The sequence below is a fragment of the Apium graveolens genome, chromosome 8 (assembly GCF_009905375.1).
Source record: "Apium graveolens cultivar Ventura chromosome 8, ASM990537v1, whole genome shotgun sequence".
Classification (NCBI taxonomy): domain Eukaryota; kingdom Viridiplantae; phylum Streptophyta; class Magnoliopsida; order Apiales; family Apiaceae; genus Apium; species Apium graveolens.
The window spans coordinates 61387392-61459480 of NC_133654.1; the positions used below are offsets into that span (position 1 = coordinate 61387392).

Genomic DNA, 72089 nt, shown 5'->3' on the forward strand with positions numbered 1-72089 from the left:
TTTAATGTTCTAGTTGTATGTATGTAAATGAAGAAGGTGGTGAAAATGTTGCTTTATAGGTTGATCTGATGGAGCTAACAATTATCTGCCAACTAGTTCCTATTTGTTTTCTTACTACATTAATGATTAAAAGACAGTGGAATGTCAATTTATATGTTCATATATCCCACTCTTCTGTTCCAGTCTGGAGTAGTTGTGCAATAACAACTGATGATAGGTGGATGAATTTTTCAAGGCAAGTTTTGACGTTTAGTTATCAATCTCATTATCATTGCATGTGATTGTTGCAAGCTTGATTAAATTATTTGTTCAAATAAGTAGCTTAAAGCCAGTAAACAACGCTGCTCCATTTTTAGTTGGAGTGTCATTTCAAAAGAATTCCTGACTGTAGACATTTTTTTCTGTTTGCTATTGTTTTATTTATTGCTTCGTGCTCTCGTTTTTCAGCTCCTCCTTTAGAGTGCAGTAATATACCATTATGTTTGTTGCAAGATCCTGCATAGAAGTGCAGTAGATTACAAGCATTTTATGAAATTTTGCTGAAGCAAGGCAAGGACTTATTCCGGAACAGTTTATTCTATGTGTGCTTTTCTTGTACATCGCCCCTAGATAGAGACTTGTGCACGTTAATTTGAATTCGTATCCTAGACAGTCAATTCCAACCTTACTGTATTTAAAAAGAATAATCATGGCACAATTCTATGTCAATTTAACGTCCTATAGGCTATAGCTACCTCATTTTACAGCTTCACTTTGGGAAAGGGAGAGAGAGTACATATTTACATATTTATCCACCGTGGGGGTTACGATGTATGAATGTGCCGAAAAATAGATATCAATTTTTGTCACTAGGGCTGAGCAGAAAATCGAAAAAATCCGAATCCGAAACCCAAACCGCTAAAAACCGTTAAAATCTGAACCGCAAAAATCCGATCCGAAACTGAAACCGCAAAATTAAAAACCAAAACCGATTTTCCGGGTTCGGTTATAGGTGAAAACCGAGCCTAAAAAATCCGATCTGAACCGATAATTATAAATAAATAAATAAATAGAATATATTTAATATATATATATATTAAAAATTAATAAATACATCTAATTTTTTAACAGAAGTTAAAAGTAGTTATTACTTTTTAACAGAGCATGTTTGTATGATTCAGGGTTATTTTATTATGATAAAAACTTGGTTTTGGTTTTGAGCATAACACTCAACCCGACCCACCATTTGTTCGAAATCCAATCAAATTTGCTTCTTATTATCAGATAACAGGAGAAAACAAGTAAGGCATGACATGAGCACCAGTAGGTCAACATGACATCGAAATAACCTTGGCAAGCATATAGAATACCATTGTAGTCGTATATAAATAGTCACGCCTCTTGTGTAATGCAGTAGCAGTAATCAGATAACCTATATACAAATATGTTACTGTTCCCATTTTCTCCCCCTTCAGTCTATTGACTGCCCCAGTTGTTTTCAATTTTCAGTCACTTTCTTACACTTAGAACACACATTACGCGGGTCATGCTTTCCACTGTTGGATTGCTCCTATAAAATATCATTTCAAAGTTTATGAAATTTTCATTATTTTCATTAACTTAGATTGTTAATTTATTATGACTTTGTATTCTTGTTTCGGAACAAATGTACTTTGTGTTTGTACTTTGAATGTTTAAAAATTTTATTACTCTGTATTTATTTTGCTAATTTTATTGGACGCGGTTTTATTACCGAACCCGATCCGATAAAAACCGACCGAGGTTTTTAAAACCGAACCGGTGGTTTAGGTTGCGGTTTTAAATTTTAAAAACCGAGGATATGCTGTTTCGGTTTTATCCAAAACCCGCCCCGATCCGCCCCGCTCTTCCCTACTGTTTACTGTACTTCCTTTTTCTGGCACTCTTTGTTTTTTTTACATTTTGTGGTTTCTGCTTATATATTTTTAATTCTGTCTATTTTTCTCCTTGCATTTCTTCTTTTATCGGAGTTATATATAGGATTCACACACACGCGTATGATTGGAGTTGGGTTATTAATTATCATGTTCCGAGTGTCACATCTTTGATAATGTCTTTAGTTGCATGAGTAATTGACTGTACTGCACTCGGTGCCTGCAAACACAAAATTACCAGGAATAACTCTTTAAAGCTTTAAATTTCAGGTTAGAGTTCCATCTCCTCATTCATTAAAGACCATCGAAGTTTACTGAGTAAAGATAATGAATAATAAGAAATGAAATAAAATAAAACTTTAAAATGTTTTAGTACAAATAATGGTTAAACAAAGGAAGCAAACAAGGAACACACTGCAGCAAGTGCAGCAGGAACAAACAATGCTACAGCAGCACTCTCTATTGTTGGTGATGGTGCAGGAGCTCCAACATCTTCAAGGGCTGCCATAACTCCAAAACTGGAGCAAGCCACAAGAACCATGAAGGCGATGGTAAGAACTGAGGCAACCTTTAAATTCTCCATAGTAGATTTATTAATTATTTTAAGAATGTACGGAAGTATTGTTGGCTAAGAAGATTTGTTTGTGCTTCAATTGTCTGTGAATGAAGAAAAGAGTTGGCATGCTTTATATAGTTGTCTTAGTGGAGCTAACAAGAATCTGCCAACTACTTTTGATTTGTTTAACAAGAAGATTAATGATTAAAGGTTAGTGGTCTGTTAATTTGGATTTATTTATTTAATCAATTATGATTGTTTTAGATATCTTGCTCCACTGCCTCTGTTCCAGGCTGTTGTAAATTGAGCAACAAGAAGTGACAGACAACTGGAGGGTTCTTCAAGGAAGGTTTAAACTTATTGTAATGCATCTCATTACCAATGCATGTGATTATTGGAACCTTTTATTTGAACTTTTGGTACAGATCACTAGCTAATAGCCAAAACAATATTGCTCCATTGTTTTATATTGCTAAGTTAATTTTTGTTTATAGACATACAAATGATTCTACAATCTTCCTTGTTGGCGCTACTAGGCATTTGTTTCAACATTCTTAATCACTAACGTGTTCTATTTGCCTTCATGCTTTATGAGGTCTTCATAGTTCACTTTTTTGCGGTGAGAACAACCATAAATTGAAATTATTTTCTTTTAATCGGATTAGAAATATAGTTATAGGTATTGTTATGTCCAAAAATTGGAATAAACAATATTCAGGTTAAGATTAATAAAATGAGCAGAATTAAAGGAGAAGCGCCTGAAATTTAGGAAAAAGATAAGATTGACTTCCCGGCGCGCCCAAAGATTGCGCCCCATTGACTGAGTAGCTGATTAACAGTTGTGATTATCATGTATTAAAGGCGCGCCCTCAAACATGGTAGAGGAGGCGCGCCCAATTTTCGGAAAGGAGGAAAGAAATTTCTTAGTTGAAACCTGCTATGTGGTAAGCCTTAGGGCGCGCCTTGGGCAAGGAAGGCTCCTTGGACGGATTACTTGGACATGATTGCTTTGACAGACCTACACTTTGGCCTGGACAGAAATGGAGCGAGCCCTAACGATGAATAATTTAGGGCGCGCCCTATGATGTAGAATGATAGGAAGAGACCAAAGGCTGATGACACAGGGCGGCGCCAACATACAGGAATGTAAGGGCGCGCCCTTAATTTATACTTGACATATAAATGCAACTTTGATATGCTACTTAAATGGACTCTCCGGAAGATTCAAGGAAGATGGAGAATGTTATTACTAACCTATTTGATGCAGGTACTCTATTGAAGAACTCCTTCCTGTAGCATATCTACAGGAAAGGCGGTGTCCGTGGTCAGAGACCTCCAGGGGTATACCTGGACTGAAAGCCTCCTCCTGTAGCCAATGGGTGTCCTCATTAGGGATGTGGGGTGAAATCTGGTGTGTGCTTTGGGAGCTCTGTCTCTGTAGTCAACGGGTGTCCTCGTTGGGAGACTTTGGAGTATCCTTCACTTTGCACCCAAAAGCTTGGGATCACTTGTCCTGCAATCTGGTAGGGGCTCCTTATCGGGAGACAAGGATGCGTCCAACATTTGGGGTGAACCACGGCTATACCTGCATCCGCGGACTAGAGAAACAGCTGGTAGCGGAGGGTTATCCTTGGCCAGGGAGATGCCTTATCCGTGAAGTCTCGAAGCCGCGGACGAGCCTTGGGCCTTTGTGGTTGGGCCTCATCGGCGGACATTCCTAAAGCTAGTAGAAGACGGTTTCCAGTGGGTTTCCTATTGGGCCTCAGGATAAGAAATCTAAGCCCATGAGGTTTCTTGTTCCCCAAGAACTACGTGGGCTTGATCCCCTATAAATAGGGGTACGTAGGCATATTGTGAGGGGTCAAAAGCGAGAGCGCAAATGAGCCACCACTAACCCTAAGCAATCTTAGCCCCCAATAATCACCACCACCAAACACTGTTCATCTTTTCCGACGAATACTGTTCATCGGATCCACCGACTACTGTTCACGTTTCCGACGAAGAACCGCCATCACAGATCTTGTTTCCGGCTACGAACCTCAAATTTTGTTGGTACCAAATTCCTCCGTCAACAAATTGGCACTAGAAGGAGGGGTCTTCGCCACAACCGAGCGACTCATGTACCTGGAAAAGCACCCATGACTGATAGGGGTGTCTCAGCCGGCCATGGCCGCACTGAAGGAGGGTGCATGCCGATAACCCCGCAACGCCTGGACTATTCTAATGACACGTCCCCAATCATCGAGCTAGTGGAAGAAGATGCTTATGGACGGGAAATTCTGCGGACAGACACCCGGGGAGCCACCCATCCGCACCGGTCTGGACGTAGTCTCGAGTAACGCCGACAGGCGGAGTCGATGCCGGAGAATCAGTAATGGGGCTTCGCAGCTTTGAAAGATCGCTAGGGGATTCGCTTGGGCGATGATGATTTGAGAATGGTGTTACTTGAATGGCAGAAAGAAGCTGATCGTGGAGATGTGACGCCCCATGATACAACGCGTGTGCCCCTGAATTCCCAGGAAAATTGGGAGCGGCACCGCGATCCAACGCGTGTGCCCCTGAATTCCCAGGAAAATCAGGAGCGGCACCGCGATCCAACGCTTGTGCCCCTGAATTCCCAGGAAAATCGGGAGCGGCACCGCGATCATGAGAGAGCTCATCCCCGCAGATCGCTGGATCGATATGGGCGTGGGTATGGAAATGATCGTTGGAGAAGACCTCAATGGAGAGGAAGAGGTGAAGGCCGAGGTAGATATTTAGAGGGATACCGTCACGACAATTACCGCGGTCACCTTGATTCCCGCTGGAATAACCAAGCAGATGGCTATGATTATGTGGAACATGATGATCATAGAAATGTAGGAGACTATGATCGTGGTACGGCTCGGGGACGCGGCCAAGGTGGAGAAGAGAATCGAGGGAGAAATCAAGGACGAAATCTTGAAGTAATTGTGAAACCCGAAGACGCCCAGAATACGAACCAGCAGCAAGCCCTTCCCGGAGGGAATCAAGCGGAGGTACCTCCATTACATCCCCAAGGTCCGCAGCCTCAAATACAGACCATCCCAGGCGTGGAAACTTTCAATGTGGGAGACTTAAAAAGGCTACTTAACCACCTGGAAGGCAGGGTGACGACCATAGTCGAAATCCCTTCCCCATTTTCGGTGGCAGTAAGAGAAGCACAGTTGCCGGTCGGATATCGCAACACTACTAGCGATCTCCGTTTCCACGGAAACTCAGATCCGGTGGAATTCCTGGGTCGTTTTAATATAGAGATGGATGTGTATCAAGTCCCGGACTTGGCTCGATGCCGTCTCTTAGCGGCAACCTTTAGAGAAAGTGCCCATCAGTGGTTTCAAAAGCTCGGGCCAGGAGCGATCACCTCATGGGATCAGATGAAGACTCTGTTCTTAACCAAGTTCCAAGCCGCGGTGAGATACGCGCCCTCTGTCACAACTCTGGCCAATGTTAGGCAAAGGGAAAATGAAAGCTTGACATCGTACTTCAAAAGTTCAATGCTGAATCTACTAGCGTGAGGGGAGCATCGGACGAAGCCCTGAAAAGCTTCTTGATCGCAGGATTAAGGGTTGGTTCAGATTTTTGGAAGCACTTGCAAGGAAAAGATCCGGCCACTCTAGCAGATGTCTTCGCTTTGGCAGAATCTTTTAAAGCCATAGAACAATCTTTGGCAGAAGTACAACCGACTTCACAATCGAGTCAAAGAAACAAAGGAAGAAAGAGGGATAGGTCTTCAAGCCCGAGGTACCGAAGAGATAGTCGAAGCCCGGACCGGGTGAATACAGTAAGCACAAGGAGGGGATGGAGTCCTCCCTCAAACTATGACTACAGGACAAGCTGGTACACACCTTTGGTCGCATCTATCGATCATATCTACGAAGTAAACAAAAATAAAGGGCTATTTAGAAAACCTGAAGCTTTATCATCATGGCAAAGCAAAGATAAGAAAAAATATTGCGAATACCATGAATCATCTGGACATAACACGCATGAGTGCCGATATTTAAAAGATGAAATCGAAGCGCTTATCAAGGAAGGGTACCTCAGAGAATGGGTAGTCAAGGAAGTAAGGAAACACAAGAATGACAGAACGAGGGAAGAAGAAAGACGAGCCCCGCGCGGATCGAACAATGACACCCTGGAGGAAAGTAAATTTGACAGGGATGGCAGTATCCGAACAATCTACGGGGGAGATCCCGGGATGGAATGTAGTAACCGAGCCTTGGCAAGATACGCCAGGGAAGCTCGATTCAGGCCTCTCACAGACATTCATAGGGTGGAAACTCGGCCACCCAAGGTGTTTAAGGGTGAGTCCATGGATATCACCTTCAAAGAAGCGGATGCCCGATGGGTACATCATCCCCACAATGATGCGCTGGTTATTTCCATCCAAATCGGAACCAAGAATGTCCATAGAGCCTTCGTGGATAATGGAAGCTCGGCAAACATCCTCTATTACAGCACCTTCAAAAAGATGGGACTACCTGATTAGGATATGTCGTGGGAAGACTCGTGGGTCTATGGTTTTTCAGGCGCAGGAGTTAGAGTCATGGGGTCGATTCGGCTGCCATGTACTCTGGGGGAAAGCTCATTGTCGGTAACAAAGATGCTTGAATTTAAGGTCCTAAATCAGGAATCGTCCCACAACGTGTTATTGGGATGACCTTTTCTGCGGGAGATGAGAGTCATCACTTCAATCCACCACCTGACTATCAAATTTCCAACGCCAAACGGGGTGGGAAGTATAAAGGGTTCCCAGTATGACTCTCGGGAGTGCTACAGGCAAGCTATGAAAGGCTTTAGAAAAGACTCCCACGCCGAAGATACTCCGGACATAGATCGAGAGAAAAGCATTGAGCAACCAACCGAGGAAATCCGAGTCCACTATTATGTTGAGCAAGAAGATGAACCTCCCTCCGAGTTGCCCCCGACAATGTTGTACTTGGAAAATGCAATCAGAATTGAGATGTTGGAAGAAGAGGAGGCGATGGATACCATAGTCCAAACAGATTTCCATGGGGAACATTTAGAAGGGAGATTCGATGTCTTGCAAAGCCTCGAACAGGGTGATGCCCTTCCCCCTGAAGGAGCACCCTTACCCGCAAAACATATAAAAGAAGTTGATGCCTCTACTACGCAAGGTGCACCTCCTAAAGGGGATGCACCCTCTCTACAAGACAATGAGATCTATGATTCGCCCGATCTGGATCCCCGGATACCAATGCCGACGGAAAAGATGGGGCCAGCAGAAGATACGATTGAAATCCCTGTTGATGAAAAAGACCCGAGTAAGGTTTTGAGAATAGGGTCCCAGTTGACACCGAAGTTAAAGGAAGGTCTTTCAATATTTCTGTTAGCGAACCTTGATGTATTTGCATGGAGCCATTCTGATATGGTGGGAATTGATCTAGAAATAATGTGCCACCGATTGAATATCGACCCCAGGCATAAGGGGGTTCGACAAAAACGAAGGGCCGTAAGCGGAGAGAGAGCTATAGCCCTGGCAGAGGAAGTAGAAAGGCTCTTGGACGTCGGACTAATTCGGAAATCCTTCTACCCAGAATGGCTAGCAAACCCGGTGTTGGTAAAAAAGCCCAACGGCAAATGGAGAACATGCGTGGATTTCAACGATCTGAATAAGGTGTGCCCGAAAGATAGTTCTCCCCTACCAAGAATTGATCAGTTGGTCGACGTCACGGCAGGACATGCTTTGCTCAGCTTCATGGACGCATACTCCGGGTATAACCAAATCCTTATGTATGAGCCTGACCAGGAGCACACATCTTTCATCACTGATAGAGGGCTTTACTGCTATATCGGAATACCATTTGGACTGATCAACGGCGGTGCCACTTATCAAAGATTGGTAAATAAAATGTTCAAGAAGCAGATTGGGAAGACGATGGAAGTGTACGTGGACGACATGCTCGTAAAATCGAAAAGGGCGGAAGATCACATCACCGACTTAGCCGAAATGTTCCATATTCTGAGAAAATATAGGATGAAACTAAACCCGCAGAAGTGCGTGTTCGGCGTGGAGTCGGGGAAATTCTTGGGATTCATGGTCAACCACGGGGGATTGAGGCTAACCCGGCAAAAATAAAAGCTCTGCTAGACATGAAATCTCCCACCAGCGTCAAACAAGTACAGAGTCTGACAGGAAGGATTGCGGCCCTAAATCAATTTGTCTCGAAATCGTCAGATAAGTGCAAAGAATTCTTCAAAGCAATCAAAGGAAGGGGGAAGGATTTTCTGTGGACTCCTGAGTGCGAAGAAGCTTTTCTGAGAATCAAAGAGCAGTTGGGAATTCCTCCGATGCTGGCCAAGCCAGAAGACGGGGAAATATTGATTCTCTACTTAGCAGTGTCTGAATACTCTGTTACCGCGGTATTAGTAAAGGAAGAAGTAAGCCACCAGTGGCCCGTATACTATGTAAGCAAAAGGTTGATAGATGTGGAGACCAGGTATACCAACATGGAAAAGCTAGTGTATGCTCTTATTCTTGCAGCACGAAAACTAAGACCGTACTTTCAGGCTCACCGAATAGAAGTTCGCACCTCTTATCCACTTCGGCATATTCTACATAAACCTGAATCATCAGGAAGAATGTTAAAATGGGCTGTGGAGCTAGGGCAGTTCGATTTGGAATATTGCCCTCGCACGACAATCAAAGGACAAGCGCTGGCCGATTTCATACTTGAGTTCGATGAAGAAGTTGATGGTAAGGCCATAGTATTGGCAGAACCGACCTCGCAAGAAAGTCATCAGGATGAAAAGAAACATGAACTCCCCCATCCTTGGTGGATATTACATGTGGACGGGGTCGTGAACAACAATGGGTCAGGTGCCGGGATTGTCTTGATCACTCCGGAGGGGCACCGTTTGATGAGTGCTATCCATTTCAAGTTTTATGCTACCAACAATGATGCTGAATATGAAGCCTTGATCAACGGTCTGAAATTAGCTCTGGAGGTAGGAGCCGTGAATTTGATAGTTCAGAGTGATTCCGAATTAGTTGTGAACCAGGTCAACGGAGGATTCCAAGCCCGGGGACCGCGAACAGAGCTATATATGAGATGTGCAAAACGCCTACTGGGAAAATTTTCAAGTGCCAGACTAGAAAGTGTTCCGCGAGAAGAAAATAGTAATGCGGATGCTTTGGCCAAGATGGGTTCACAGATGGACAGCGTTCAACTTGGACAAATCCCTTTGGGAATCCAGGAAATTCCAAGTATCCCGGAGGTGGAGGTGTTTCAAATGCAAGAAATCCCACAAGAAAGCTGGATGACCCCCATCCATAACTATATTCAGACAGGGGCTGTATCAGAGCACAAACTACAGGCTCGACGCCTTCGGTACCAGGCCGCAAAGTATGTCGAATATGACGGAGTACTATACAAGAGAGGATTTAACCAGCCACTGTTACGTTGTGTGGATATGGAAGAGGGAAATTATATTCTCAGAGAGGTGTACGAAAGAATTTACGGCAATCACTCGGGGGGTGGTTCCTTGGCATTAAAAGTGCTCAGACAAGGATACTACTGGCCAACTATGAGGGAAGACGCCTTCAATTTTGTCCGGGCTTGTGATCGTTGCCAACAATTCGCCAACTATTCCAACGCCCTGGTATCCACCATTACCTCGTTGGCGAGCCCCTGGCCTTTTGCCATGTGGGGAATTGATCTCATTGGAGAGTTGCCCAAAGCAAAGGGGGGTGTGAAATACGCCGTGGTGGCTGTGGACTATTTTACCAAATGGGCAGAGGCTATGCCATTACCCACGATCACGGAAAAGAAGATAAGGGATTTTGTGTTCAATTCCATAGTATGCAGGTTCGGTATCCCCTACAAACTCATCTCAGACAATGGAAAGCAGTTTGATAGTAAAGAGTTAAGGAAACTTTGTGAGGACTTAAAGATTAAAAAAGACTTCGCCGCGGTTTATTATCCGCAGAGTAATGGTCAGACAGAAGCCATAAACAAAATCATAAAACACACCTTGAAGGCAAAGTTAGAAGAGAAAAAGGGAGATTGGCCAGAAGAGATGCCCATGGTCCTTTGGTCTTACAACACGACACCTAGGTCGACCACAGGAGAAACCCCCTTTCTGCTGACTTATGGGTATGAGGCCATGGTTCCAGTGGAGGTAGGAGCAGGATCTCTACGGAGAGATGCGTTTATCGAGGAAGATGCGGAAGTTAACCAGAGGCTTCACTTGGATCTGTTAGATGAAGTCCGGACAAACTCTCAATTAAAGCTTGCTGCATATCAGCAGAGGGTCGTAAGGTATTTCAATAAAAGGGTAAAACCCGTATCATTCAAGGTTGGGGATCTTGTGTTGCGAAAGGTTATGCCTAACACTAAGATAGCTCAGCACGGGGTGCTTGGAGCTAATTGGGAAGGACCATACAAGGTTAAAGCTATACTCTGGAAGGGAACCTATCGCTTAGAAGATCTGGATGGCAAACTTATTCCTCGAGTGTGGAATGCAGAACATCTACGGAAGTATTATCAGTAGGGTGTGGCTGTGTCCTCCTTGTTTTCTTATTTAATCCTTATGTAACAGGCTAGTAGCAAATAAATTCCTCCTAGCCTAGGGGGGTAGTACATGTGACTGCAAACCTTGGAACTAACAGAAGGAAGGAAAATTTTCAAATAATTTCCCCATAGAGCATAGTAGCCATGGGACTGGTGTAATTTATACACTAGAGCGCATTATCAATAAAAGGGAAAAAGTTACTTCAAATTGCATTATTTGCTTGACATAACATTTCTCATTTGACAAACATCAGAGGCGCGCCCTATGTTGAGGCGCGCCCTATCTAGTAATTTCTGCTTCATAATCAAGATAAACATAGTATTCAAGAGTGAAAGGAATAAATGTACATGAACAACAAAATTAGCTAAAGCAAAAGCTAATCAAGTTAAGGCGCGCCCCTGGGCTGATAAGTAAGTAAAATTTCGCAAAGGCATTACTGATAAGAAAAAGTACGTGTTGTTTACAATATGGCGCGCCCTCATATCTAAATGCTACGAAGAAAGAGACATTAGATCTTAATGATACGATGACAACTTTGAGATCACATAAAAAGAAATTACACCCGAAAATATGTTAAAGGGCACGCCTTGTAGTAACATAATCCATGGAAACATGAAATGGCCAAGGGAAAATCAAAGTGCCTTAACAAATTTTTATGCATACAAGAAAAGATAAAATTAACATCGAGCCACACAAAAGGTCATGATGCAAAAGGAAAGAGTAGCAGAAAAATAATTCATACAACTTTGCATAACATCAAAAGAGGGCTGGCTCCTCATAAGTATCTGAAACTTAAAAACAACTAAATAAGTCAAGGCGCGCCTTGAGACTGGCCTGTTGGGGGAATAGATTGAAGAGGAACAGTGGGGTCAACCTCAGGCGCGTCCTTGGGAACTTCCTCTCGTGGCGCGCGCTCACCTTCTTCCTCCTCCAACCCAAGTTCTATCCTCCTTGCCTTGATTTCAGCAGCATGCTCTTTCTTAAATTCCACCATCTCAGCAACACTCTCTTCCCCAAACTTCTCAAATGAATAATCAGGATCATTGGCCACAAAACCAACCCTGTAGAAGTGGAAGCCATTGGCAAATGCCTCATCAGTCATTTCCCTCTTCTCATCAGGCCATCCCAGTTTCTGCTGCTCCTCTAGGTACTCAATCCTCAAGTTGGATGCACCAAGCTCAGTATGGAGAGAGGTAGCCTTTTTGTTGGCAATCTCTAGCTGAGAAGTGAGATTGGACACCTCATCCTTGAGGAAGGAAATCTCAGAATCCTTGGCCTTGATATCCTTAGCGTGCAAAAAGTCCTTGTCCTTGAGGGTGTTTCTCAGAATGTTGTTGTCACCCTGCAGCCTCTCTAGGCGCGCCCCCTCTTCAAGTAGCTTGTCTACAACTCGAGTGGAGTGGATGAACAATTGGCAAGATGCCTTTACAGAAGCACGAGCAGCCTCTCCCAAATCCATGGCTTGCCACTGTTCCACTTCTTCATCCGAAACATGAAGGGAACCCATAGGGCCAAGAGCGTTCAAGTCAGCAGAAGAAATAGAAGGTGCGCCTTCTTTTCTAGGCTTCTTAGGCGCGCCCTGTTTTTCTGAAAGATCAATTATGGGCCTTTTTGGAACAGGTGCTGTTTGAGGAATGGGGGCAGAAGTTGAAACGGACGCATGTGCTGCAGGAGCATCCTTCTTTGCCTTGGGCCTAGGCTTGTCACCAGGGCGCGCCCCAAAAGACTTGGGGATTCTTGGAGGAGCCATTTCTGCACAAAACATAAGATATGTTAGTTAAGCATGACAGTTAAGTATGTTAAACAGAGCAATAAATAAAAGAAATTGATAAAGACAACATTGATAAACATGTGTAAAATGCTACGCCTAGAGTAAAAGGGTGTGCTCTGAAGACGTGGAAAGATTAAATAAACAGAAGTTTTTATCCAGTATGACAATAAAAAGTTAACGGAAGAGAAGTAGGACGCGCCAATAGTAAAAGGGCGCGCCTTTAGATTCTGTAGTTAATGAACCTGAAGGATCTTGGCCTTGTAAGGAGTCGTCCTCTGTTTCTTCTTCTTCTTCTTCAGCTTCTTCTTCACTGTCTAAGTCAATAACATGAGAAACAAGAGCACCCTTCCTAAATTTTACATATTTGCACTTCATTCCTACTTGGTCAGAAAGAATTCCTATTCGCATCAAGTTGGTCCGGGTGACTAAGGTTTTTAAGTTCCACCTGTCAGCAGCCACTCTAAGGAGGGCTTCAGCTCGTTTTTTGGGCTCGCCTTTAAGGGGTTTGGACGCTGGTCTATCTGAAAAAGTATAAGGATGAGAAAAGAAAGAAAGAACATAGAAATAACGCAAGGAAAGAAATGAAAGGGCGCGCCCTTACTTGGTGACTTGTTAAATCTTATCCTTATTCTGGGAACGTCGTACAGGTAAAAGAAGTTTTTCTTCCAACCTTTTTCATGGCTAAGCTTGCCAGAGGAAAAACTCTTCTTGTTGTGCTGCTTGTCCACCACCAAATAGTAGTACCCGTGGTCAGATTTTCTTAGATTGAAAAAATAAGCAACTTCTGCCATTGACGGTTGAGGGTAACCCAAGTCCATATAGAGGATGAACAGAGCCAGGATAAACTTGTAGCTGTTGGGAGAAAGTTGGAGTGGAGCCACGTCGTACAGTTCTATCACTTCCCTAAGGTAGGGATGTAAGGGCGCGCCTATATCCAAAGATACGAGCTTGGGGCTAGTCACCATTCTGGGAATTTTAAAGTTTCTCCCATAATTAAAGATATGGGGTCGCATCATGCTTTAAGGGCGCGCCCATATTCCCTCCATGTCATAAAATTCCATGAGCCATCCCAGTTGCTCATCTGAACAAGCTGAGGACAGGCCCACGCAGAAAAGCTTCCCGTGCTCCTTCCTGAAACGTTTCTTCACAGCTTCATTGCATGGCTCGAATTCTTCCCAATCAAAGTCTAATTCAGTATCAGAAACTTCCCAGTGTGGAAGGTAATTGGAGAAGGCTCAGGAGAGGTAGAAAATTGGAAGGAGTCCTCGTCAAAGAAATTTTCCTCATCACGTAGAGGTGACACACTTACTTCAGGCGCGCCCTTAGGGACGGGAGAAGTAGGCGCGCCTTTTGTGTGTTGGGGAGATGGGCTTGGGGATACTACCCTGTAGAATAATTTAGAGGGTCCTGCACCTACATTGACGCCCCTCTCAACACCCCTATACCTATCGGCATTCAAACTCTCGAACCAATCATCGTCGTCCAGTTTTGTCCCATCTGGGATTGGGGATCTGTCCTTTTGGACCAGCTTCTGTTCCCTTGTCTACGAGACAAAGGAATATTGACCGTAGAGGAACTATCTGAGGAATCTGCCATCAAAGTACCCTCTTTGGAATCCTGAAGAAGGCGCGCCACCCGGTTCAAAAATTCAGGAGTATGGTGGGCGTTTGGAGGCTGAGGATCGAAGTAAGTATTTGGGGGCGAATAAATCCCCAAATTGGTGAGGAAATTCTTGAAAGGGTGAAAAGGAGAGGACGCGCCCTCGTCTTCCAGCTGTCAAAAAACCAAAAGAAATGTTGAGGGCGCGCCCAATACGAAAGAACGAGATACGAAAGTATGAAGGAAACAGAAAAGGTAGGGATAGACTTAAAAGAAAGGCAGGGCGAGTCATACACAAAGAAGGCGCGTCTTATCCTATTATAAAATCTATAAAGACTGGAAGATTAGATGACAATGGCATGGTTAAAAATAAAGGGGACACGCCTCGTATCAATAAAGAGGCGCGCCTTATCATAGGGCGTATACTTTTAATTTTGAGGATAAACGGTTGGGATTCCCAGAAACATAAAATTAAAAATTGGACCCAATGATTTTGGATCTAGAACAACAAAAATTTGAAATCACGCATATACATACATATATACATACATCATTTTATGTATATCATCAAGAACGGTTAAGGAAGTTGAAGAGACAATATGGCATGCCGTATGATTTATATGACGAAATCCAGAAAAGAAAAAAGTTTTACATACCTTTTCAAATGGAGAAGAAGTTGACTGGAAGAGATTGAGAGTGTGGTAACAGAGAAGGCTGGTTCTGAGCAAAGGTTCATCGCCGGAGTTGAAGCTTTTGGTGAAGAAAGAGAAAATAAAAAGGAAGGGGGAGTAAAAGTAAAAATGAAAATGACTGACGGTGACTTGTATTTATAGGTAAAAATTACAGCTGTCAAAATCAGTCACATCAATCGCGAATCCCTAGTAATCAGGGGAACTGTTTTTAAACCGTTTGAACTTCTAGGACGCGCCCTCCTGAAGGCACGCCCTATTTGGTTATTATGGCATCATTGAAGCTGTAAAGAAAAATTGGAAGGCACGCCCTGTTTAAGGCATGCCCTGTAAAAAGTATTGGAACATTTGTTTATATGGATTTTGATAAGAATGAGAAAAATTCCAATACCATTTTCAATGACATATGGAATTTGGGGGTAGTTGTTATGCCCAAAAATTGGTATAAACAATATTCAGGTTAAGATTAATAAAATGAGCAGAATCAAAGGAGAAGCGCCTGAAATTTAGGAAAAAGATAAGATTGACTTCCCATAAATAGAAGGCGCGCCCAAAGATTGCGCCCCATTGACTGAGTAGCTGATTAATAGTTGTGATTATCATGTATTAAAGGCGCGCCCTCAAACATGGTAGAGGAAGCGCGCCCAATTTTCGGAAAGGAGGAAAGAAATTTCTTAGTTGAAACCTGTTCTGTGGTAAGCCTTAGGGCGCGCCTTGGGCAAGGAAGGCTCCTTGGACGGATTACTTGGACATGATTGCTTTGACAGACCTACACATTGGCCTAGACAAAAATGGAGCGAACCCTAACGATGAATAATTTAGGGCGCGCCCTATGATGTAGAATGATATAGGAAGAGACCAAAGGCTGATGACATAGGGCGGCGCCAACATACAGGAATGTAAGGGCGCGCCCTTAATTTCTACTTGACATATAAATGCAATTTTGATATGCTACTTGGATGGACTCTCCGGAAGATTTAAGGAAGATGAAGAATGTTATTACTAACCTATTTGATGCAGGTACTCTATTGAAGAACTCCTTCCTATAGCATATCTACAGGAAAGGCGGTGTCCGTGGTCAGAGACCTCCATGGGTATGCCTGGACTGAAGGCCTCCTCCTATAGTCAATGGGTGTCCTCATTGGGGATGTAGGGTAAAATCTGGTGTGTGCTTTGGGAGCTCTGTCTCTGTAATCAACGGGTGTCCTCGTTGGGAGACTTTGGAGTATCCTGCACTTTGCACCCAAAAGCTTGGGATCACTTGTCCTGCAATCTGGTAGGGGCTCCTTATCGGGGGACAAGGATGCGTCCAACATTTGGGGTGAACCACAGCTATACCTGCGTCCGCGGACTAGAGAAACAGCTGGTAGCGGAGGGTTATCCTTGGACAGGGAGATGCCTTATCCGTGAAGTCTCGAAGCCGCGGACGAGCCTTGGGCCTTTGTGGTTGGGCCTCATCGGCGGGCATTCCTAAAGCTAGTAGAAGACGGTTTCCAGTGGGTTTCCTACTGGGCCTCGGGATAAGAAATCTAAGCCCATTAGATTTCTTGTTCTCCAAGAACTACGTGGGCTTGATCCCCTATAAATAGGGGTACGTAGGCACATTGTGAGGGGTTAGAAGCGAGAGCGCAAAGGAGCCACCACTAACCCTAAGCAATCTCTGCCCCCAATAATCACCACTAAACACTGTTCATCTTTTCCGACGAATACTGTTCATTGTATCCACCGACTACTGTTCACGTTTCCGACGAAAAACCGTCATCACAGAACTTGTTTCCGGCTACGAACCTCAAATTTTGTTGTTACCAAATTCCTCCATCAACAGGTATGGAAATTATCATCTGATTTGGTTCAGTTTAACTGAATATTTAGTTTTAGAAATGCAGTATGATAGAATAACAAGTCAGATTATAAGGTATCTGATTAAGAAGGTGATATTTTTTTTTATTTGGCGAACAAGTTTATTTGATTTTACATAATTTTAAACAGCTTAATTGATACCCGGATAAAGGCTAAAACATATATTCTTGCCGAGTTTATAAGAAACATACAACTGATGTCTACATCTGAATCTGATATCCTGAAATTTAAAGACGTGCTATTCGAGTTTTGTAACATGCACAAAATTAAAGATGATGGATTCATACGTATGATAGCGGTTTTGCTTTTATAAAATATAATAAGTAAAGTAATTGTAATTTAACTAAAGACCTCTTGTTTAGATGGTTTCTTGTTAGATATGAATACAATATAGGGGGTGAATGTGTTTTGACTTAAATGTTTACTTTTTGATCGACTTTGGGTTTAGCAGTTGGTTGTTATCAATGATTCTGTAGAAACATAAATAATAATACAAATATGTAAAATAAAGATCTTCAAAACTTACTTAATTTTATATTAAAAATCAAGCAATGTTTTGCTATAAAATCTCTAAATTCTTGATTTAGAACTTAGCTTCTTTCTTAAGAGAGAATACAAATTTTTTTTTTCAATTGTTACTACTAACTAGAGAACCATTGTTAACTTTATAACTCAGTTAACTGCTGGTTTACACAGTGTATAATAAACATTCTATTAGCTTTTCTAAACCGTCACTTGTCATTTCTATTTATAGAAAAAAAATCTTCCATTTCTGGCTTAGCATATCTTTAGCATCCCGTGTTTACTTTAATCTTCCTCTGTCAATTAATCTTTACCATTAATCTTGCACATCTCTCAAGCTGCTTTTTGTAGACTTGTCAATTCAGCTGTGTGAATTGTTTGTTGATTTGCAACCTTGGATATTTAACTATTTTGCAATTCTGTACTTAGAGAAATTTCTTCACTTCGAGATTTCCAATTAAGCTGTAGAGAACTCGACATCTCGATAGGCATATTGACTTGTCGATATCTCTGAAACTTCATTGTTGACTTGACTTATCGACAGCTCTGAGTTCTCTAGTGAATTTTGGTTTATCGATAACTCAGAGTTCTCTAATGGACTTTGGCTTATCGATAACTCAGAGTTCTCCAATGAATGTATACTTGTCGATATCTCTGAGTTCTCGAATGGGTATCTGACTTATCGATATCTCCAATATCATTTCCTGAGTTCTCGAGAGATAATTCATGAGTTCTCGATAGGTCTTTCTGAGTTCTCGATAGGTCTTTCTGAGTTCTCGAATGACTTCTCTATAACACTAATTATGTGACTTGTAGAGATCTTGACTTAGAATGTTTTTCACCAAACAGATTTATTCAACTCCAAGCTTCTTCATAATTCTTCTGAGGCATGACCTTCTTGATCTTCTTCCAGATAGAATTCCTAGGCTTGACACTGTTTAGGGAAAAATGCTCCAGTCTTTTCCATTTACATTTTACAGACATTAAGTGTTACAAGTATAAATTACAGATTAAGGTTACAATACAACTAGTCTTATGGTTGTCAATATGACTTAGTCTTGTTATGATACAGGCATGTCTTGCACAACAATCTCCCCCAATTTGTGAGAAGATTGCTTATCACAAATTCATGCCTGTTAACAAGACTAACCCCAAGTTAAGGAATGAAAATAAAACAATACAAAAGCTGATGCAACACTTGCACATTAAACATTTGACAGTTTATAATAATTAAGTAAAGACTGAGCTTTCTGATCCTTTCTCAATTATGTTCTTAATCTGTACAAGTATTTCCAATTCTTCTAGGATAAGGGTATTAGTTAGAGCCTCTATTAGTTTTAGCAAATCTGGCTTAGAATAACTAGTCAACATCCCTATCCTGTATCTTGACAAAGAGCCAGCTTTTACATTCAGAAATTTTCCATCCTTTGATATTCTGCTCTTGCCTGCTGCCTTCACCTCTTCTGATCTTCTAATATACTCATCAATGTCATGCTCATACTTTCTCCTCTTTTCAGCTAGCAAAGCTCTATGCTCATCTCTCATCTCCTATCTGTTAACCACAAACACTGCCAATAATGTTCTCCATGCCTTAGTGGCTGAAATATTTACCATTCATCAAGCTTATCACCCTTTTCAGTTCAACAATTGAGAGAGAATCCATTAGTCTATTTCCAAGCTGTTCAAAGGACCCATCACTGTAGTAGATTCTAACTTCTTTGATGTTAACAACCCAAACTCTGACAATTCTTTCAGCTAGCTGTTGGAAGTAGTCTTCATCTGAATCTACAACATTTAGAGGTTGAAAATCATCTTGATCATATATGTTCCAGATGGCCTTTTCACCAAATCCATGATCATTGAGAAATTCAGCTATTAGTTGTCTTCTTCTTTATCTTCTTTGTCTTCTGAGTCTTCTCTTGACCTTGGCTTCTTTTGGACCTATTCCAACTGTTTTGAAGTGTGTTTTATGAGGTGGCTTGAATGGAGGTATAGTTTTGAGTCTTTTCAGAGAAGTATGACTGTGAGTGATTTGAGTTTTGATGAGAGAGTTTGCAGTGAACTTGTAGAAATATTTTGACTTAGAGGTTTGAGGTTGAGTAGTTTTTGATGAGGTTGAATGTGAAGGTTTAGCAATTGATATTTGGATATTTAGGGTTTGGAAGGGTTGTGAGGTATCATTCTTTTGTCTTTGTCTCCTTTCACCCCTCATTTGAGTCTCAGATCAACTTTTCTTCTCCTTCCCTTTCTCACTATCACTTTTTCCACCAATTGCCTTGCTAGATTGACTTGAGTTTGAGTCGGAAGGGTTTTGACCATCTTTCTTCTGCTCATCATCACCCAAGTCATCTGTGTTGATTTGAGTTTTAGGCAAATTTGCTTCAGGGTTATCAATGTATCTCCTCAGAATCTTGATCATATCTTCATCTTTACTAGTCTTCAATTTCTTACTTTTCAGCTCAGACTCAAGCACCATTATCAGTCTTCTGTTGGCCATGACATAATTTTTAGGTACTTGGAAATATTTCAGTTGCTTGGTTGTAGAGCAGATATAGTGCACCCCTTTGCTCGGATGTAGATAGGCTTCTGGGAATGCAGCTTCTTGAGCCTTCTTCAACTCTGCTAGTAGCATTTTCTCTTCATTGGTGATTATCCTGACCTTGTTAATCAAAATATCCACCTCAGATGCTCTTCTGGAAATTAGATAATTGAAATTGACTTGCATACATCTGTCTACACCAGAATCATTAAGATTGATCACTATCCTTTTCTCCAAAAACTGGTCCTTGACTGGGATCTGCAGCACCCTGATGTAATTGATAGTATTTTCCAAGGTCTTTTTGTAAGTGAAGAAGTTGTTGTTGAGAGAGTTCCTTAGTCCAGTGAGCAAATTGTCAAACTCTTGTGTCATTCCTGGACCTTGGGCAGCCATAAGGAGCCTCTCTTGTTCTAGACCTTGTACTTGACTTTTGAGCCTTGCATCTATCTTCCCCTTAGTCTTGGTGACAGGCATGAGTAGGGGAGTAGGAATCTCAGGTCTTACATCTTCAGGCAATGCTGGCAGTGGTATGTTGAGTTTTCCCATAATGGCTCCCAAAGCAACTGTATTCTGCATTTGTAAATGCTTATGGGACTCCACTAGGGCCTGAATATCATGCTGTTGACTCTCAACCAATGTGGTTAGAGCTCTGACTTGTGAAGATAAATCTGAGTTGGAAGCTTGAAGTGAAGAAATTTGATCTCGAAGTTCTTTTATTTGAGGAGTAGAGGTTTTGGTTGAGAAGGACCCAAAGTGTTCATCAACAGCTTTTCTGACACCCTCCATGAGAAGAAATGAAGGTTCATACCTAGCAGTATGCATTTGATTTAGCTTGACCTTGGTATCATTTGAATTTGTGATATGAGCTTGAACTTGATCAAACAGGGCCTTGAAAGAACTCTTCATATTTGACACTTCCTTCTCTATGGAGGCCAGATTCATCCTTGACATTTGCTCAGTGAAAGACTGGAATTGATTCTTGATGTCCTTTTGAGAAGGCACAATGTAATCCATCTTTTCCTTGATCAGCTTCCTGATTTTATCTTCATGTCCAGTCAATTTTACTTCAAGGGCCTTTCCAAAGAGATGGAAAGCCTTGAGTTGAGCTTTGTGCACATCCATGATGGCATCATAGACTTCAGGAGGAGTGAGAGATTTAGTATTTCTTCCCATGATAGTTATGTACTCCCTCCTGAATCTAGCTAAAACTTCATCCATTTTTACCACATGGTCATCAGACAACCAGGCATCTACATTGCCATCCTCTTCAGCCTCATCTACTATCTTCTCCTTCTGTTGTTCAACCTCTTCATTGAAGTATAGCAGTATAGCTTGATAGTCCTGGTTCCCCATGTCTGAAGTGAGCAATTGCTGAGAGAGATTGGCCAAGCCTGAGATTTGATCTACCAACATGTCATCAACTGTAGAAGGCTGAGCTTCTATATCTTGTAGCCATTGAACCATGACATGTGGTTGGATGGATTGAGATGTGGACGGCTGTTGAGAAATGTCCAGATTACCACCAGTGACTGAAGTCACAGTTTGACTCACAGATAAATCTGTGGTTTTGACAGTTTTTTGTTCACCACAGGTAGTGGGAACCTCCATTGGAATTGGAGAGGATTTGACTGGGTTACTGTCATGTACACCAGCCTCAAACCTTTGTGCACCTTGCAGAGCACTGTCACATAAATGTGATGAACTTGCCTCTCCCATAACAGGGTCATTGGCAATTGTACTCCTAGCTTCAACTCCCAAGGCAATTTCAGCTAAGGTTTTGAGGGGAGTTGTTCCTTCTAGAGGAACCTCCAATTGAATTGGAGAGGATTTAGATAGCTCTCCCTCAAGAGTACTACCCTCAAACCTATTCATCTGTGAAGATGATTGTGCACATGAAGGTGCAAGAGTGACCATGGGGTCTTCAGTAAAAACTGATGAAACCCCCATGTTTTTATGGTGTCATCAAGGTCTACCCCAGCTAGTAGCCTCTCACCATCTAGATGTTGGTTCTGGGTGGTGAGCACAGTTTCATGAACCATGTCACTTGAGTGTTGGTGCACTTGAGAATCAGATTCAAGTGCTCTATATGATGAAGAAATTTGAGAGATTAGAGAGGTTTGCTCAGTTATGAGTGTTGGAAGCTCCCCCTAAATGGATGAAGGAGCTTCAAATGATATGCCCTCAATGTGTGTGCCATACTTATTTCTTCTACCATACACTTTAGGTGCAGGTTGTGCTGACTCAGTACATGATGCATTGGGGTGAATGCTCTTTTCAATAGATACACCCTGTTGAGAGGATGCATCTAGTAACTGTTTACTCCCCATTTGTTCAACTGTGCCATTTTGGGAGGACACAGAGGTGTTTTGAGTGGTCAACTCAGGTATCTTACTCTTCTTTGGTCTCTTGACCAAGGGTGACTCTAGTTCAGTTTGTATTGTTTCACTCTCATTTACAACAGCAAGGGTTGGTTCCTTTCTCTTCTTTTTACTCACTTCAGTCTTTTGAGAGACTAAAGTGGTTGGTTTGCTAACATCTAGTGGTTTAGAAGAAGGGGCTGCAGCTTTGGAAGGTCCCTGTTGGTGTGCCTGTGTTTGTACTTCCACAGGAGCAGGAACCATAGCTGAACTAGCAAATTGAGGAGCCCTCATGTCTGACATAGGGTAAGGATAAGTCCTGAATCTCTCCAACATAAATGGAGTGATTCTAAGACTTACACTCACCTTATTCTTTGTAGTAAGTGAGCCAAATATTATTTTGGACACTTGCTTACAATTGCCAATTCTACTACTATCAATACCAGCTAACAAATGTATGTCATTTACTTTATGAGCTAAAGTAGACATAATAAACCTTGGCAAAAAGATTTCTTTACCTCTATTCTTCAAAGGCATAGTAAGCCTGGTAGCCAGCTCCTCCAGAATTAGAGCTCCAACATTCAGATGCATGTTGTGAGCTATTAAGAACACCAGCTTCTACACCACACTTGAGATGTTGTCAAAGCCAGTTTTTCTGCAGGTGAAAGCCCTCACTACAGAATCAAAAACAAAGGACCATTCCTTCCTAAGGTTTGTCCTGTTCAGGATTGCCAAGTTGATTGAGCCACTGTAGTTGATGAAGTCCATGAATTCACTCAGCTCATCTGCAGTTGGCATCTCTCCATAGTTCTCAGTTGGCAATCCCAGGGCTGTATTTATATCAGCAGCTGAAAAGTCAATTTCTTGGCCTCCAATTGTACAGGTGACCACCATAGAAGTGACATTCTCTAGAACAATTGTCCTAGTTATAGCTGATGTCCAAAATTCATGAAGAACGTCCAAATATAGCACAAAACTTGCAGTTAGAGCACCTACAATATAGGATTCAGAAAGAAACTTCACAAACCCCTTGAAACTATCAGGGGCTTGGTTAGCATCAAGAAAAGAAATAAAGTTGGTTCCCTTCTCTGGAATGATAGCTCTAACAATGTTTTGTGCCATTTTAGTGTTTAGAAGAATGGGTAAGAAAAAGTTTTGAGAAAGGAGCAAAAACGAGAGAGAAATCGCCTTTTGTCTGAAAGCTAGGTCACTTGAGATCTCGAAAAAGTGTAAGTACAGTGTATGTATCGAGAAGTCTGGGTATTTATAGAAAAAGTAAAATACTTATCGAGAAGTCAAATAAATATTTGATATTAAACTTATCGAGAAGTAATTTGGAATTTGAAGAAGGTACATTCGATAAGTCATTTTATTAATTCCTTTCGAGAACTACGAAATGATTTATCGAGAACTCTGATAAATGCCCAGTTTGTCCGAAAATGGACTAAAAATGATTCTAATTTATTTGAATTGAATCAAATTGAAATCAGAATAAATTTTCCAAAAGTATTTGTCTAAAATAATTCATTGAATTAAATTATTTTAGTTCTGAGTTATTGATAAGTCTCAAAATATCCTTGTCGAGAACTCTGTGAATTAACACTATTAGAGAACTCTACATGGTCTTATCGATAAGTCATAATAGAGCTTATCGAGAAGTCATTCGAGAAGTCTGTAAATAGACTTATCGAGGACTCACTCGAGAACTCTAAAATGACTTGTCGATAATGACTTATCGAGAACTCAGTTCTCTATACCTTTGAGTACTGTTATTCTGCATTGTGTTAATTTTACACATTTAAGATGTAAATTAACAACTAAGTTGTTTACTTAGAATTTGAAATATTCTAAGTTAATTTTTGAGTTTAAAAAAAATACAGAGATTCTGAAATATTTATAATTCATATTTCAGTTAATTTCCAATTAAATCAAACTAGGTTGATTTATTAGAAATTAATCTGCTGCAACACATTAGCTGAGTTCTTGCCTTAGGATGAAGAATTGAGCATTCCAATTTCACTCACAAGTCTAGTGAAGGTTGCTTCATCCAAAGGTTTAGTAAAAATGTCAGCTAATTGTTTCTCTGTTGGAACAAAAATGAGCTCAATGGTACCATTTGCAGCATGTTCCTTGATAAAATGGTACCTAACATTAATGTGTTTTGTTCTAGAATGATTAACTGGATTAGCTACTATAGATATTGCACTAGTATTGTCACACATAATAGGAATTTTGTGTAACACTAGACCATAGTCCATTAGCTGATTTCTAATCCAAAGCACCTGAGCACAACAACTTCCAGCAGCTATATATTCAGCTTCAGCTGTGGAAGTTGACACAGATTGTTATTTCTTACTATACCAGGATACAAGTCTTTGACCAAGAAATTGACAGCTTCCACTAGTACTTTTCCTATTAACCCTGCATCCAGCAAAATCTGCATTTGTGTATCCAACAGCTTCAAAACCAGTTCCCTTAGGATACCATAATCCCAAGTTTGGAGTTCCCTTTAAGTATCTGAAAATCCTTTTCACAGCCATCAAATGTGATTTCTTTGGATTGGCTTGAAATCTAGCACATAGACAGGTAGTAAACATGATGTCTGGTCTACTAGCAGTCAAATAAAGCAATGATCCAATCATCCCTCTGTAGCTTGAAATATCCACACTCTTGCCTTTCTTGTCTTCATCCAACTTGGTTGCAGTAGACATTGGTGTAGATGCAGGTGAGCTATCCACCATACCAAATTTCTTCGATAAGTCATTCACATATTTGGTTTGGCTGATGAAAATACCATCACTTCTTTGACTAACTTTAAGGCCAATGAAGTAACTCAATTCTCCCATCATGCTCATTTCATACTCACTCTGCATTAGCCTAGAGAATCTTTGACAAAGCTTTTCATTTGTAGATCCAAAGATGATATCATCCACATAGATTTGAACTAGGATCATATCTTCACTATGCTTCTTATAGAAGAGAGTCTTATCAATAGTACCTCTGGTAAAACCATGTTTGAGTAGAAATTCTGACAGTGTGTCATACCAGGCTCTAGGTGCCTGTTTCAATCCATACAGAGCCTTGAGTAATTTGTAACCAAAGTTAGGAAATTCTGGATCTTCAAAGCCAGGTGGCTGTTGCACATAAACTTCTTCTTCTAGTTCACCATTAAGAAAAGCACTTTTGACATCCATTTGATACACCTTGAAATTTGAGTGTGCAATAAATGCCAGAAAAATTCTTATTGCTTCTAGTTTTGCAACAGGAGCAAAAGTCTCATCATAGTCAATTCCCTCTTCTTGTAAGTAGCCTTTAGCAACCAACATTGCTTTGTTTCTAGTAACAATTCCATTTTCATCCATTTTGTTCCTGTACACCCACTTAGTTCCAATTATGCTTCTGTTCTTTGGTGCAGGGACTAATTTCCAAACTTTGTTCCTCTCAAACTGATTCAGCTCCTCCTGCATAGCACATATCCAATCAGGATCCAATAGGGTTTCTTCAGTTTTCTTGGGCTCTACTTGAGATAGAAAACATGCATGTAGGCATTCATTAGCAGTTGCACTTCTAGTTCTCACACCAGCTGAGGGATCACCAATAATAGCTGCTACTGTATGACTCCTATCCCACTTTCTAGTGTGTGTCTGTTGACTAGTGCCTTCATCATTTTCTTCAGTATTACCATGACTGTCATTTCCATTCTCTCCTTCTCCCCCTGAGTTTGTGCCATCAAATTCAGGTGTCTGAAGAGAGCTTTCATTCCCATGATTTTGTTCAGAGGTCTCTTCATTTGTCATTTATTGTGCCACAACTTCATCTTCCTCATCAGAATCACTATCAATGGTTAGATTCTCAAATGCAAGGGCTTCAGCATCATTTACATCAAGGCATTCCAAGCCTGAACACTTGTCATCATCAAAAGTCACATCTGTGCTTTCCATAATTTTCTTTTGATCAATCACATAAACTTTGTAGGCTGTTCTTTCCAATGAATATCCCAGAAAAAATGCTTCAAAAACTTTAGAGTCAAATTTTCCCACATATTCAGAGTTGTCTTTTAGAATATAACACTTGCTTCCAAACACATGTAGATGCTTCACTGTAGGCTTCCTGTTAGACATGCTTGAGTAAGGTGATTTGCCATGAGCTTTGTTGATGATATATCTGTTTTGAGTGTAGCATGCAGTATTAACAGTCTCTTCCCAAAAACTAGTTGGCAACTGAGCATCTTGTAGCAAGGTCCTAGCAGCTTCAACCAATGTTCTATTATTCCTCTCAACTACTCCATTCTGTTGAGGTGTTCTAGCTGCTGAAAATTCTTGAACAATGCCTTTGCTTTTGCAGAATTCACTTAATGTTGAGTTTCTGAATTCTGTTCCATTATCACTCCTCAATCTTTTCACACTAACTTTTTCTTCAGCTTGCTTCTCAATTTTCTTGATGTGCACAATTATAATGTTTGGAGTTTCATCTTTAGAGTACATGAACTCAACCCAAGTGTATCTTGAAAAATCATCAACCATGACAAGGGCATATTTGTTCCTTGAAATGGACAAGATATTTACTGGCCCAAACAAGTCCATGTGAATAAGTTGCAGATGTGCACTTATAGAATTCACAGATTTTGACTTGTGACTTGATCTTTTCATTTTTCCTTTCTGACAAGCTTCACAAACTTCCAGTTGAGCAAATTCCAGACTAGGCATGTCTCTCACAAGCTCTTTTTTAACTAAGGTGTTGATTGCTTTGAAATTCAAGTGAGATAGCTTCTTATGCCATAATTTGCTTTGCTCTTCTGATGCCTTGGTGTAGAAACAACATACTCCATCCTTATTTGTTGAGTCTAAGTCTGCAACAAACAAGCTTCCCTTTCTTACTCCTTTAAGAGCAATTTTACCAGTCTTTTTGCTAATAAAAGCACAATCTTCTTTGTTGAAAACAACTTGAAAACCTCTGTCTGCAAATTGACTAACACTTAGAAGATTTACTTCTAATCCAGCAACTAGTGCTACATCTTCAATGACAACATTTCCAGAAACAATCTTGCCATATTCCATTGTGAATCCTTTGTTGTTGTCTCTAAAGGTCACCAAAGGGCCAACCATCTCCTCAAATTGTGATAGTAGGGCCTTATCACCTGTCATATGCCTGGAACATCCACTATCAATGATCCATATGACCTTTTTTCCTTTGCCCTGCACATAATGAGGATTAAGTGTGTTTAGCTACCCAAGCTATGTTGGGCACTTTCTTCTTGTTAACTGATTTTCCAGAAGTAGAATGAGAATTTTCAGATAAAATGGAATTCATAGACTGTTGAGCATTTTCCCTTTCAGATATAGAACCAACTTTTGATTCTATGAGATCAATTCTCAATTTATGGCAACTCTTCATCACTTTCATGTTGCAGGGAATGCAGTCAAACTTGTCACAGAATGAATATGGATCATTAGCCTTAGCTTCATTGTACTTGCAGACTCCTTCAGGTGGATTGCTAACAATCTTTTTACAAAGGTGAGTTAGGTGATTCATTGATCCACAATTCTCAAACCTCTTTCTAGGAGCATCTGCAATATAAGCAAAATTATTACTTTTGTTTATCCCAATCTTTCCATTTATATTCTTATTTTTCTTTTTGACCTCTTCAGCTTTAATCTCCTTCACAGGATCCTTAGTTTCTTGATTGGCTTTTAGTGTTTCAACAGAGATGGAAGACTGAGCTGTCTCATCATTTTTCTTTTCCTTGTCCTCATCAGCTATCTCCTGTTTGATGATCAACTCTTCTTAACTGAAGTTCACCTCACATGCCTTGAACAAAGGTGATTCAACTTTCTTCAAAATAATTGGAACATTTTCAGTTTCAGTTGATTTTCCTTTGTCACTGACAGACTTCTTTTTGTTGTTCAAACCCTCATAATCAAGACCAATGGCAATGTTTGCACATGGCTTGTTCTTTTCATGATATTGGCCAATCAACACGGAAGCATTTTTGAAGGATTTCAGCTTCACTTCATTCTTCTCCAGCCTTTCTCTCAATACTGCTTCAATCTCACTTGCACACTTTAATTTGTTCTTTAAGTATGCATTATCTTGCTTAGCAGCATCAAGCTCAACCAGCAATAATTCAGTCTCTTGTTTTTCACTCTCAAGTTTTTCATTGATCTTTTTCAATCTGCTAACTTTCTCATTTGCAGCAACCATGCTTGTATGAATGTGGAACATTTCTGTGCTCATCTTTTTAACAATTTCCTTATATTGACGCACATTTAAATCAATTGTGGTAAGAGTTGGTACCTGTGATTTAGATGATGAAGAATCTCCTTGCTCCAAGGCCATAAGTGCATAGTTTCCAACTTCTTCATCTTCATCATTATCTGAATCATCCCAGTTTTTGCCCTCAGCAATATAAGTTTTCCCTTGTTTCTTCTTTAGAAGAGCATCATACTTTGCTTCCAATTCAAGATAGGCTTTGTCTTTCTTTGCCTTCTTGGGTTTCCTACATTTTGTAGCAAAATAGCCCAACTCCTCACAGTTAAAGCACCTTATGTTTGATCTATCAACAGATCCAGTTTTGTAGCCAGTTTTGCTATCAGGAGTGTACTTCCCTTTTCCTTTTCAGCTGCTGTCTTTATTGAAGGACTGTCCTTTGCTCTTGAAAAATCTTGGTTTCTTCACTCTAAAGTTAGAGAATTTTCTAGCCAAGTAAGCCATTGATTTGTCTAGCTCATCAAGCTCATCAAGAGTGTAGAACTCATCTTCTTCATCCAATTCCAGTATGACTTGCTCTTTAGTGTCATTGACTCTTTTCTCACTTGTAGAAATTTCTGGAGTTTGGGATCTTTGCTCATCATTAGAGGTCTGGCCATCATTCACAATCAGTACACTTGAGCCATCCATTACATATCCTTGACCAGCCCTTAATGATTTCTTTTGAATCATTTCAAGTTCATAAGTTTTCAGAACCCCATAGAGCACTTCCAGTGTGATTCTACTCAAATCCCTTCCTTCTCTGATTACAGAGATCTTTTGTTCCAGATGATCAGGGAGAGTAAGCAAGAACTTCAAATTCACTTCTTTAACATCATAAAATTTATCATGAAGCTGCAAGTCATTTATCAGCTTATTAAACCTTTCAAACACATCAGTAATACCTTCCTTTGGTTTAGCCATAAAACCCTCATACTGAGAAATCAATATCCTTCTTTGATTTGACCTAACCTCCTCAGTTCCTTCACAGAGTATCTCAATCTTTTCCCAGATCTGTTTAGCAGTATCACAGTTGACAATGTTAGTATACATTATATTGTCAAGTGACTCAATTAGTATCAGTTGCAAATCACTGTCTAGGGAAACTTTCTCTCTTTCTATATCAGTATACTCAGAGGCATCTTTGGGAGCAAAATGAGTTGGAATAACCATGTCTCCATCTGTGGTTTCCTCAACTCTAATCATAGGAGTGAAGGGCCCATTCTTGAGGATCTGAATGTAAAGGTGATTGACCATTCTTATAAACAGCAACATTTTCTTTTTCCATAAAGTGAAGTTGGCCTTATCAAAGGGAGGAATCTTGATACTACTGATTTTCTGTGTATTCATTTTTCCAAGATCTAATCTGTTTACTTTCAGACTTTGCTCTGATACCACTTGTTAGATATGAATACAACACAGAGGGGGTGAATGTGTTTTGGCTTAAATGTTTACTTTTTGATCGACTTTGGGTTTAGCAGTTGGTTGTTATCAATGATTCTGTAGAATAGATGTTAAACATAAATAACAATGCAAATATGTAAAACAAAGATCTTCAAAACTCACTTGATTTTATATTAAAAATCAAGCAGTGTTTTGCTACAAAATCTCTAAGTTCTTGGTTTAGAACTTAGCTTCTGCTTTGAGAAAGAGTACAAGAATTTTTTTCTCAATTGTTCTACTAACTAGAGAACCAGTGTTAACTTTATAACTCAGTTAACTGCTGGTTTACACAGTGGATAATAAATATGCTATTAGCTTTTCTAAACTGTCACTTGTCATTTCTATTTATAGAAAAGTAAATCTTCCATTTCTGGCTTAGCATATCTTTAGCATCCCGTGTTTACTTTAATCTTCCTCTGTCAGTTAATCTTTACCATTAATCTTGCACATCTCTCAAGCTGCTTTTTATAGACTTGTCAATTCAGCTGTGTGAATTGTTTGTTGATTTGCAACCTTGGATATTTAACTTTTCTGTGATTCTGTACTTAGAGAAATTTCTTGACTTCTAGATCTCCAGTTAAGCTGTAGAGAACTCGACATCTCGATAGGCATGTTGACTTGTCGATATCTCTGAAACTTCATTGTTGACTTGACTTATCGAAAACTCTGAGTTCTCTAGTGAATTTTGGTTTTTCGATAACTCAGAGTTCTCTAATGGAATTTGGCTTATCGATAAGTCAGAGTTCTCTAATGAATGTATACTTGTCGATATATCTGAGTTCTCGAATGGGTATCTGACTTATTGATATCTCCAATAGCATTTCCTGAGTTCTCGATAGACAAATCCTGAGTTCTCAATAGGTTTTTCTGAGTTCTCGATAGGTCTTTCTGATTTCTCGATAGGTCTTTCTGAGTTCTCGAATGACTTCTCTATAACACTAATTCTGTGACTTGTAGAGATCTTGACTTAGAATGTTTTTCACCAAACAGATTTATTCTACTCCAAGCTTCTTCATAATTCTTCCGAGGCATGACCTTCTTGATCTTCTTCCAGATAGAATTCTTAGGCTTGACACTGTTTAGGGAAAAATGCTCCAGTCTGCTCCATTTACATTTTACAGACATTGAGTGTTACTAGTATAAATTACAGATTAAGGTTACAATACAACTAATCTTAGGGTTGTCAATATGACTTAGTCTTGTTATGATACAGGCATGTCTTGCACAACATATCTCCCTCACTCTCGTTACGGAAGGTTAACGGTTCAAGGAAGGTTAACGATTCAAACTTTGCCAAATACAAAGTGGACATGTTAGTTGTCAAAAAAAGGGAAGATATCTGTTATGCCCAAAAATTGTTATAAACAATATTCAGATTGAGATTGATAAATATAGTCAAAATTGAGGAAGAAATGCCTAAAAATAAGGAACATATAAGATTAACTTTCCATAAAAAGATGGTAGGCACGCCCTAAGTAATGAAGACGCACCTTATTGAGAAAGGGGTAGATGGAAAATTGTAGTCGTCCATATAATGGAAGGCGCGCCCTTAAAATGAAGAGAAGGCGCGCCCTGTGGCTGTAAAAATGGTAGAGGATTCCTAGAATGGGTCCTTCCAAGAGGCAAAACTTAGGGCACACCCTAAGTTGATAAACTGATTAGGGAAGACCTTAACATGATTACTTGGACGGGCTCTGTGGAAGATTCAAGGAAGATGGAGATGATTATTACTAACGTATTTGATGCAGGTACTCTATTGAAGAACTCCTTCCTGTAGCACATCTACAGGAAAGGCGGTGTCCGTGGTCAGAGACCTCCAGGGGTATGCCTGGACTGAAGGCCTCCTCCAGTAGTCAATGGGTGTCCTCATTGGGGATGTGGGGTAAAATCTGGTGTGTGCTTTGGGAGCTCTGTCTCTGTAGTCAACGGGTGTCCTCGTTGGGAGACTTCGGAGTATCCTGCACTTTGCACCCAAAAGCTTGGGATCACTTGTCATGTAATCTGGTAGGGGCTCCTTATTGGGGGACAAGGATGCGTCCAACATTTGGGGTGAACCACGGCTATACCTGCGTCCGCGGACTAGAGAAACAGCTGGTAGTGGAGGGTTATCCTTGGCTAGGGAGATGCCTCATCCGTGAAGTCTCGGAGCCGCGGATGAGCCTTGGGCCTTTGTGGTTGGGCCTCATCGGCGGACATTCCTAAAGCTAGTAAAAGACGGTTTCCAGTGGGTTTCCTACTGGGCCTCGGGATAAGAAATCTAAGCCCATTAGGTTTCTTGTTCCCCAAGAACTGCGTGGGCTTGATTCCCTATAAATAGTGATACGTAAGCAAATTATAAGGGGTCAGAAGCGAGAGCGCAAAAGAGCCACCACTAACCCTAAGCAATCTCAGCCCCCAATAATCACCACCACCAAACACTGTTCATCTTTTCCGACAAATACTGTTCATCGGATCCACCGGTTACTGTTCACGTTTCCGACGAGGAACCGCCATCACAGATCTTGTTTCCGACTACGAACCTCAAGTTTTGTTGCTCCTAAATTCCTCCGTCAACAAATTGGCGCTAGAAGGAGGGGCTTAATCAAGATCTGCATCTGGGAGGAAGGATGTCTCAATATCATGATGGAAGTTCTGAAGAGGATTTTAATCACGGCTATGAATATGAACCCTACGTTCCGCCAATGACAGATCGTCCTACGCCGGACGTTGGGGGATAGCCGCCTGTGCTCATCAGCAACGCCGACTTGTTGGAAGAACTATATCGCATGGGCGATGCTTTGAATGGTTTCGATTCAAGGTTGAGCACCGTGCAGCGACGCAAGGCCAGGAGGGGTCTTCACCGCAGCCGTGCAACTCATGCACCTGGAAAAGCACCCATGACTAATAGGGATGCCTCAGCTTGCAACGGCCGTACCGGAGGAGGGCGTGTGCCGATAACCCCACGGCGCCTGGACTATTCCAATGACACGTCCCCAATCATCGAGCTAGTGGAAGAAGATGCTGACGGTCGTGAAATTTTGCGGGCGGATAACCAGGGAGCCACCCATCCGCACCGGTCTGGACGTAGTCTGGAGGAACGCCGACAGGCGTAGTCGATGCCGGAGAATAAACAATGGGGCTTCGCAGCCTTGAAAGATCGCTTGGGGATCCGCTTGGGCGATGATGATTTAAGAATATTGTTACTTGAATGGCAGAAAGAAGCTGATCGTGGAGATGTGACGCCCCATGATACAACGTGTGTCCCCCTGAATTCCCAGAAATATCGGGTCGGGCGCGGCAACGCGATCCAACGCGTGTGCCCCTGAATTCCCAGGAAAATCTGGAGCGGCACCGCGATCATGAGTGAGCTCCTCCCCGCAAATCGCTGGATCGATATGGTCGTGGGTATGGAAACGATCGTTGGAAAAGGCCTCAATGGAGGGGAAGAGGTGGAGGCCGAGGTAGATACTTAGAGAGATACCGTCGTGACAATTACCGCGGTCACCTTGATTCCCGCTGGAATAACTGAGCAGACAGCTATGACTATGCGGAACATGATGATCACAGAGATGTGGAAAACTATGATCGCGGTACGGCTCGAGGCCGTGGCCAGGGTCAAGAAGAAAATCAAGGAAGAAATCAAGGTCGGAATCCCGAAGTAATTGTGATACCCGAAGACTCCCAGAACACGAACCAACAGCAAGCCCCTCCAGGGGGGAATCAAGTGGAGGTACCTCCATTACAACCCCAAGGTCCGCAGCCTCAAATGCAGACCATTCCAGGTGTGGGAACTTTCAATGTGGGAGATCTAAAAAGGTTACTTAACCACCTGGAAGGCAGAGTGACGGCCACAGCTGAAATCCCTTCCTCATTCTCGGTTGTCGGCCGGGTATCGCAACACTACTAACGATCTCCGTTTCCACAAAAACTCAGATCCGGTAGAATTCCTGGGTCATTTTAATATAGAGATGGATGTGTACCAAGTCCCAGACTTGGCTCAATGCCGTCTCTTGGCGGCAACTTTTAGAGAAAGTGCCCAGCAGTGGTTTCAAAAGCTCGGGCCAGGAGTGATCACTTCCTGGGATCAGATGAAAACTCTGTTCTTAACCAAGTTCCAAGCTGCGGTAAGATACGCACCCTCTATCACAACTCTTGTCAATGTTAGGCAAGGGGAAAATGAAAGCTTGACATCATACTTCAAAAGCTTCAACGCTGAATCTACCAGCGTGAGGGGAGCATCAGACGAAGCCCTGAAAAATTTCTTGATCGCAGGATTTAGGGTTGGCTCAGATTTTTGGAAGCACATACAAGGGAAAGACCCGGCTACTCTAGCAGATGTTTTTGCTTAGGCAGAATTATTCAAAGCTATAGAACAATCTCTGGCAGAGGTGCAATCGACTTCACAGGAGAGTCAGAGAAACAAAGCGAGGAAGAGAGATAGGTCTCCAAGCCCAAGGTACAGAAGGAGTAGTCCAAGCCCAGACCGAGTGAATACCGCAAGCACGAGGAGGGGATGGAGTCCTCCCTCAAACTATGACTACAGAACAAGCCGGTACACGCCTTTGGTTGCATCTATCGAGCATATCTTCGAAGTAAACAAAAATAGAGGGCTATTTAGAAAACCTGAAGCTTTATCATCATGGAAAAGCAAAGACAAGAAAAAGTATTGCGAATACCATGAGTCATCTGGACATAACACGCATGAGTGTCGATATTTAAAAGATGAAATCGAAGCGCTGATCAAGGAATGATACCTCGGTGAATGGGTAGTCAAGGAAGTAAGGAAGCACAAGGATGACAGAGCAAAGAAAGAAGAAAGGTGAGCCCCGTGCGAGTCAAACAATGATACTCTGTAGGAAAATAAATTCGTCAGGGATGGCAGCATCCGAACAATCTACGGGGGAGATCTCGGGATGGAATGTAGTAACGGAGCCTTGGAAAGATACGCTAGGGAAGCTCGATTCAGGCCTCTCACAGACATTCATAGGGTGGAAACTCGACCGCCTAAAGTATTTAAGGGCGAGTCTATGGATATTACCTTCAGAGAAGTAGATGCCCGATGGGTACATCATCCCCACAAAGATGCACTGGTTATTTCCATCCAGATTGGAACCAAAAATGTCCATAGGGCCTTCGTGGATAATGGAAGCTCGACAAATATCCTTTACTAATGGAAGCTCGACCGCCTAAAGTGTTTAAGGGCGAGTCTATGGATATTACCTTCAAAGAAGCAGATGCCCGATGGGTACATCATCCCCACAAAGATGCACTGGTTATTTCCATCCAGATTGGAACCAAAAATGTCCATAGGGCCTTCGTGGATAATGGAAGCTCGACAAATATCCTTTATTACAGCACCTTTAATAAGATGGGGCTACCTGATCGGGATATGTCGGGGGAAGATTCGTGGGTCTATGGCTTTTTTGGCGCAGGAGTTAGTGTCATGGGATCGATTCGGCTGCCATGTACTTTGGGGGAAAGCCCGTTGTCGGTAACAAAGATGCTCGAGTTTAAGGTCCTGAATCAGGAATCGTCCCACAACGTGTTGCTGGGACGACCTTTTCTGCGAGAGATGAGGGTTATTACTTCAATCCATCACCTAACCATCAAATTTCCAACGCCAAATGGGGTGGGGAGTATAAAGGGTTCTCAATATGACTCTCGGGAGTGCTACAGGAAAGCTATGAGAGGCTTTAGAAAGGATTCCCATACCGAAGATACATCGGACGATGATCAAGAAAAGAGCATTGAGCAACCGATCGAGGAAATCCGAGTCCATTATTATGTCGAGCAAGAGGATGAACGTCCTTCCAGGCTGCCCCCAATAATGTTGTTCTTGGAAGACGCAATCAGAATTGAGATGCTGGAAGAAGAAGAGGCATCGAACACCATAGTCCAAGCAGATTTCAATGGGGAACGGTTAGAAGGAAGATTCGACGTCCTGCAAAGCCTCGAACAGGATGAGCGTGAGGTAGATGGCCTTCTTCCCGAAGATGCGCCCTTACCCGCAAAATATACCAAGGAAGTTGATGCCCCTGCTATGCAGGGCGCACCTTCTAAAGAAGCCGACGCTCCTCCTAAAGGGGATGCGCCTTCTCTACAAGACAATGAAATCCATGATTCGCCAGACCTAGATCCCCGGGTACCGATGCCAACGGAGAAGAAGGGGCCAGCAGAAGACACAATTGAAATCCCTATCGATGAAAAAGATCCAAGTAAAGTTTTGAGAATAGGATCTCAGTTGGCTCCAAGGTTGAAGAAGGGTCTTTCAATATTTCTCTTGGAGAACCTTGATGTATTTGCATGGAGCCATTTTGATATGGTAGGAATTGATCCAGAGGTAATGTGCCACCGATTGAATATCGACCCCAAGCACAAAGGGGTTCAACAAAAATGAAGGGCCGTAAGTGGAGAAAGAGCTATAGCACTAGCAGAGAAAATAGAGAGACTCCTGGATGTTGGACTAATTCGAGAATCCTTCTACCCAGAGTGGCTAGCAAACCCAGTGTTGGTGAAAAAGCCCAACGGTAAATAGAGAACATGCGTGGATTTCACCGATCTGAACAAGGTGTGCCTGAAAGACAGTTTTCCCCTACCAAAAATCGATCAGTTGGTCGACGCCACGGCAGGACATAATCAAATTCTTATGTATGAGCGCGACCAGGAGCACGCCTCTTTTATTACTGATAGAGGACTCTATTGCTATATTGGAATGCCATTTGGTCTGATCAACGCCGGTGCCACTTATCAAAGATTGGTAAACAAAATGTTCAAGAAGCAGATTGGGAAGTCGATGGAAGTATATGTGGATGATATGCTCGTAAAGTCTAAAAGGGCGGAAGACGACATCGCTGACTTAGCTGAAATGTTCCATATTCTGAGAAAAAATAAGATGAAGCTAAACCCGCAGAAGTGTGTGTTCGGTGTGGAATCAGGGAAATTCTTGGGATTCATGGTCAACCACCGGGGGATTGAGGCTAATCCTGCAAAAATCAAAGCTCTGCTAGACATGAAATCTCCCACCAGCGTCAAACAAGTACAGAGCTTGACAGGAAGGATTGCGGCCCTAAATCGATTTGTCTCAAAATAATTAGATAGGTGCAAAGAATTCTTTAAGGCAATCAAAGAAAGGGGGAAGGATTTTCTGTGGACCCCTGAGTATGAAGAGGCTTTCCTGAAAATCAAAGAGTAGTTGGGAAATCCTCCGATGTTGGCCAAGCCAGAAGACGGAGAAACATTGATTCTTTACTTGGAGGTATCTGAATACTCCGTCAGCGCGGTGTTGGTAAAGGAAGATGCAAGTCATCAGTGGCTCGTATACTATGTGAGAAAAAGGTTGTTGGATGCGGAAACCTGGTATACCAATATGGAAAAACTGGTGCACGCTCTTACTCTTGCGGCACGAAAGTTAAGACCATACTTTCAGGCTCACCGGATAGAAGTTCGCACCGATTATCCGGTTCGGCATATTCTACATAAACCCGAATCGTCAGGGAGATTGTTAAAATGGGTAGTAGAGCTAGGACAATTCGATTTGGAGTATTCTCCTCGCACAGCAATTAAGGGACAAGCGCTGGCTGATTTCATACTTGATTTCGATGCAGAAGTCGATGATAAGGCCATAGTGTTGGCGGAACCTACCTCGCAAGTAAGTTCTCATGATGAAAAGAGGCAGGAACTACCACACCCTTGGTGGATATTACATGTCGATGGGGCCGAGAACAACAATGGATCAGGTGCCGGGATTGTCTTGGTCACTCCGGAAGGGCACCGTTTGATGAGTGCCATCCATTTCAAGTTTTATGCTACTAACAATGACGCTGAGTATGAAGCTTTGATCAACGGTCTAAAATTTGCTCTAGAGGTGGGAGCCATGAATCTGATAGTCCAGAGCCATTCCGAATTAGTTGTGAACCAGGTCAACGGAGGTTTCCAGGCTCGGGGACCACGGACGGAGTTATATATGAGATGTGCATAACGCCTATTGAAAAAAATTTAAGTGCCAGGCTAGAAACTGTTCCGCGAGAAGAAAATAGTAATGCGGATGCTTTGGCCAAGATGGGGTCACAGATGGACAATGTCCATCTTGGCAAAATCCCTTTGGGAATCCGAGAAATCCCAAGTATTCCGGAGGTAGAGGTGTTTCAAACGCAAGAAGTCCCGCGAGAAAGTTGGATGATCCCCATTCATAACTATATTTAGACAGAAGCTGTACCAGAAGACAAACTACAGGCTCGACGCCTTCGGTACCAGGCTGCAAAGTATGTTGAATATGACGGGATATTATACAAGAGAGGATTTAACCAGCCACTGTTACATTGTGTGGAGATGGAAGAAGGAAGTTATATTCTCAGAGAGGTGCACGAAGGGATTTGTGGCAATCACTCGGGGGTGGTTCCTTGGCATTAAAAGTACTCAGAAAAGGATACTACTGGCCAACTATGAGAGAAGATGCCTTCAATTTTGTCCGGGATTGTGATCGTTGCCAGCGATTCGCCAACTATTCCAACACTCCGGCATCAACCATTACCTCATTGGAAAGTCCTTGGCCTTTTGCCATGTGGGGAATTGATCTCATTGGAGAGTTGCCCAAAGCAAATGGGGGGTGTGAAATATGCCGTGGTAGCTGTGGACTACTTTACCAAATGGGCAGAAGCTATGCCACTAGCCATGATAACGGCAAAGAAGATAAGGGATTTTGTTTTCAATTCCATAGTATGCAGGTTCGGTATCCCCTACAAACTCATCTCGGACAATAGGAAGCAGATTGACAGTAAAAAGTTAAGGAAGCTTTGTGAGGACTTGAAAATCAAAAAGGACTTTACCGCAGTTTATCATCTGCGGAGTAATGGTCAGACGGAGGCTATAAACAAAATCATAAAACATACCTTGAAGGCAAAGTTAGAAGAAAAAAAAAGGAGATTGGCCAGAAGAGATGCCCATGGTCCTTTGGTCTTACAATACGACCCCTAGATCGACCACAGGAGAAACCCCCTTTCTGCTGACTTATGGGTATGAGGCCATGGTTCCCATGGAGGTAGGAGCCGGATCCCTCCGGAGAGACGTGTTTGTTGAGGAAGATGCAGAAGTTAACCAGAGGCTTCACATGGATTTGTCAGACGAAGCCCGAACGAACTCTCAATTGAAGCTTGCTGTATATCAGCAGAGAATCGCAAGGTATTTTAATAAAAAGGTAAAATTCGTGTAGTTCAAGGTTGGAGATCTTGTGTTGCGAAAGGTCATGCCTAACACTAAGATAGCTCAGCACGGGGTGCTTGGAGCTAATTGGGAAGGACCATACAAGGTCAAAGCTATACTTTGGAAGGGAACCTATCGCTTAGAAGATCTGGATGGTAAACTTATTCCTCGAGCGTGGAATGCAGAACATTTACGGAAGTATTATCAGTAGGGTGTGGCTGTGTCCCCCTTATTTTTTTATTTAATTCCTATGTAATAGACTAGTAGCAAATAAATTCCTCCATAGAGCATAATAGCCAAGGGACTGGTGTAATTTATACGCTAGAGCGCATTATCAATAAAAGGGAAAAGTTACTTTAAATTGCTTTATCTGCTTGATATAAAAATTTTCATTTAAAAAACACAAAAGGCGCGCCCTATGTTGAGGCGTGCCCTATGTTGAGGCGCGCCCTATCGAATAACTGTTGCTTTATAACATAGTATGCATACGGCTAGCCAAATGAGAAAAGGAAAAAGTCCTGCATTTTAAGGCGCGCCCTTGGACTGACACTTAAGTAAAATATCGCAAAGGTATTACTGATAAGAAACATAATGTGTTATTTGCAAAAGAAATAAGGCGCGCCCTCGTTGCTAAAATGTTACGAGAAAGGGGACAATTTTGAGATCACTTAAAAAGAAAAACACCCGAAAATATGTTAAAGGGCGCGCCCTATAGTAACATAAGTCATGACGAACTGACTACAAATTCATGGGAACATAATATAAAGGCACGCCATCATGGAAGTATAAGTCATGATTTTGGAAATATAAAATGGCCAAGGAAAAATCAAAGCGCCTTAACAAATTTTTATGCATACGGGAAAAGATAAAATTAACATTGAGCCATACGAAATGTCATGATGCAAAAGTAAAAGAGTAGAAAAATAAGTCGTACAACTTTGCACAGCATCAAAAGAGGGCTGGCTCCTCAAGAGTATTTGAAACTTAAGTACGAATAATAGAAAAACATAAATCAAGGCGCGCCCTGAGACTGGTCTGTTGGAGGAATGGTTTGAAGAGGAACAGTGGGATCAGCTTCAGGCGCGTCCTTGGGGACTTCCTCTCGTGGCGTGCCCACACCTTCTTCCTCCTCCAACCCAAGTTCTATCCTCCTTGCCTTGATTTCAGCAGCATGCTCCTTCTTAAATTCCACCATCTCAGCAACTCTCTCTTCCCCAAACTTCTCAAAAGTGTAATCAGGGTCATTGGCCACAAAACCAACCCTGTAGAAGTGAAAACTTTTGGCAAATGCTTCATCAGCCATTTCCCTCTTCTCGTCAGGCCAGCCCATTTTTTGTTGCTCCTCCAGATATTCGATCCTCAAATTGGCTCCACCAAGCTCAGTGTGGAGAGAGGTAGCCTTTTTATTGGCAATCTCTAGCTGAGAAGTAAGATTGGCCACCTCATCCTTAAGAAAGGAGATTTCAGAGCCTTTGGCTTTGATATCCTTAGCATGCAGAACATCTTTGTCTTTGAGGGTGTTCCTCAAAATGTTATTGTCGCCCTGCAACCTCTCTAGGCGCGCCCCCTCTTCAAGAAGCTTGTCCACCACTCGGGTGGAGTGGATGAATAATTGGCAAGATGCCTTTATAGAAGCACGAGCGGCATCTCCCAAATCCATGGCTTGCCAGTATTCCACTTCTTCATCTGAAACGTGAAGGGAACCCATGGGGCCAAGAGCGTTCAAAGCAGCAGATGAGCCAGGTGTGCCCTCTGCTCTATGCCTCTTGGGCGCGCCCTGTTTATTTGTGAGGTCAATCACGGGCCTTTTCAAGACAGGAGTTATTTGAGGGATAGGAGTTGGAGTGGGGATGGATGCATGTGCTGCAGGAGCATCTTTCTTTGGCTTAGGCTTGGGTTTGTCATCAGGGCGCGCCCCAAAGGATTTGGGGATTCTTGGAGGAGCCATTTCTGCATAAAACATTGAACATGTTAATTGAACGTGACAGTTAAGTATGCTGAATAGAGTAATAAATAAATGCAATTGATAAAGATAACATTGATAAATATGTATAAAGTGTTACGCCTAGAGTGAAAGGGCGCGCCCTAAGGGGCGGAAAGATTAACCACAATAACAGGAATTTATATCTAGTATGCAAATACAATAGCTAATAAAAAAAGCTAGGACGCGCCAATTATAGAAGGGCGCGCCTTTAGACTCTGCAATTGTTGAACCTGAAGGATCTTGGCCTTGAAAAGAGCTGTCTTCTGCTTCTTCTTCTTCTTCAGCCTCTTCTTCACTATCTGGGTCAATGACGCGGGAAACAGGAGCACTTTCCTAAATTTTTCATATTTACACTTCGTTCCTACTTGGTCAGAAAGGATTCCTACTCGCATCAAATAGGTCCGAGTGACTAAGGTTTTTAAGTTCCACCTGTCAGCAGCCACTCTAAAAAGGGCTTCAGCTCATTTTTTGGGCTCGCCCTTAACTGGTTTTGCCACTGGTCTGTCTGAAAAAGTATAAAGATGTGAAAAGGAAGAAAGAACATAGAAATAATGCAAGGAAAAGAAAGAAAGGGCGCACCCTTACTTGGTGATTTGTTGAATCTTATCCTTAATCTGGGAACATCATACAAGTAAAAGAAGTTTTCCTTCCAGCCTTTTTTATGGCTAAGCTTTTCAGAGGAGAAACCCTTCTTATTATGTTGCTTGTCTACAACAAAGTAGTAGTACCTGTGGTCAGATTTTCTCAGGTTAGAGAAATAAGTAAGTTCAGCCATTGAAGGTTGAGGAAAACCCAGGTCTGTGTAGAGAATGAACAGGGCCAGAATGAATTTGTAACTATTGGGAGAGAGTTGGAGTGGAGCCACATCATAGAGTTCTATCACTTCCCTAAGGTAGGGATATAAGGGCGCGCCTATACCCAAAGATACCAGCTTGGGGATGGTTACCATTCTCGGGATTTTGAAGTTCCTTCCATAATTGAAGATATGGGGCCGCATCATGCTTAAAGGGCGCGCCCATATGCCCTCCATATCATAAAACTCCATGAGCCATCCTAGTTGCTCATCTGAACAAGCTGAGGACAGGCCCACGCAGAAAAGCTTCTCATGCTCCTTCCTGAAACGTTTCTTCACATCTTCATTGCACGGTTCGAATTCATCCCAATCAAAGTCTAATTCGTTGTCAGAAACTTCCCAGTGTTAGAAGGGGATTGGAGAGGGTTCAGGAGAGGTGGAAAACTGGAAAGAGTCTTCATCAAAGAAATTTGCTTCATCTCGGAGCGGCGATACATTTCCTTCAGGCGCGCCCTCAGAAATAAGAGAAGTAGGCGCGCCTTGTGTTTGTTGAGGAGATGGGCTTGGGGAAACAGCCCTATAGGAAACTTTGGAAGGTCCAGCACCTACATTAACACCCCTCTCAACACCCCTATACCTGTCGGTATTCAAACACTCGAACCAGTCATCATCGTCCAGTTCTGTACTAATTGGGGCTGGGGATCTATCCATTTGGACCAGTTTCTGCTTTCCATGTCTAAGAGATAAAGAGATGTTTTCCATGGAAGAACCGTCTGAAGAGTCTACCATCAAGATACCCTTTTTGGAGTCTTGAACAAGGCGCGCCACCCGGTTCAGAAATTCAGGGGTGTGGTGAGCGTTTGCAGGCTGAGGGTCGAAGTAAGTGTTGGGAGGAGAATAGATTCCCAAATTGGTAAGGAAATTCTCGAAAGGGTGAAAAGGAGAGGACGCGCCCTCGTCTTCCAGCTATTAAGAAAACCAAAAGAAATGTTGAGGGCGCACCCAATACGAAAGAACGAGATACGAAAGTATGAAGGAAACAGAAAAGGTAGGGGAAGATTTAAGAGAAGGGCAAAATGAGTCATATACTAAGAAGGCGCGTCCTATCAATTATAGAATCTATAAAGACTGCTATGAAGTATGAATGTTAAGCTATTGGAAGATTAGATGACAATGGCGTGGCTAAAAATAAAGGAACGCACCTTGTATGAATAAAAAGGCGCGCCTCATCTTAAGATATATGCTTTTAATTTTAAAGATAAACGGTGAAGATTCCTAGAAACATAAAATTAAAAGTTGAACCAATGATTTTGGATCTAAAATAGCAAAAATTCGAAATTATACATATACATACACAGATACATACATCATTTTATATATGTCATGAAGAACAGTTAAGGAAGTTGAAGAGACAATGTGGCATGCAGTGTGATTTATGTGACAAAATTCAGAAAAGAAAGAAGTTTTACATACCTTTCTGATTAAAGAAGAAGTTGGCCGGAAAGGTTTTGGAGAATGACAGCGGAGAAAGATGATCCTGAGCAAAATAGCGCCGCCGGAGTTAAAAGCTTTCAGAAAAGGAAGAGAAAGTAAGAGAGAGGAGGGAGTAAAGGTAAAAGAGAAAATGACTGATGGTAACCTGTATTTATAAGTAAAAAGTGACAGCTGTTAAAAGTAAATCACATCAATCATGTCAGGCACGATTTCCGAATAAGTAGGGGAACCGTTTCAAAATAATTCAAATTTTAGGACGCGCCCTCTTGAAGGCGCGCCTCATAAGATTGACGGCCATTTAGAATGCACGAAAATAAGAACTTTAAATAGATTAAACCCTCTGTTCTATGCCTTTGAGGCGCGCCTAGTAGAGTAATATTGGAAAATATGTTTATATAGATTTTAATAAGGATGAGGAGAAAATTTCAATCCCATTTTTAATGACATATGGAATTTGGGGGGTAGTTGTTATGCCCAAAAATTGGTATAAACAATATTCAGATTGAGATTAATAAAAATAGTCAAAATTGTGGAAGAAATGCCTAAAAATAAGGAACATATAAGATTAACTTTTCATAAAAAGATGGTAGGCGCGCCCTAAGTAATAAAGACGCGCCTTATTGAGAAAGGGGTAGATGGAAAATTGTAGTCGTCCATATAATGGAAGGCGCGCCCTTAAAATGAAGAGAAGGCTTGCCCTGTGGCTGTAAAAATGGTAGAGGATTCCTAGAATGGGTCCTTCCTAGAGGCAAAACTTAGGGCGCGCCCTAAGTTGATAAAATGATTTGGGAAGACCTTAATATGATTACTTGGACGGGGTCTGTGGAAGATTCAAGGAAGATGGAGATGATTATTACTAACTTATTTGATGCATGTTCTCTATTGAAGAACTCCTTCCTGTAGCACATCTACAGGAAAGGCGGTGACTGTGGTCAGAGACCTCCAGGGGTATGCCTGGACTGAAGGCCGCCTCCTGTAGTCAATGGGTGTCTTTATTGGGGATGTGGGGTGAAATCTGGTGTGTGCTTTGGGAGCTCTGTCTCTGTAGTCAACGGGTGTCCTCGTTGGGAGACTTCGGAGTATCCTGCACTTTGTACCCAAAAGCTTGGGATCACTTGTCCTGTAATCTGGTAGGGGCTCCTTATCGGGGGACGAGGATGCGTCCAACATTTGGGGTGAACCACGGCTATACCTGCGTCCGCGGACTAGAGAAATAGCTGGTAATGGAGGGTTATCCTTGGCCAGGGAGATGCCTCATCCGTGAAGTCTCGGAGCCGCGGACGAGCCTTGGGCCTTTGTGGTTGGGCCTCATCGGTGGACATTCCTAAAGCTAGTAGAAGACGGTTTCCAGTGGGTTTCCTACTGGGCCTCGGGATAAGAAATCTAAGCCCATTAGGTTTCTTGTTCCCCAAGAACTACGTGGGCTTGATTCCCAATAAGTAGAGATACGTAGGCAAATTGTAAGGGGTCAGAAGCGAGAGCGCAAAGGAGCCACCACTAACCCTAAGCAATCTCAGCCCCCAATAATCACCACCACCAAATACTGTTCATCTTTTCCGACGAATACTGTTCATCGGATCCGCCGGTTACTGTTCACGTTTCACACGAGGAACCGCCATCACAGATCTTGTTTCCGGCTACGAACCTCAAGTTTTGTTGCTCCCAGATTCCTCCGTCAACAAATTGGTGCTAGAAAGAGGGGCTTAATCAAGATCTGCATCTGGGAGGAAGGATGTCTCAATATCGTGATGGAAGTTTTTATGATGGAAGTTCTGAAGAGGATTGTGATCACGGCTATGAGTATGAACCCTACATTCCGCCAATGACCGATCGTCCTACGCCGGATGTTGGGGGACACCCGCCTGTGATCATCAACAACGCCGACTTGTTGGAATAACTATATCGTATGGGCGATGCTTTGAATGGTTTCGATTCAAGGTTGAGCACCTTGGAGCGACGCAAGGCCGGGAGGGGTCTTCACCGCAGCCGTGCAACTCATGCACCTGAAAAAGCACCCATGACTGATAGGGATTCCTCAGCCGGCCATGGCCGCACCGCAGTAGGGCGTGTGTCGATAACCCTGCGGCGCCTGGACTATTCCAATGACACGTCCCCAATCATCGAGCTAGTGGAAGAAGATGCTGACGATCGGGAAATTCTGCGGGCGGATAATCAGGGAGCCACCCATCCGCACCGGTCTGGACGTAGTCTGGAGGAACGCCGACAGGCGGAGTCGATGTCGGAGAATCAGCAACGGGGCTTCGCAGCCTTGAAAGATCGCTTGGGGATCCGCTTGGGCGATGATGATTTAAGAATGTTGTTACTTGAATGGCAGAAAGAAGCTGATCGTGGAGATGTGATGCCCCATAATACAACGCGTGTGCCCCTAAATTCCCAGGATAATCAGGAGCGGCACCGTGATCCAGCGCGTGTGCCCCTGAATTCCCAGGAAAATCGGGAGTGGCACCGCGATCATGAGAGAGCTCCTCCCCGCAGATCGCTGGATCGATATGGTCGTGGGTATGGAAACGATCATTGGAGAAGGCCTCAATTGAGGGGAAGAGGTGGAGGCCGAGGTAGATACTTATAGGGATACCGTCGCGACAATTACTGCGGTGACCTTGATTTCTGCTGGAATAACCGAGCAGACAGCTATGACTATGCGGAACATGATGATCACAGAGATGTGGAAAACTATGACCGCGGTACAGCTCGAGGCCGCGGCCAGGGTCAAGAAGAAAATCAAGGAAGAAATCAAAATCGGAATCCCGAAGTAATTGTGATACCCGAAGACGCCCAGAACACGAACCATCAGCAAGCCCCTCCAGGGGGAATCAAGTGGAGGTACCTCCATTACAACCCCAAGGTCCGCAGCCTCAAATGCAGACCATTCCAGGCGTGGGAACTTTCAATATGAGAGATCTAAAAAGGGTACTTAATCACCTGGAAGGCAGAGTGACGGCCACAACTGAAGTCCCTTCCCCATCCTCGGTGGCGGTAAGAGAGGCACAGTTGCCGGCCGGGTATCACAACACTACTAGCGATCTCTGTTTCCACAGAAACTCAGATCCGGTAGAATTCCTGGGTCATTTTAATATAGAGATGGATGTGTACCAAGTCCCGGACTTGACTCGATGTCGTCTCTTGGCGGAAACCTTTAGAGAAAGTGGCCAGCAGTGGTTTCAAAAGCTCGAGCCAGGAGTGATCACTTCATGGGATCAGATGAAAACTCTGTTCTTAACCAAGTTCCAAGCCGCGGTAAGATACGTGCCCTCTGTCACAACTCTTGCCAATGTTAGGCAAGGGGAAAATGAAAGCTTGACATCGTACTTCAAAATGTTCAACGCTGAATCTACCAGCGTGAGGGGAGCATCAGACGAAGCCCTGAAAAGCTTCTTGATCGCAGGATTAAGGGTTGGCTCGGATTTTTGGAAGCACTTACAAGGGAAAGACCCGGCTACTGTAGCTGATGTTTTTGCTTTGGCAGAATTATTCAAAGCTATAGAACAATCACTGGCAGAGGTGCAACCGACTTCACAGGCGTGTCAGAGAAACAAAGTGAGGAAGAAAGATAGGTCTCCAAGCCCAAGGTACAGAAGGAGTAGTCGAAGCCCAGACCAGATGAATACCGCAAGCACGGGGAGGGGATGGAGTCCTCCCTCAAACTATGACTACAGAACAAGCCGGTACATGCCTTTGGTCACATCTATCGAGCATATCTTCGAAGTAAACAAAAATAGAGGGCTATTTAGAAAACCTGAAGCTTTATCATCATGGCAAAGCAAAGACAAGAAAAAGTATTGCGAATACCATGAGTCATCTGGACATAACACGCATGAGTGTTGATATTTAAAAGATGAAATCGAAGCGCTGATCAAGGAAGGATACCTCGGTGAATGGGTAGTCAAGGAAGTAAGGAAGCACAAGGATGACAGAGCAAAGGAAGAAGAAAGGCGAGCCCCGCGCGGGTCAAACAATGATACTCTGGAGGAAAATAAATTCGTCAGGGATGGAAGCATCCGAACAATCTATGGGGGAGATCCCGGGATGGAATGTAGTAACTGAGCCTTGGCGAAATACGCTAGGGAAGCTCGATTCAGGCCTCTCACGGACATTCATAGGGTGGAAACTCGACCGCCCAAAGTGTTTAAGGGCGAGTCTATGGATATTACCTTCAGAGAAGCAGATGCCCGATGGATACATCATCCCCACAAAGATGCACTGGTTATTTCCATCCAGATTGGAACCAAAAATGTCCATAGGGCCTTCGTGGATAATGGAAGCTCGGCAAATATGCTCTACTACAGCACCTTTAAGAAGATGGGGCTACCTGATCGGGATATGTCGGGGGAAGATTCGTGGGTCTATGGTTTTTCTGGTGCAGGAGTTAGAGTCATGGGATCGATGCGGCTGCCATGTACTTTGGGGGAAAGCCCGTTTTCGGTAACAAAGATGCTCGAGTTTAAGGTCCTGAATCAGGAATCGTCCCACAACGTGTTGCTGGGACGACCTTTTTTGCGAGAGATGAGGGTTATTACTTCAATCCATCACCTAACCATCAAATTTCCAACGCCAAATGGGGTGGGGAGTATAAAGGGTTCTCAGTATGACTCTCGGCTACAGGCAAGCTATGAGAGGCTTTAGAAAGGACTCCCATGCCAAAGATACATTGGACGACGATCAAGAAAAGAGCATTGAGCAACCGATCGAGGAAATCCGAGTCCATTATTATGTCAAGCAAGAGGATGAACGTCCTTCCAGGCTGCCCCCAACAATGTTGTTCTTGGAAGACGCAATCAGAATTGAGATGCTGGAAGAAGAAGAGGCATCGAACACCATAATCCAAGCAGTTTTCAATAGGGAACGGTTAGAAAGAAGATTCGACGTCTTGCAAAGCCTCGAACAGGATGAGCGTGAGGTAGATGCCCTTCATCCCAAAGGAGCGCCCTTACCCGCAAAATATACCAAGAAAGTTGATGTCCCTGCTATGCAGGGTGCACCTTCTAAAGAAGTCGATGCTCCTCCTAAAGGGGATACGCCTTCTCTACAAGATAATGAAATCCATGATTCGCCTGACCTAGATCCCCGGGTACCGATGCCAACGAAGAAGATGGGGCCAGTAGAAGACATAATTGAAATCCCTGTCGATGAAAAAGATCCAAGTAAAGTTTTGAGAATAGGATCTCAGTTGGCTCCAAGGTTGAAGGAGGGTCTTTCAATATTTCTCTTGGCGAACCTTGATGTATTTGCATGGAGCCATTCTGATATGGTAGGAATTGATCCAGAGGTAATGTGCCACCGATTGAATATCGACCCCAAGCACAAAGGGGTTCGACAAAACTGCAGGGCCGTAAGCGGAGAAAGAGCTATAGCACTAGCAGAGGAAGTAGAGAGACTCCTAGACGTTGGACTAATTCGAGAATCCTTCTAGCTAGAGTGGCTAGCAAACCTAGTGTTGGTAAAAAATCCCAACGGTAAATGGAGAACATGCATGGATTTCACCGATCTGAATAAGGCGTACCCGAAAGACAGTTTTCCCCTACCAAGAATCGATCAGTTGGTCGACGCCACGGCAGGACATGCCTTGCTCAGCTTCATGGACGCATACTCCGGGTATAATCAAATTCTTATGTATGAGCCCGACCAGGAGCACACCTCTTTTATTACTGATAGAGGACTCTATTGCTATATCGGAATGCCATTTGGTCTTATCAACGCCGGTGCCACATATCAAAGATTGGTAAACAAAATGTCCAAAAAGCAGATTGGGAAGTCGATGGAAGTATATGTGGATGATATGCTTGTAAAGTCTAAAAGGGCGGAAGACCACATCGCTGACTTAGCTGAAATGTTCCATATTCTGAGAAAATATAAGATGAAACTAAACCCGCAGAAGTGTGTGTTCGGTGTGGAATCAGGGAAATTCTTGGGATTCATGGTCAACCACCGGGGGATTGAGGCTAACCCTGTAAAAATCAAAGCTCTGCTAGACATGAAATCTCCCACCAGCGTCAAATAAGTACAGAGCCTGACAGGAAGGATTGCGGCCCTAAATCGATTTATCTCAAAGTCATCAGATAGGTGCAAAGAATTCTTCAAGGCAATCAAATGAAGGGGGATGGATTTTATATGGACCCCTGAGTGTGAAGAGGCTTTTCTGAAAATCAAAGAGCAGTTGGGAAATCCTCCGATGTTGGCCAATCCAGAAGACGGAGAAACATTGATTCTTTACTTGGCGGTATCTGAATACTCCGTCAGCGCGGTGTTGGTAAAGGAAGAAGCAAGTCACCAGTGGCCCGTATACTATGTGAGCAAAAGGTTGTTGGATGTGAAAACCAGGTATACCAACATGGAAAAACTGGTGTACGCTCTTATTCTTGCGGCACGAAAGTTAAGACCATATTTTCATGCTCACCAGATAGAAGTTCGCACCGCTTATCAGCTTCGGCATATTCTACATAAACCCAAATCGTCAGGGAGAATGTTAAAATGGGCAGTAGAGCTAGGATAATTTGATTTGGAGTATTGTCCTCACACGGCAATTAAGGGACAACCGCTGGCTGATTTCATACTTGAGTTTGATGCAGTTTTCGATGATAAGGCCATAGTGTTGGCGGAACCTACTTCGCAAGGAAGTTCTCATGATAAAAAGAGGCAGGAACTACCACACACTTGGTAGATATTATATGTCGATGGGGCCGTGAACAACAATGGATCAGGTGCTGGGATTGCCTTGGTCACTCCGGAAGGGCACCGTTTGATGAGTGCCATCCATTTCAAGTTTTAGGCTACTAAAAATGACGCTGAGTATGAAACTTTAATCAACGGTTTGAAATTAGCTCTGGAGGTGGGAGCCATGAATCTGATAGTCCGGAGCGATTCCGAATTAGTTGTGAACCAGGTCAACGGAGGTTTCCAGGCCCGAGGACCGTGGACGGAGTTATATATGAGATGTGCACAACGCCTATTAAATTTTTTTTTAAGTGCCAGGCTAGAAAGTATTCCGCGAGAAGAAAATAATAATGCGGATGCTTTGTCCAAGATGGGGTCACAGATGGACAATGTCCAACTTGGACAAATCCCTTTGGGAATCCAGGAAATCCCAAGTATTCCGGAGGTAGAGGTGTTTCAAACGCAAGAAGTCCCGCGAGAAAGCTGGATGACCCCCATTCATAACTATATTCAGACAAGAGTTGTACCAGAAGACAAACTACAGGCTCGACACCTTCGATACCAGGATACAAAGTATATTGAATATGAGTGGATATTATACAAGAGAGGATTTAACCATCCACTGTTACGTTGTGTGGATATGGAAGAAGGAAGTTATATTATCATAGAGGTGCACGAAGGGATTTGTGGCAATCACTCGGGGGGTGGTTCCTTGGCATTAAAAGTACTCAGACAAGGATACTACTGGCCAACTATTAGAGAAGATGCCTTCAAATTTGTCCGGGCTTGCGATCGTTGCCAGCGATTCGCCAACTATTCCAACGCTCTGGCATCAACCATTACCTCATTGGCAAGTCCTTGGCCTTTTGCTATATGGGGAATTGATCTCATTGGAGAGTTTCCCAAAGCAAAGAGGGGTGTGAAATACGTTGTGGTAGCTGTGGACTGCTTTACCAAATACGCATAAGCTATGCCACTAGCCATGATCACGGCAAAGAAGATAAGGGATTTTGTTTTCAATTCCATAGAATGCAGGTTCGGTATCCCCTACAAACTCATCTCAGACAATGGGAAGCAGTTTGACAGTAAAGAGTTAAGGAAGCTTTGTGAGGAATTGAAAATCAAAAAGGACTTTGCCGCAGTTTATCATCCACAGAGTAATGGTCAGACGGAGGCTATAAATAAAATCATAAAACATACCTTGAAGGCAAAGTTAGAAGAGAAAAATGGAGATTGGCCAGAAGAGATGCCTATGGTCCTTTGGTCTTACAATACGACCCCTAGATCGACCACAGGAGAAACCCCCTTTCTGCTGACTTATGGGTATAAGGCCATGGTTCCCGTGGAGTTAGGAACCGGATCCCTCCGGAGAGACGTGTTTGTTGAGGAAGATGCAGAAGTTAACCAGAGGCTTCACTTGGATTTGTTAGACAAAGCCCGAACAAACTCTCAATTGAAGCTTACTGCATATCAGCAGAGAATCGCAAGGTTTTTTAATAAAAAGGTAAAATCCGTGTCGTTCAAGGTTGGAGATCTTGTGTTTTGAAAGGTCATGCCTAACACTAAGATAGCTCAGCACGGGGTGCTTGGAGCTAATTGGGAAGGACCATACAAGATCAAAGCTATACTTTGAAAGGGAACCTATCGCTTGGAGATCTGGATGGTAAACTTATTCCTCGAGCGTGGAATGCAAAACATTTACGGAAGTATTATCAGTAGGCTGTGGCTGTGTCCCCCTTATTTTTTTGCTTAATTCCTATGTAATATACTAGTAGCAAATAAATACTTCCTAGCCTAGGGGGGTAGTACATGTGACTGCAAACTTTGGAACTAGCAGAAGGAAGAAAATTTTCAAATAATTTCCCCATAGAGCATAATAGCCACAGGACTGGTGTAATTTATACACTAGAGCGCATTATCAATAAAAGGGAAAAGTTACTTTAAATTGCTTTATCTGCTTGCTATGAAAATTTTCATTTAAAAAACACAAAAGGCGCGCCCTATGTTGAGGCACGCCCTATCGAATAAATGTTGCTTATAACATAGTATGCATACGGCTAGCCAAATGAGCTAAGGAAAAAGTCCTGTATTTTAAGGCACGCCCTTGGACTGACACTTAAGTAAAATATCGTAAAGGTATTACAAATAAGAAACAGTACGTGTTATTTGCAAAAGAAATAAGGCGCGCCCTCCTTGCTAAAATGTTATGAGAAATGGGACAATTTTGAGATTACATAAAAAGAAAAACACCCGAAAATATGTTAAAGGGCGCGCCCTATAGTAACATAAGTCATGATGAACTGATTGCAAATTCATTGAAACATAATATAAAGGCGCGCCGTCATGGAAGTATGGGTCATGATTTTAGAAACATAAAATGGCCAAGGAAAAATCAAAGTGCCTTAAGAAATTTTTATGCATACGGGAAAAGATAAAATTAACATTGAGCCATACAAAATGTCATGATGCGAAAGTAAAAGAGTAGAAAAATAAGTCATACAACTTTGCACAGCATCAAAAGAGGGCTGGCTCCTCAAAAGTATTTGAAACTTAAGTACGAATAAAAGAAAAACATAAATCAAGGCGCGCCCTGAGACTGGTCTGTTGGAGGAATGGTTTGAAGAGGAACAGTGGGATCAGCTTCAGGCGCGTCCTTGGAGACTTCCTCTCGTGGAGCGCCCTCACCTTCTTCCTCCTCCAACCCAAGTTCTATCCTCCTTGCCTTGATTTTAGCAGCATGCTCCTTCTTAAATTCCACCATCTCAGCAACTGTCTCTTCCCCAAACTTCTCAAAAGTGTAATCAGGGTCATTGGCCACAAAACCAACCCTGTAGAAGTGAAAACCATTGGAAAATGCTTCATCAGCCATTTCCCTCTTCTCGTCTGGCCAGCCCATTTTATGTTGCTCCTCCAGATATTCGATCCTCAAATTGGCTCCATCAAGCTCAGTGTGGAGAGAGGTAGCCTTTTTGTTGGCAATCTCTAGCTGAGAAGTAAGATTGGCCACCTCATCCTTGAGAAAGGAGATTTCAGAGTCTTTGGCTTTGATATCCTTAGCATGCAAAAAATATTTGTCTTTGAGGGTGTTCCTCAAAATTTTATTATCGCCCAGCAACCTCTCTAGGCGCGCCCCCTCTTCAAGAAGCTTGTCCACCACTTGGGTGGAGTGGATGAACAATTGGCATCTCCCAAATCCATGGCTTGCCACTGTTCCACTTCTTCATCTGAAATGTGAAGGGAACCCATGGGGCCAAGAGCGTTCAAAGCAGCAGATGAGCCAAAAGGCGCGCCTTCTGCTCTATGCCTCTTGGGCGTGCCCTGTTTATCTGTGAGGTCAATCACGGGCCTTTTCAAGACAGGAGTTGTTTAAGGGATAGGAGTTGGAGTGGGGATGGATGTCTGTGCTGCAGAAGCATCTTTCTTTGGCTTAGGCTTGGGTTTGTCACATGGGCGCGCCCCAAAGGATTTTGGGATTCTTGGAGGAGTCATTTCTGCATAAAACATTGAACATGATAATTGAACGTGACAGTTAGGTGTGCTGAACAGAGTAATAAATAAAGGCAATTGATAAAGATAACATTGATAAATATGTATAAAGTGCTACGCCTAGAGTGAAAGGGCGCGCCCTAAGGGCCGAAAAGATTAACCACATAAACAGGAATTTATATCTAGTATGCAAATACAAAAGCTAATAAAAAAAATCTAGGACGCGCCAATTATAGAAGGGTGCGCCTTTAGACTCTACAATTGTTGAACCTGAAGGATCTTGGCCTTGAAAAAAGCTGTCTTCTGCTTCTTCTTCTTCTTCAGCCTCTTCTTCACTATATGGGTCAATGACGCGGGAAACAGGAGCACCTTTCCTAAATTTTACATATTTACACTTCGTTCCTACTTGGTCAGAAAGGATTCCTACTCGCATCAAATTGGTCCGGGTGACTAAGGTTTTTAAGTTCCACCTGTCAGCAGCCACTCTAAGAAGGGCGTCAGCTCATTTTTTTGGGCTCGCCCTTAAGTGGTTTTGCCACTGGTCTGTCTGAAAAAGTATAAAGATGTGAAAAGGAAGAAAGAACATAGAATTAATGCAAGGAAAAGAAAGAAAGGGCGCGCCCTTACTTGGTGATTTGTTGAATCTTATCCTTAATCTGGGAACATCATACAAGTAAAAGAAGTTTTCCTTCCAACCTTTTTCATGGCTAAGCTTTTCAGAGGAGAAACCCTTCTTATTATGTTGCTTGTCTACAACCAAGTAGTAGTACCCGTGGTCAGATTTTCTCAGGTTAAAGAAATAAGTAACTTCAGCCATTGAAGGTTGAGGAAAACCCAGGTCTGTGTAGAGAATGAACAGGGCCAGAATGAATTTGTAACTATTGGGAGATAGTTGGAGTGGAGCCACATCATAGAGTTCTATCACTTCCCTAAGGTAGGGATGTAAGGGCGTGCCTATACCCAAATATACCAGCTTGGGGCTGGTTACCATTCTAGGGATTTTGAAGTTCCTCCCATAATTGAAGATATGGGGTCGCATCATGCTTAAAGGGCGCGCCCATATGCCCTCCATATCATAAAACTCCATGAGCCATCCTAGTTGCTCATCTAAACAAGCTGAGAATATGCCCACGCAGAAAAGCTTCCCATGCTCCTTCCTGAAACGTTTCTTCACAACTTCATTGCACGGTTCGAATTCATCCCAATCAAAGTCTAATTCAATGTCAGAAACTACCCAGTGTTGGAAGGGGATTGGAGAGGGTTCTGGAGAGGTGGAAAACTGGAAAGAGTCTTCATCAAAGAAATTTGCTTCATCTCGGAGCGGCGATGCATTTCCTTCAGGCGCGCCCTCAGAAATAGGAGAAGTAGGCGCGCCCTGTGTTTGTTGAGGAGATGGGCTTGGGGAAATAGCCCTGTAGGAAACTTTAGAAGGTCCAGTACCTACGTTGACACCCCTATCAACACCCCTATACCTGTCGGCATTCAAACTCTCGAACCAGTCATCATCGTCTAGTTCTGTACTAATTGGGGATGGGGATCTATCCTTTTGGACCAGTTTCTGTTTTCCATGTCTACGAGATAAAGAGATTTGTCCGAGGAAGAACTGTCTGAAGAGTCTGCCATCAAGATACCCTTTTTGGAGTCTTGAACAAGGCGCGCCACCCGGTTCAGAAATTTAGGGGTGTGGTGAGCGTTTGGAGGCCGAGGGTCGAAGTAAGTGTTGGGAGGAGAATAGATTTCCAAATTGGTAAGGAAATTCTTGAAAGGGTGAAAAGGAGAGGACGCGCCCTCGTCTTCCAGCTGTTAAGAAAACCAAAAGAAATGTTGAGGGCGCTCCCAATACGAAAGAACGAGATACGAAAGTATGAAGGAAACAGAAAAGGTAGGGGAAGATTTAAGAGAAGGGCAAGACGAGTCATATACTAAGAAGGCGCGTCCTATCAATTATAGAATCTATAAAGACTGCTATGAAGTATGCATGTTAAGCTATTGGAAGATTAGATGACAATGGTGTGGCTAAAAATAAAGGAACGCACCTTGTATGAATAAAAAGGCGCGCCTTATCTTAAGATATATGCTTTTAATTTTAAGGATAAACGGTTGAGATTCCTAGAAACATAAAATTAAAAGTTAGACCCAATGATTTTGGATCTAAAATAACAAAAATTCAAAATTATACATATACATACACAGATACATACATCATTTTATATATGTCATCAAGAACAGTTAAAGAAGTTGAAGAGACAATGTGGCATGCAGTGTGATTTATATGATGAAATTCAGAAAAGAAAGAAGTTTTACATACCTTTCTGATTAAAGAAGAAGTTGGCCGGAAAGGTTTTGGGGAATGACAGCGGAGAAAGCTGATTCTGAGCAAAATAGCGCCGCCGGAGTTAAAAGCTTTCAGAAAAGGAAGAGAAAGTAAGAGAGAGGAGGGAGTAAAGGTAAAAGAGAAAATGACTGATGGTAACCTGTATTTATAGGTAAAAAGTGACAGCTGTTAAAAGTAAATCACATCAATCATGTCAGGCACGATTTCTGAATAAGTAGGGGAACTGTTTTAAAATAATTTAAATTTTAGGATGCACCCTCGTGAAGGCACGCCTCATAAGATTGACGGCCATTTAGAATGCACGAAAATAAGAATGTTAAATAGATTAAACCCTCTATTCTATGCCTTTGAGGCGCGCCTAGTAGAGTAATATTAGAAAATATGTTTATACAGATTTTAATAAGGATGAGGAGAAAATTCCAATCCCATTTGCAATAATATATGGAATTTGGGGGTAGTTGTTATGCCCAAAAATTGGTATAAACAATATTCAGATTGAGATTGATAAAAATAGTCAAAATTGAGGAAGAAATGCCTACAAATAAGGAAAATATAAGATTAACTTTCCATAAAAAGATGGTAGGCGCGCCCTAAGTAATGAAGACGCGCATTATTGAGAAAGGGGTAGATGGAAAATTATAGTCGTCCATATAATGGAAGGTGCGCCCTTAAAATGAAGAGAAGGCGCGCCCTGTGGCTGTAAAAATGGTAGAGGATTCCTAGAATGGGTCCTTCCAAGAGGAAAAACTTAGGGGGTGCCCTAAGTTGATAAAATGATTTGGGAAGACCTTAACATGATTACTTGGACGGGCTCTGTGGAAGATTCAAGGAAGATGGAGATGATTATTACTAACTTATTTGATGCAGGTACTCTATTGAAGAACTCCTTCCTGTAGCACATCTACAGGTTAGGCGGTGTCCGTGGTCAGAGACCTCCAGGGATATGCCTGGACTGAAGGTCTCCTCCTGTAGTTAATGGGTATCCTCATTGGGGATGTGTGGTGAAATCTGGTGTATGCTTTGGGAGCTCTATCTCTGTAGTCAACGGGTGTCCTCGTTGGGAGACTTCGGAGTATCCTGCACTTTGCACCCAAAAGCTTGGGATCACTTGTCCTGTAATCTGGTAGGGGCTCCTTATCGGGGGACAAGGATGCATCCAACATTTGGGGTGAACCACGGCTATACCTGCGTCTGCGGACTAGAGAAACAGCTGGTAGCGGAGGGTTATCCTTGGCCAGGGAGATGCCTCATCCGTGAAGTCTCGGAGCCGCGGACGAGCCTTGGGCCTTTGTGGTTGGGCCTCATCGGCGGACATTCCTAAAGCTAGTAGAAGTCGGTTTCCAGTGGGTTTCCTACTGGGCCTCGGGATAAAAAATCTAAGCCCATTAGGTTTCTTGTACCCCAAGAACTACGTGGGTTTGATTCCCTATAAATAGGGATACGTAGGCAAATTGTAAGGGGTCATAAGCGAGAGCGCAAAGGAGCCACCACTAACCCTAAGCAATCTCAGCCCCTAATAATCACCACCACCAAATACTGTTCATCTTTTCCGACGAATACTGTTCATCGGATCCGCTGGTTACTGTTCACGTTTCCGACGAGGAACCGCCATCACAGATCTTGTTTCCGGCTACGAACCTCAAGTTTTGTTGCTCCTAAATTCCTCCGTCAAAAATATCCAGCAAATAATACCTCCTCTTGTGGCTTCTATTATCTAATTGTTACTATCAAAATTTATAATCAAGTGAAACTTTTGGTTTGGGTCTTGTATATTGTTACATTACGTGGACTCTGTTCAGGCTTGAGTAGCAGACATTTTGTAAATTTTGAGGAGCTTAGACCAATCTGAAAAGTATCAGTAGCTTTCTTGCTTTAAAAATTTAAAACTTTTTTTTTGCTAGATTGAACCAAGACAAATATCTCATTTTGGACTTGAACTCTTACTCTTTCAAACAACGGGTTGGGGTACTTTGATTTAAGTTGTTTTGAACCTTTTGGTCATCTGTAAACCCTTTGTAGATGTTTAATCCAGCTAACAATTAGACATTGATCTTTAGAGGCTATGTTTAGCAAAAGAAATTAAGTTTTCCTGGTCTAAGCTGTCACTTTATTCGGCCTAGGCCTGTCAATGGAGCGAAAATCCGATCCGACCCGATCCGATCCGAGGCCATTTTAGTGGATATGGATCGACCTATTAAAAATCCGATCCGAGATCCGATCCGATAAGAAAAAACCGATTATAAATGGAGCGGATATGGATTTAGGTCGATCCGATCCGTTAATAACCCGATCCTGTTTATATATATATATAATATAATAAAAATATTTTTTAATCATTCTAATTTTAAACGTATTATCCTCGAGTGAAGTCCCATTATCTATATTTCTTTCGGTTTAGTCTCTATAGTCTAGTCAATTTCTATAACCCTGGTTCTTTTACCTTTTAAAATAACCCAAGTCTCAATTCATATAACACTTTTATTTCCAAGTCAAGTCCCGTTATCCTCGAGTCAAGTCCCATTATCCTCGAGTCAAGTCTCATTATCTATATTTCGTTCAGTTCGATCTCTATAGTCTAGTCCATTTCTATAACCCTAGTTCTTTTACCTTTTAGAGCCGCATAACCCAACTCTCAATTTATATAACACTTTCATTTTGCAACATCAATTTTTTTCATTGTTAGAATTAAAATACTGTACAACCCAATAGTATGTTTGTTTCAAAAAGTGAATTTTAGTTCGTAATTTATCTTTGGACTTCGTTATATTCTACTTGTATTTTAATATTTTTTGAAATTGTCAATTTTAAAAAGATTTTATAATAATTGAAGTTAAAAAAAATACATAAATGGAGCGGATATCCGATCCGAAATTCGTGATCCGAACGGATCCGGATATGGATCGGCCTATAAAAAATCCAGAGCCGATCCGATCCAAATCCGAATCCGAAAAAATAAATGGATATGGATATGAATTTAGGCCGATCCGATCCAAACCCGATCAATTGACAGGCCTAGTTCGGCCTACTCTTAACATTGCATGTTTAGCTCAAAATTTCTTGTGTTACTATATGTGCAGTGATAATTCATATTGAGAAAAGGATCATGATCAACAAAGGCTCATACATTTAGGATCAATTCTAATAAATGAATACATCTTTGTCTCTTGCAATGCCTAAGAAAAGTCACCTGATTACAATTCAAAAGAACTCGATGAACAAAATAGTTAAAAGATGTAAGCAACGAGAAGCAAGTGCAGGCACAATGGTGTTCCAGCACCTTTTGGTCTGCAGGAGCTTCAGCATCTTGAAGGCCAACCAAGGCTCCCAAATTAAGAACAAGAGTTACCTCTTATATACCTTAAACAAAGAACGGCTACATTCAAGCAAGCAAGCCTCAGGTAATGAGGACTCGATGCTGGTAGGAAAATGTATGTCTTAATGTTTAAAAATTTCGACATACTTTCAAATCGAATAAATAATATAAATGAGAGCCATACTAAATACACGACACTACGCTATATTTAACTTTCTTATTATTTTATGTTATTGTTAAATTTGTTTTTATTAATTTTAGGGGAAAGTTCATTATTATTTATGAATGACATGCATTTCAGTTTTTCCTAGTGATTTGTTGGTGTATTTATTTGCGAGTCAAATGCAGATATTAACGAAAATAAAATTACTCTGAAAGGTCATTGGTTACTGTGACCAAACATTGTTCTAGGTGGTATCCTTGGAAAAAGGATCTTATTCAAAAATCACACAATTTAAAATTGAGATGATCTAGATGACTTGATGCAAGGTTTTATACATGATTTCATTAAAAAATCAAGCACACACTTAAATACTACTAGACTCCAAGATATTCATATACATTACATGTTTTTACACCAATACATTGAATTATATCCTGTATATATAATAAGATTAGGAGGATAATACAAAGGTACTACAAATGTCAAATTTTCAATATCCATTACCAACATATCTATTTAACCTCCTATAGCTGCCTCATATTACAACTTCACTTGGGAAAAAAGGAGTGTGTGGTTTTGGAGGGGTACGATGGTATGGATGTGTAGAAGCACTAGATAGCAATTTTGTTCACAATCCATCTGGTGCAAAATTATAAAGAATTGTCGTAATGCATATCATCGTCACTCAATCTAATGATTTCAGCTTTTTTAAAACTTTTTACTTAAATCATTGGCTTATAGCCAACAACCCTTCTCCCTTATTTTATCTGAAGTGTTAATTTTTCCTTTGTACTTATAGACCTGTAGACATTCACATTGCCACAAAACCTCCCTAATTGGTGTTCTGTGCCCTGTGTTATCTTGTATATTGTTACATTACGTGGACTCTTGATACTCTAGTAGCAGCTAGTTTGTAAATTTTGGAGGAGCTTAAACCAATCTAAAACCTATCAGCAGCTTCCTTGCTTCAAACTTTTAGAAACTTGTTCTTTTCCTGCTAGATTGAACTAGCACAATATTGACGGAGAAATTTGGGAGCAACAAAGTCTGAGGTTCGTAGCCAGAAACAAGATCTGTGATGGCGGTTCTTCATCGGAAGCGTGAACAATAACTGATGGATCCAATGAACAATATTCGTCAGAAAAGATGAACAGTGTTTGGTGGTGGTGGTTATTGGTGGCTGATATTGCTTAAGGTTAGTGGTGGCTCCTTTGCGCTCTCACTTCTGACCCCTTACAATTTTTCTACGTATTCCTATTTATAGGGAATCAAGCCAACGTAGTTCTTGGGGAACAAGAAACCTAACGGGCTTAAATTTCTTGTCCCGAGGCCCAATGGGAAACCCACTGGAAACCATCTTCTACTAGCTTTAGGAATGTCCACCGATGAGGCCCAACCACAAAGGCCCAAGGCTCATCCGCAGCTTCGAGACTTCACGGATAAGGCATCTCCCTGGCCAAGGATAACCCTCCGCTACCAGCTGTTTCTCTAGTCCGTGGATGTAGGTATAGTCGTGGTTCACCCCAAATGTGGGACGCATCATTGTCCCCCGATAAGGAGTCCCTACCAGATTACAGGACAAGTGATCCCAAACTTTTGGGTGCAAAGTGCAGGATACTCCGAAGTCTCCCAACGAGGATACCCGCTGACTACAAAGACAGAACTCCTAAAGCACATACCAGATTTTACCCCACATCCCCAATGAGGACACTCATTGACTACAAGAGGAGGTCTTCAGCCCAGACATACCCCTGGAGGTCTCTGACCATGGACACCGCCTTTCCTGTAGATGTGCTACAGGAAGGAGTTCTTCAATAGAGTACCTACATCAAATAGGTTAGTCATAATAATCTCCATCTTCCTTGAGTCTTCCAAAAAACCCGTCCAAGTAACCATATTGAAGTTCTCATCAAGACATCCTACCCACTTAGGGCGCGCCCTAAGATTTATCATTGGTGGGCATTTTCCAGAGATTTCCTCACTTCCCTACCAAGTCACTGGGCGCGCCACCTCTCCATAATGAGGGCGCGCCCCCTTATACATGAGGCCTACTGACAACAACTTCTTCATCAGCCATGAAAATAAAGGGCGCGTCCTTCCTACACACAGGGCGCGCCTACTTTCCTTCCATAAGGAAGATAACCTTATCTGTTCCTTAATTTTAGGCATTTCTTCCTTAATTTTGACTATTTTATCAATCTCAATCTGAATATTGTTTATACCAATTTTTTGGCATAACAACTACCCCCCAAATTCCATATGTAATTGAAAATGGGATTGGAATTTTTTCTCATCCTTATCAAAATTTGTATAAACAAACTTTCCAATACTATTTTACTGGGCGCGCCCTCAACAAGGCGTGCCTTTTTAAAGTTCCAAATTTTTGCATTCAGAATTTCAAGTTACTATGATAATCATATGAGGCGCGCCTTCAAGAGGGCGCGTCCTAGAATTTTAAACATTTTGAAACGGTTCCCCTAATTATTCAGAAATCATGCCCGATGTGATTGATGTGACTTGTTTTAACAGCTGTCACTTTTTCAGCTATAAGTACCAATCACATCCTTTCTTTTACTTTTTAATTTTAACCTCTCTCTTACTTTAACTTCCCTTTCTCTCTTAAAGCACCACCACCGGAGGTACTACTTTATTGTTCAGAATCCTCTCTCTCGGTCACCATTTCCCCAGTTTTTTCCGATCAATCTCTTCTCTTTTCAAAAAGGTATGTAAAGCTTTCTTCCTTTTTGTGTTTTATTATGTATGTCATACTGCATGTCACTTTGTCTTTTTGACTTCTTTAACTGTTCTTGATGTATAAGAAACGGTGTATATATCTGTGTATGTATATTTGAAAATTTTGAATCTTTGTTGTTTTAGATCCAAAATCATTCGGTTCAATTTTCAATTTTATGTTTCTAGGAATCCCAACCGTTCACCATCAATTAGGTTTAAAAGCATATATTCTGTGAGACATGTCTAGGGCGCGCCCAAAACATTTTAATATTTAAATAAACTTTTTATGCCTTGTCACTGATAGGACGCGCCTTCTTAACATAGGACGCACCTTAGGTAAAGGGTAATATAGGTCACTCTTAACACAATGAATACTATCTTCTCAAACTCTCCACTTCTTATTTGTTCTCCTCTATATTTTCTTCTTTCCCTCAATATTTCTTTGGTTTTACTGGAAGCTGGAAGACGAGGGCGCATCCTCTCCTTTTCACCCATTCAAAAATTTCCTTATCAAGTTGGGAATCTATTCGCCTCCAAACACCTACTTCGACCCTCAGCCTCCAAACGCCCACCATACTCTTAAGTTTCTGAATCAGGTGGCGCGCCTTGTTCAAGATTCCAAAAAAGGTACCCTGATGGCTGACTCTTCAAACGGTTCTTCCATGGACAATGTCCATTTGTCTCGTAGGCATGGGAAACAAAAGCTAATCCAAAAGGAGAGATCCCCCATCCCTGTTAGTACAAAACTAGATGATGATGACTGGCTAGAGAGCTTAAATGCGGACAAATACATGGGTATTGAAATTCGTATCAATATAGGGGCTGGACCATCTAAGTCTCTTACAGGGTTGTTTTTCCAAGCCCCTCTCCACAACATTCTGAGAGCGCGCCCATTCCTCAATAGGTCGAGGGCGTGTCTGAAGAAAGCATGTCACCTCTCCGTGATGAGAGCAACTTTTTTGATGAGGACACCCTCCATTTCTCTACCTCTCCTGATCCTTCTCCCATCCCTTTTCAACACTGGAAGTTTCTGATAGTAAGCTGGACTTTGACTGGAATGAATATGAGCCATGCACTGAAGCAGTGAAGAAACGTTTCAGGATGGAGCATGAGAAGCTATTCTGTGTTGGACTCCCCTCAGCCTGCTCAGACGAATAGTTAGGGTGGCTCATGGAGTATTACGATATGGAAGGTATATGGGCGCGCTCTCTAAGCATGATGCGGCTCCATATTTTTAATTATTGACAGAATTTTAGGATTCCCAGAATGGTGACCAGCCCTAAGCGAGTTTCACTTGGAGTGGGCGCGCCTCTGCACCCCTTTCTTAGGGAGGTGATCGAGCTTTATGATGTAGCTCCGCTTCAACTTTCCCCCAACGGCTATAAATTCTTCCTCGCTCTATTCATCCTTTATATTGGTTTAGGTTTTCCCCATCCCACAATGGTCGAGGTAAGTCACTTTTTTAGCCTAAGGAAATCTGACCACGATTATTATTACTTAGTGGCTCAGTACAACAAAAAGGGTTTTCTTCCGAGAAACTCAGCCATGAAAAGGGCTGGAAAGAAAACTTTTTCTATTTGTACGATGTTCCAAGGATAAGGATTCAGTTCAACACATCCCGAAGTAAGGGCGCACCTTCTCTTTCATTTTTTTTATTTTCAATCATTGCTTGATTCTTATAGCCCTCCTTTTTCTTTAGATAAACCAGTGATGAAAGCTCTCGAAGGCAAGCCCAAAAGGCGGGCTGAAGCTCTGCTCAGAGTTTCTGCTGAGAAGTGGAATTTAAAAACTTTGGTTACCAGGACCAACCTTATGAGGGTTGGAATCCTTTCTGACCAGGTGGGGGTGAGACGTAAATTCATGAGATTTAGGAAAGGCATTCATGTCTCGCGTGCTATGGACTTAGACAGTGGTGAAGATGTTGAGGAAGAAGAGGAAGAATTGGAGGATAGTTCCCTTCATGGCGAGCTCCCTTCAGGTTTATCTATTTTAAGTTTTTTATGGCACGCCTCCCCATGTTGCCACGCCTTCTTTATAAAAAGGAACTTTATTTTTAGGCACGATCTCCCATTAGTCTCAATCTTTGCATATCATGTTAGATTTTAGACTTCATATTCCTTAAGGGCGCGCCTTTTTGTGAGGGTGCCTTATTTACTTGATATGTTACTTTTCCTTAATCATAGATTATTTATTTGTACTTTGTTCCTGTTTTTATATTTTCTTTTCGTCTCTCTGTGTCTATCACATTATCTTGGACCAATACTTCAAAACTTGTTTTGGCGTGTCCTCTTTTCTTGACGCGCCGTTTTGTTATCTTTTGACTATTGTTTGCCGTATATTTTGCGCAGAAATGGCTCCTCCGAGGATTCCCAAGTCATTTGGGGCGCCCCCTGGTGATGAACCCAAGTCAAGGAAAGACGCCCCTAAAGCTTAAACATCCTCAGCTATTCCGACTCCTGTCACTCACCCTGTTCCGGTCCTAAAAAGGCCCGTAATTGGCTTGACAGAGAAGCAGGGCGCGCCTAAGAAGCCTAGGACTGAGAACACGCCTTCAGGGTCTTCTGCCGCTTTGAACTATCTTGGCCCCGTGGGTTCTCTTCATGTTACAGATAAAGAAGTGGAACAGTGGCAAGCCATGAGCTTGGATGATGCCACCCGTGCTTCCATTAAGGCATCCTGCCAACTGTTCATCCACTCCAACAAAGTGGTGGACAAACTACTTGAAGAGAAGGCGCGCCTCGAGAGGCTGCAAGGTGATAATAACATCTTGAAGAACACCCAGAAGGACAAAGTCTTTCTTCATGCTAAAGATATCAAAGCCAAAGATTCTGAGATTGCTTTTCTCAAGGGTGAATTTACGAATTCATCTTTCTTGCTTGAGATTGCCAACACAAAGGCAGATTCCCTTCATGTGGAACTGGTAGAAGCAAAGGCGAGGATAGAGTACCTTGAGGATCAGGAAAAGAATAGCTGGATGGAGGAGAGGAGGATCATTACAGATGAAGCCTTTGCTAATGATTTTCATTTTTACTGGATAGGGTTCGTGGTGAATGATCCTGAATATAACTTTGAAAAATTTGGCGAAGAAATCGCTGTGGAGATGGAAGAGTTTAAAAAAGAGTTTTCCAAAGAGATCCAAGCCAAAAGGATTGAACTTGGGTTGGAGGAACCTGAGGGCGTGCCTACTGAAAACCCTCAAAAGGACGCGCCAAAAGTTGACCCCTCAACTCCTCTCCAATCTATCCCTCCTACTGGTGAAACTCAGGGCGCGCCCTGATCTGCTTTTATTGTTTAAACTACCTTTGAACCAGGTCTTTTGATACTTTGAGGAGTCAGCCCTCTTTTAACGCTGTGCAAAGCTGTATGACTATATTTTGCTACTCTTTAACCTTTGCATTATGACATATCGAATGGTTTTATTTAATTTTATCTCTTTCAGCATGCATATAAAACCTATTAAGGCGTCTCAACCTTTTAGGGCACACCTTAATTTTATAGTTTTCTGCTTTGATTCTCTCTCAACCATCATATACTTCATTTGTATAAAAACATGATGTGCGTCCTTCCATAATGGCGCGCCCTTATATTGTGTTTTCATAAATCTTCTTTAAAGTCAGATTGTTATGGCGTTCCTTACTATAGGGCGCGCCCTTTGGTATTTGGAGAATAACATTTAGCATGTTCATGAGTACTTTTCTTTTTGCAAGATTTTAAAAATGGTTCCTACGTCATAGGGATCTATAGAATTTCTTACCGGAGCATTTTGAAATCAGGGCGCTCCCTCTTTCTTTTAAATGTGCAAGTGCCAAGTACTCTTTTCTTATCAGTGATTCTTTTGCAATAATTTAGTTAAATACCAAACCAATGGTGTGCCTTGATATGAAGGACTTTTCCTTAATTTATTTGATCAGCCATACACTTTTATTTCTGTGTTATTAATTTTCTAAGTGTCATATTTTTTAGGCGCGTCCTTTTATGGAGGCATATCATGGTATCCTGATTATGAATTAGTAATTTCTCAACTGGGCACGCCTTAACATAGGGCGCGTCTCAGTTTTTCTTTGAAAATTTTACATGCCAAGCCAATAAAGCAATTTGAAGCAACTTTTTTCTTTTATTGATAATGTGCTCTAGTGTACAAATCTCACCAGTCCCATGGCTATTATGCTCTGTGGGGAAATTATTTGAAAATTTTATCCTTCTGCTAGTTCAAAGGTTCGTAGTCATGTATACTACCCCCTAGGCTAGGAGGAATTTATTTGCTTCTCGTCTATTACATAGGAATTAATCATAGAAATGAGGGGGATGAAGCCACACCCTACTGATAATACTTCCGTAAATGCTCCGCATTCCAAGCTCGAGGAATAAGTTTTCCATCCAAATCTTTCAGGCGATAGGTACCCTTCCAAAGTATAGCCTTGACCTTGTACGGTCCCTCCCAATTAGCTCCAAGCACTCCATGCTGAGCTATTTTGGTGTTTGGCATAACCTTTCGTAACACGAGATCCCCAACCTTGAACGGCACGGATTTTACCTACTTATTAAAATATCTTGCGATTCTCTGCTGATATGCAGGAAGCTTTAATTGAGAGTTTGTTCGGGCTTCATCTAGAAAATCCAAGTGGAGCCTCTAGTTAACTTCTACATATTCTTCAACAAACAAGTCTCTTTGGAGGGACCCGGCTCCTACCTCCACGGTAACCATAGCCTCATACCCATAAGTCAGCAAAAATGGGGTTTTTCCTGTGGTTAATCTAGGAATTGTGTTGTAAGACCAAAGGACCATGGGCATCTCCTCTGGCCAATCTCCCTTCTTTTCTTCCAACTTAGCCTTCAAAGTATGTTTTATGATTTTGTTTATAGCTTAGTCTGACCATTATTTTGCGGGTGATAGACCGCGGCAAAATCTTTCTTGATGTTCAAGTCTTCGCAGAGCTTCCTTAGTTCTTTACTGTCAAACTGTTTCCCATTGTCCGAGATGAGTTTGTATGGAATACCGAACCTGCAGACTATGGAGTTAAAAAAATGTTCCTTATCTTCTTTACTATGATCATGGCCAGTGGCATAGCCTCCACGCATTTAGTAAAGTAATCCACAGCTACCACGGCGTATTTCACACCCCCTTTGCTTTGGGCAACTCTCCAATGAGATCGATCCCCCACATGGCGAAAGGCTAGGGACTTACCAATGAAGTAATAGACGTTGCCGGGGCGTTGGAATAATTGGCGAATCGCTGGCAACGATCACAAGCCCGGACATATTTAAAGGCATCTTCTTTTATAGTTGGCCAGTAATATCCTTGTCTGAGGACTTTTAATGCCAATGAACCACCCCCCGAGTGATTGCCACAAATCCCTTCGTGTACTTCACTGAGAATATAATTTCCTTCTTCTATGTCCACGCAGCGTAACATCGGCTGGTTAAATCCTCTCTTGTATAACACCCCGTCGTATTCGACATACTTTACAGCTTGGTAGCGAAGGCGTCGAGCCTGTAGCTTGTCTTCTGGCAAAGCTCCCGTTCGAATATAGTTATGAATGGGGGTCATCCACCCCTCTAGCGGGATATCTTATGTCTGGAACACTTCTACCTCTGGAACACTCGGTATCTCTTGGATTCCCAAAGGAATTTGTCCAAGTTGAATGTTATCCATTTATGACCCCATCTTTGCCAAAGCATATGCCTTACTATTTTCCTCCCTTGGGACACCCTCTATCCTGGCACTTCCAAACTTCTCCAATAGATGCTACACACATCTCATATATAACTCCGTTCGGGGTCCCCGGGCTTGGAAACCTCCGTTGACTTGATTTATAACTAACTTAAAGTCACTCCGAGCTATTAAATTCATCACCCCCACTTCCAAAGCTATTTTTAGACCATTGATCAAATATTCATACTCAACATCATTATTGGTGACATAAAACTTGAAGTGGACGGCACTCATCAAATGATGTCTTTTCGCGATGACTAAGACAATCTCGGCGCCTGCTCCACTGTTATTTACGGTCTTATCAACATGTAAGATCCACCAAGGGTGTGGGAGTTCCTCCCTTTCATCAACAGGAGAATTTCCTTGTGAGGAAGGTTCTGCCAACACTATGGCCTTGTCGTCTACCTCAGAATCAAATTCAAGTAAGAAATCAGCCAATGCTTTTCCTTTAATTGCCGTGTGAGGACAATACTCCAAATTGAATTTTCCTAGCTTTATTGCCCACTTCAACATTCTTCCCGACGATTCAGGTTTGTGCAGAATATGCCAGAGTGGATAAGCGGTGCGGACCTCTATTCGGTGAGCCTGGAAATATGGTCTTAACTTTCGCGCTGCGAGAATAAGAGCGTATACCAATTTATCCATGCTGGTGTATTTGGTTTCTACATCCAGCAGCCTTTTGCTCACATAGTACACGGGCCATTGATGGCTTGCTTCCTCTTTTACCAACACCGCGCTGACGGAGTATTCTGAGACCGCCACGTAAAAAATCAACATTTCTCCTTCTTCTGGCTCAGACAACTTCGGAGGATTTCTCAACCGCTCTTTGATTTTTAGAAAAGTCTTTTCACAATCTGAGGTCCACACAAAATCTTTCCCCATTCCTTTGATTTCCTTGAAGAATTCTTTGCACCTATCCGATGACTTTGAGACAAATCGATTCAAAGCTGTAATCATTCCTGTTAAACTCTGTACCTGTTTGACGCTGGAAGGAGAATTCATGTTCAACAGAGCCTTGATTTTTGTCGGGTTTTCCTCAATTCCTCGGTTATTAACCATGAACCCCAAGAATTTTCCTGACTCCATGCCAAACACACACTTCTGAGGGTTCAACTTCATCCTATATTTTCTCATAATATGGAACATCTCAGCTAAGTCTGCAATGTGATCTTCCGCCTTCTTAGATTTTACGAGCATATCGTCCACGTATACCTCTATCGTCTTCTCAATCTGCCTCTTAAACATTTCATTTACCAATCTTTGATAAGTGGCTCCGGTATTGATCAGTCCAAATGGCATTCCAATGTAGCAATAGAGTCCCCTATCAGTGATAAAGGAGGTGTGCTCCTGGTCAGGCCCATACATGAGGATTTGATTATACCCGGAGTATGCATCCATGAAACTGAGAAAGGCATGTCTTGTCGTGGCGTCGACCAACTGGTCAATTCTTGGCAAAGAAAAGTTGTCCTTTGGGAATGCTTTATTCAGATCGGTGAAATCCACACATGTTCTCCATTTATCGTTGGGCTTTTTTACTAACACTGGATTGGCCAACCATTCTGGGTAAAAGGACTCTCGAATTAGTCTGATGTCCAAGAGCCTATCCACTTCTTCTTCCAAGGCTATAGCCCTCTCTCCGCTTACGGCCCTGTGCTTTTGTCGAACCCCTTTATGTTTGGGATTGATGTTCAAACGGTGGCATATCACCTCTGGGTCGATTCCCACCATATCAGAATGGTCCCATGCAAATACATCGAGGTTTGCCAAGAGAAATATTGAAAGACCCTCTTTCAACTTTGGCGCCAACTGAGATCCAATTCTCAGAACCTTACTTGGATCTTTTTCGTCGACAGGGATTTCAATTGTGTCTTCCACTGGCCCCATCTTCTCCGTTGGCATTGATATTCGTGGATCTAGGTCGGGTGGATCACAATTCTCATCATTGCGTAGAGAAGGTGCATCCCCCTGGGGAGGAGCATCAACTTCAAAAGAAGGCGCGCCCTATATCATAGGGGCATCAACTTCCTTTAAATTCTTCAAGGACAAGGGCGCGCTCTCAGGGAGAGGGGTGTCTACCTTATGCACATCCTGACCGAGTTTTTGCAAGACGTCAAATCTTCCTTCCAGCCGTTCCCCATTGAAATCTGCTTGGATTATGATATTTGGGGGTTCCTCTTCTTCCAATATTTCAATTCTGATTGCGTCTTCCAAGAACAACATTGTTGGATGCAGTTCAGAGGGGAGCTCATCTTCTTGCTCGACATAATAATGGACTCGGATTTCCTCGATCGGTTGCTCAATGCTTCTTTCTCGATCATCATCTGAGCATCTTTTCTGTGGGAGTCCTTTCTAAAGCCCCTCATAGCTTGCCTGTAGCATTCCCGAGAATCATACTGAGATCCCTTTAAACTTCCCACACCATTTGGTGTTGGAAACTTGATGATAAGGTGGTGGATTGAAGTAATAACCCTCATCTCCCGAAGAAAAGGCCGTCCCAACAGCACGTTGTGGGATGACTCCTGATTCAGGACCTTGAACTCGAGCATCTTTGTCATGGACAACGGGCTTTCCCCCAAAGTACATGGCAACCGAATTGATCTCATAACTCTAACTCCCGCGCCAGAGAAACTATAGACCCACGAATCTTCTCATGACATATTCCGATCAGGTAGCCCCATCTTCTTAAAGGTGCTGTAGTAGAGGATGTTTGCCGAGCTTCCATTGTCTACGAAGGCCCTATGGATATTTTTGGTTCCGATCTGGATAGAAATGACCAGCGCATCATTATGGGGGTGATGCACCCACTGGGAATCTGCTTCTCTGAAGGTGATATCCATAGATTCTCCCTTGAACACTTTGGGTGGTCGAGTCTCCACCCTATGAATGTCTGTGAGAGGCCTGAATCGAGCTTTTCTAGCGTATCTTGCCAAGGCCCTATTGCTGCATTCCATCCCGGGATCTCCCCCATAGATCGTTCGGATACTGTCATCCCTGACAAATTTATTTCTTCCAAAGTTTCATTGTTCGACCCACGTGAGGCTCTCCCTCCTTCTTCCTTCACCCTGCCAGCGCTTTCCTTGTGTCTCCTTACTTCCTTAACCACCCATTCGCCAAGATACCCTTCCTTGATAAGTGCTTCGATCTCATCTTTTAATTGTCGACACTCGTGCGTGTTGTGCCCGGACGACTCATGGTATTCACAGTACTTTTTCTTTTCTTTACTTTTCCAAGATGATAGACCCTCGGGTTTTCTAAACAGCCCTCTATTTTTGTTCACCTCGAAGATATGCTCGTGGACACGACCAAAGGTGTGTACCAGCTCGTTCTGTAGTTATAGTTTGAGGGAGGACTCCACTCCCTCCTCGTGGTCATGGTATTTATCCGATTTGGGCTTCGACTACTCCTTCTGTACCTCGGGCTTGGAGATCTGTCTCTCTTCCTTGCTTTGTTTCTCTTACTTGATTGTGCTGCTGGTTGTACCTCTGCCAGAGATTACTCTATGGCTTTGAACGACTCTGCCAAAACAAAGACATCTGCTAGAGTAGCTGGGTCTTTTTCTTGTAAGTGCTTCCAGAAGTCCAAACCAACCCTTAGCCCTGCTATCAAAAAGCTCTTTAAGGGTTCGTCTGAAGCCCCCCTTACGCTGGTAGATTCAGCATTGAACCTTTTAAAGTACGACGTCAAGCTTTCATTCTCCCTTTGCCTGATGTTGGCGAGAGAGTTGTAATAGAGGGAACGTATCTTACAGCAGCTTGGAACTTGGTCAAGAAAAGAGTGTTCATTTGATCCCGGGAAGTGATTACTCCCGGCCCAAGCTTTTGAAACCATTGTTGGGCGCTTTCTCTAAAAGTCACTGCCAAGAGCCGACATCGAGCCAAGTCCGGTACTTGATATACGTCCATCTCTATATTGAATCGGTCCAGGAATTCCACGGGGTCTGAGCTTCCGTGGAAACGGACATCGCTAGTAGTGTTGTGATACCCGGCCGGCAACTGCGCCTCTGTCACTCTGCCTTCCAGATGGTTAAGTAGCCTTTTCAGATCGCCCATATTAAAGTCCCCACACCTGGGATAGTTTGCATGTGAGGCTGCGGACCTTGGGGCTGTGGTGGAGGTACCTCTGCTTGGTTTCCACCAGGAGGGGCTTGTTGTTGGTTGGTATTCTGGACATCTTCTGTTATCACGATTACTTCGGGG

General features: G+C 42.3%; 4 protein-coding genes and 1 long non-coding RNA gene across 5 annotated transcripts; all 5 read left to right on the forward strand.

The window, feature by feature from the left end:
• Positions 1 to 2323: 2323 nt before the first annotated feature.
• Positions 2324 to 2980, forward strand: LOC141679054 (uncharacterized). Its single transcript, XR_012558011.1, has 3 exons — positions 2324 to 2443; positions 2562 to 2658; positions 2741 to 2980. It is a non-coding gene; the product is annotated as an uncharacterized LOC141679054 (long non-coding RNA).
• Positions 2981 to 33977: 30997 nt separating this feature from the next.
• LOC141679620 (uncharacterized) lies at positions 33978 to 34358 on the forward strand. The gene has a single exon (XM_074486073.1). The coding sequence runs from the start codon at positions 33978 to 33980 to the stop codon at positions 34356 to 34358; it is 381 nt and encodes a 126-aa protein (XP_074342174.1).
• An 821-nt stretch (positions 34359 to 35179) lies between these two features.
• On the forward strand, positions 35180 to 37099 carry LOC141679621 (uncharacterized). Its single transcript, XM_074486074.1, has 2 exons — positions 35180 to 36349; positions 36578 to 37099. The coding sequence occupies exons 1-2, from the start codon at positions 35180 to 35182 to the stop codon at positions 37097 to 37099; spliced, it is 1692 nt and encodes a 563-aa protein (XP_074342175.1).
• A 117-nt stretch (positions 37100 to 37216) lies between these two features.
• On the forward strand, positions 37217 to 38418 carry LOC141679622 (uncharacterized). The gene is made up of 3 exons (XM_074486075.1): positions 37217 to 37965; positions 38016 to 38142; positions 38212 to 38418. Exons 1-3 carry the CDS (start codon positions 37217 to 37219, stop codon positions 38416 to 38418), a joined length of 1083 nt encoding a protein of 360 aa, XP_074342176.1.
• Positions 38419 to 46391: 7973 nt separating this feature from the next.
• LOC141679623 (uncharacterized) lies at positions 46392 to 47324 on the forward strand. Its single transcript, XM_074486076.1, has one exon. The coding sequence runs from the start codon at positions 46392 to 46394 to the stop codon at positions 47322 to 47324; it is 933 nt and encodes a 310-aa protein (XP_074342177.1).
• The last annotated feature ends 24765 nt before the right edge of the window (positions 47325 to 72089 follow it).

Coding starts and splice junctions, on each gene's coding strand:
- LOC141679621 (XM_074486074.1), top strand. CDS start 35,180: ATGGAAGCTCGACCGCCTAAAGTGTTTAAGGGCGAGTCTATGGATATT. Junction 36,350..36,577: donor TGGTAGGAATTGATCCAGAG/GTAATGTGCCAC, acceptor GATCTGAACAAG/GTGTGCCTGAAAGACAGTTT.
- LOC141679623 (XM_074486076.1), top strand. CDS start 46,392: ATGAGAGATCTAAAAAGGGTACTTAATCACCTGGAAGGCAGAGTGACG.
- LOC141679622 (XM_074486075.1), top strand. CDS start 37,217: ATGTTGGCCAAGCCAGAAGACGGAGAAACATTGATTCTTTACTTGGAG. Junction 37,966..38,015: donor GCTCGGGGACCACGGACGGA/GTTATATATGAG, acceptor TTTAAGTGCCAG/GCTAGAAACTGTTCCGCGAG. Junction 38,143..38,211: donor AAATCCCAAGTATTCCGGAG/GTAGAGGTGTTT, acceptor AACTATATTTAG/ACAGAAGCTGTACCAGAAGA.
- LOC141679620 (XM_074486073.1), top strand. CDS start 33,978: ATGGATGTGTACCAAGTCCCAGACTTGGCTCAATGCCGTCTCTTGGCG.